This window comes from Bombus pascuorum, chromosome 1 (genome assembly GCF_905332965.1).
Source record: "Bombus pascuorum chromosome 1, iyBomPasc1.1, whole genome shotgun sequence".
Lineage (NCBI taxonomy): Eukaryota > Metazoa > Arthropoda > Insecta > Hymenoptera > Apidae > Bombus > Bombus pascuorum.
In genome coordinates, this window is record NC_083488.1 from 10,725,208 (window position 1) to 10,797,296 (window position 72,089).

Sequence of the window (72,089 nt, forward strand, 5' to 3'; positions counted from 1 at the left end):
ATATAACTTTATACGTTATTACGTAATAGTATATATCGTTATACGTTAGTACGTAATAGTATATAAAGTTATACGTTATTACGTATTAGTATATAACGTTACACGTTAGTACGTAATAATATATAACGTTATACGTTATTACGTATTAGTATATAACGTTATACGTTAGTACGTAATAGTATATAATGTTATACGTCATTACGTAATTATATATAACGTTATACGTTAGTACGTAATAGTATATAACGTTATACGTTATTACGTAATAGTATATATCGTTATACGATATTACGTATTAGTATATAACGTTACACGTTATTACGTAATAGTATATAACGTTATACGTTATTACGTAATAGTATATATCGTTATACGTTAGTACGTAATAGTATATAAAGTTATACGTTATTACGTATTAGTATATAACGTTATACGTCATTACGTAATTATATATAACGTTATACGTTAGTACCTAATATTATATAACGTTATACGTTAGTACGTAATAGGATATAACGTTACACGTTATTACGTAATAGTATATAACGTTATACGATATTACGTACTAGTATATAACGTTATACGTCATTAAGTAATAGTATATAACGTTATACGTTAGTACGTAATAGTATGTAACGTTATACGTCATCCGGTAATACTATATAACGTTATACGTTAGTACGTAATAGTATATAATGTTATACGTTGTTACGTATTAGTATATAACGTTATACGTTATTACGTAATAGTATATAACGTTATACGTCATTACGTAATAGTATATAACGTTATACGTCATCCGGTAATACTATATAACGTTATACGTTAGTACGTAATAGTATATAATGTTATACGTTGTTACGTATTAGTATATAGTGTTGTACGTTATTAAGTATTAGTATATAGCGTTATACGTTATTACGTAATAGTATATAACGTTATACGATATTACATATTAATATATAACGTTATACGTTATTACGTAATACTATATAACGTTATACGTTAGTACGTAATAGTATATAATGTTATACGTTGTTACGTATTAGTATATAACGTTATACGTTATTACGTAATAGTATATAACGTTATACGTCATTACGTAATAGTATATAACGTTATACGTCATCCGGTAATACTATATAACGTTATACTTTAGTACGTAATAGTATATAACGTTATACGTTAGTACGTAATAGTATATAATGTTATACGTTGTTACGTATTAGTATATAACGTTATACGTTATTACGTAATAGTATATAACGTTATACGTCATTACGTTATAGTATATAACGTTATACGTCATCCGGTAATACTATATAACGTTATACTTTAGTACGTAATAGTATATAATGTTATACGTTGTTACGTATTAGTATATAGCGTTGTACGTTATTAAGTATTAGTATATAGCGTTATACGTTATTACGTAATAGTATATAACGTTATACGATATTACATATTAATATATAACGTTACACGTTATTACGTAATAGTATATAACGTTATACGTCATTACGTAATAGTATATAACGTTATACGTCATCCGGTAATACTATATAACGTTATACGTCACCCGGTAATACTATATAACTTTATACGTTATTACGTAATAGTATATATCGTTATACGTTAGTACGTAATAGTATATAAAGTTATACGTTATTACGTATTAGTATATAACGTTACACGTTAGTACGTAATAATATATAACGTTATACGTTATTACGTATTAGTATATAACGTTATACGTTAGTACGTAATAGTATATAATGTTATACGTCATTACGTAATTATATATAACGTTATACGTTAGTACGTAATAGTATATAACGTTATACGTTATTACGTAATAGTATATATCGTTATACGATATTACGTATTAGTATATAACGTTACACGTTATTACGTAATAGTATATAACGTTATACGTTATTACGTAATAGTATATATCGTTATACGTTAGTACGTAATAGTATATAAAGTTATACGTTATTACGTATTAGTATATAACGTTATACGTCATTACGTAATTATATATAACGTTATACGTTAGTACCTAATATTATATAACGTTATACGTTAGTACGTAATAGGATATAACGTTACACGTTATTACGTAATAGTATATAACGTTATACGATATTACGTACTAGTATATAACGTTATACGTCATTAAGTAATAGTATATAACGTTATACGTTAGTACGTAATAGTATGTAACGTTATACGTCATCCGGTAATACTATATAACGTTATACGTTAGTACGTAATAGTATATAATGTTATACGTTGTTACGTATTAGTATATAACGTTATACGTTATTACGTAATAGTATATAACGTTATACGTCATTACGTAATAGTATATAACGTTATACGTCATCCGGTAATACTATATAACGTTATACGTTAGTACGTAATAGTATATAATGTTATACGTTGTTACGTATTAGTATATAGTGTTGTACGTTATTAAGTATTAGTATATAGCGTTATACGTTATTACGTAATAGTATATAACGTTATACGATATTACATATTAATATATAACGTTACACGTTATTACGTAATAGTATATAACGTTATACGTCATTACGTGATAGTATATAACGTTATACGTTAGTACGTAATAGTATATATCGTTATACGTCATTGCGTAATAGTATATAACGTTATACGTTAGTACGTAATAGTATATAACGTTATACGTCATCCGGTAATACTATATAACGTTATACGTTAGTACGTAATAGTATGTAATGTTATACGTCATCCGGTAATACTATATAACGTTACACGTTAGTACGTAATAATATATAACGTTATACGTTATTACGTATTAGTATATAACGTTACACGTTATTACGTAATAGTATATAACGTTATACGATATTACGTATTAATATATAACGTTACACGTTATTACGTACTAGTATATAACGTTATACGTCATTACGTGATCGTATATATCGTTATACGTCATTGCGTAATAGTATATAAAGTTATACGTTAGTACGTAATAGTATATAACGTTATACGTTAGAACGTAATAGTATATAATGTTATACTTTGTTACGTATTAGTATATTGCGTTGTACGTTATTAAGTATTAGTATATAGCGTTATACGTTATTACGTAATAGTATATAACGTTATACGATATTACATATTAATATATAACGTTACACGTTATTACGGAATAGTATATAACGTTATACGTCATTACGTGATAGTATATAACGTTATACGTTAGTACGTAATAGTATATATCGTTATACGTCATTGCGTAATAGTATATAACGTTATACGTCATCCGGTAATACTATATAACGTTATACGTTAGTACGTAATAGTATATAATGTTATACGTTGTTACGTATTAGTATATAACGTTATACGTTATTACGTAATAGTATATAACGTTATACGATATTACGTATTTATATATAACGTTACACGTTATTACGTAATAGTATATAACGTTATACGTCATTACGTGATAGTATATAACGTTATACGTTAGTGCGTAATAGTATATATCGTTATACGTCATTGCGTAATAGTATATAACGTTATACGTTAGTAGGTAATAGTATATAACGTTATACGATATTACGTATTAATATATAACGTTACACGTTAGTACGTAATAGTATATAACGTTATACGTCATCCGGTAATACTATATAACGTTATACGTTAGTACGTAATAGTATATAATGTTATACGTTGTTACGTATTAGTATATAACGTTATACGTTATTACGTAATAGTATATAACGTTATACGTCATTACGTAATAGTATATAACGTTATACGTCATCCGATAATACTATATAACGTTATACGTCATCCGGTAATACTATATAACGTTATACGTCATCCGGTAATACTATATAACGTTATACGTCATCCGGTAATACTATATAACGTTATACGCCACCCGGTAATACTATATAACTTTATACGTTAGTACGTAATAGTATATAACGTTATACGTTATTACGTATTAGTATATAACGTTATACGTCATTAAGTAATAGTATATAACGTTATACGTTAGTACGTAATAGTATGTAACGTTACACGTCATCCGGTAATACTATATAACGTTATACGTTAGTACGTAATAGTATATAATGTTATACGTTGTTACGTATTAGTATATAACGTTATACGTTATTACGTAATAGTATATAACGTTATACGTCATTACGTAATAGTATATAACGTTATACGTTAGTACGTAATAGTATGTAACGTTACACGTCATCCGGTAACACTATATAACGTTATACGTTAGTACCTAATAGTATATAATGTTATACGTTGTTACGTATTAGTATATAACGTTATACGTTATTACGTAATAGTATATAACGTTATACGTCATTACGTAATAGTATATAACGTTATACGTCATCCGGTAATACTATATAACGTTACACGATAGTACGTAATAGTATATAACGTTATACGTTAGTACGTAATAGTATATAACGTTATACGTTATTACGTATTAGTATATAACGTTATACGTCATTACGTAATAGTATATAACGTTATACGTTAGTACGTAATAGTATATAACGTTATACGTCATCCGGTAATACTATATAACGTTATACGTTAGTACGTAATAGTATATAATGTTATACGTTGCTACGTATTAGTATATAACGTTATACGTTATTACGTAATAGTATATAACGTTATACGATATTACATATTAATATATAACGTTACACGTTATTACGTAATAGTATATAACGTTATACGTTATTACGTGATAGTATATAACGTTATACGTTAGTACGTAATAGTATGTATCGTTATACGTCATTGCGTAATAGTATATAACGTTATACGTTAGTACGTAATAGTATATAACGTTATACGTCATCCGGTAATACTATATAACGTTATACGTTGTTACGTATTAGTATATAGCGTTGTACGTTATTAAGTATTAGTATATAGCGTTATACGTTATTACGTAATAGTATATAACGTTATACGATATTACATATTAATATATAACGTTATACGTTAGTACGTAATAGAATATAACGGTATACGTTAGTACGTATTAGTATATAACGTTATACGTCATCTGGTAATACTATATAACGTTACACGTTAATACGTAATAATATATAACGTTATACGTCATCCGGTAATACTATATAACGTTACACGTTAGTACGTAATAGTATATAACGTTATACGTTATTACGTATTAGTATATAACGTTACACGTTAGTACGTAATAATATATAACGTTATACGTTATTACGTATTAGTATATAACGTTATACGTTAGTACGTAATAGTATATAATGTTATACGTTGTTACGTATTAGTATATAGCGTTATACGTTATTAAGTATTAGTATATAGCGTTATACGTTATTATGTAATAGTATATATCGTTATACGATATTACGTATTAGTATATAACGTTACACGTTATTACGTAATAGTATATAACGTTATACGTTATTACGTAATAGTATATATCGTTATACGTTAGTACGTAATAGTATATAAAGTTATACGTTATTACGTATTAGTATATAACGTTACACGTTAGTACGTAATAATATATAACGTTATACGTTATTACGTATTAGTATATAACGTTATACGTTAGTACGTAATAGTATATATCGTTACACGTTAGTACGTAATAGTATATATCGTTATACGTTAGTACGTAATAGTATATAAAGTTATACGTTATTACGTATTAGTATATAACGTTATACATCATTACGTAATTATATATAACGTTATACGTTAGTACCTAATATTATATAACGTTATACGTTAGTACGTAATAGGATATAACGTTATACGTCATTACGTAATAGTATATAACGTTATACGTCATCCGGTAATACTATATAACGTTATACGTTAGTACGTAATAGTATATAATGTTATACGTTGTTACGTATTAGTATATATCGTTCTACGTTATTACGTATTAGTATATACCGTTATACGATATTACGTAATAGTATATAGCGTTATACGTCATTACGTAATAGTATATAACGTTATTCGTCATTACGTATTAGTTTATAACGTTACACGTTATTACGTATTAGTATATAACGTTACACGTTATTACGTAATAGTATATAACGTTATACGTCATTAAGTAATAGTATATAACGTTATACGTTAGTACGTAATAGTATGTAACGTTACACGTCATCCGGTAATACTATATAACGTTATACGTTAGTACCTAATAGTATATAATGTTATACGTTGTTACGTATTAGTATATAACGTTATACGTTATTACGTAATAGTATATAACGTTATACGTCATTACGTAATAGTATATAACGTTATACGTCATCCGGTAATACTATATAACGTTACACGTTAGTACGTAATAGTATATAACGTTATACGTTAGTACGTAATAGTATATAACGTTATACGTTGTTACGTATTAGTATATAACGTTATACGTCATTACGTAATAGTATATAACGTTATACGTTAGTACGTAATAGTATATAACGTTATACGTCATCCGGTAATACTATATAACGTTATACGTTAGTACGTAATAGTATATAATGTTATACGTTGCTACGTATTAGTATATAACGTTATACGTTATTACGTAATAGTATATAACGTTATACGATATTACATATTAATATATAACGTTACACGTTATTACGTAATAGTATATAATGTTATACGTTGTTACGTATTAGTATATAGCGTTGTACGTTATTAAGTATTAGTATATAGCGTTATACGTTATTATGTAATAGTATATATCGTTATACGATATTACGTATTAGTATATAACGTTACACGTTATTACGTAATAGTATATAACGTTATACGTTATTACGTAATAGTATATATCGTTATACGTTAGTACGTAATAGTATATAAAGTTATACGTTATTACGTATTAGTATATAACGTTATACGTCATTACGTAATTATATATAACGTTATACGTTAGTACCTAATATTATATAACGTTATACGTTAGTACGTAATAGTATATAATGTTATACGTTGTTACGTATTAGTATATAGCGTTGTACGTTATTAAGTATTAGTATATAGCGTTATACGTTATTACGTAATAGTATATAACGTTATACGATATTACATATTAATATATAACGTTATACGTTAGTACGTAATAGTATATAACGTTATACGTCATCCGGTAATACTATATAACGTTATACGTTAGTACGTAATAGTATATAATGTTATACGTTGTTACGTATTAGTATATAACGTTATACGTTATTACGTAATAGTATATAACGTTATACGATATTACGTATTTATATATAACGTTACACGTTATTACGTAATAGTATATAACGTTATACGTCATTACGTGATAGTATATAACGTTATACGTTAGTACGTAATAGTATATATCGTTATACGTCATTGCGTAATAGTATATAACGTTATACGTTAGGACGTAATAGTATATAACGTTATACGTCATCCGGTAATACTATATAACGTTATACGTTAGTACGTAATAGTATATAATGTTATACGTTGTTACGTATTAGTATATAACGTTCTACGCTATTACGTATTAGTATATACCGTTATACGATATTACGTAATAGTATATAACGTTATACGTCATTACGTAATAGTATATAACGTTATTCGTCATTACGTATTAGTTTATAACGTTACACGTTATTACGTATTAGTATATAACGTTACACGTTATTACGTAATAGTATATAACGTTATACGATATTACGTATTAATATATAACGTTACACGTTAGTACGTAATAGTATATAACGTTATACGTCATCCGGTAATACTATATAACGTTATACGTTAGTACGTAATAGTATATAATGTCATACGTTGTTACGTATTAGTATATAATGTTATACGTTATTACGTGATAGTATATAACGTTATACGTTAGTACGTAATAGTATATATCGTTATACGTCATTGCGTAATAGTATATAACGTTATACGTTAGTACGTAATAGTATATATCGTTATACGTCATTGCGTAATAGTATATAACGTTATACGTTAGTACGTAATAGTATATAACGTTATACGTCATCCGGTAATACTATATAACGTTATACGTTAGTACGTAATAGTATATAATGTTATACGTTGTTACGTATTAGTATATAACGTTCTACGCTATTACGTATTAGTATATACCGTTATACGTCATAACGTAATAGAATATAACGATATACGTTAGTACGTAATAGAATATAACGTTATACGTTAGTACGTATTAGTATATAACGTTATACGTCATCTGGTAATACTATATAACGTTACACGTTAATACGTAATAATATATAACGTTATACGTCATCCGGTAATACTATATAACGTTACACGTTAGTACGTAATAATATATAACGTTATACGTTATTACGTATTAGTATATAACGTTACACGTTAGTACGTAATAATATGTAACGTTATACGTTATTACGTATTAGTATATAACGTTATACGTTAGTACGTAATAGTATATAATGTTATACGTTGTTACGTATTAGTATATAGCGTTGTACGTTATTAAGTATTAGTATATAGCGTTATACGTTATTATGTAATAGTATATATCGTTATACGATATTACGTATTAGTATATAACGTTATACGTCATTACGTAATAGTATATAACGTTATACGTCATCCGCTAATGCTATATAACGTTATACGTCATCCGGTAATACTATATAACGTTATTCGTCATCCGGTAATACTATATAACGTTACACGTTAGTACGTATTAGTATATAATGTTATACGTTGTTACGTATTAGTATATAGCGTTGTACGTTATTAAGTATTAGTATATAGCGTTATACGTTATTATGTAATAGTATATATCGTTATACGATATTACGTATTAGTATATAACGTTACACGTTATTACGTAATAGTATATAACGTTATACGTTATTACGTAATAGTATATATCGTTATACGTTAGTACGTAATAGTATATAAAGTTATACGTTATTACGTAATAGTATATAACGTTATACGTCATAACGTAATAGTATATAACGTTATACGTTAGTACGTAATAGAATATAACGTTATACGTCATTACGTAATAGTATATAACGTTATACGTCATCCGGTAATACTATATAACGTTATACGTTATTAAGTATTAGTATATAGCGTTATACGTTATTACGTAATAGTATATAACGTTATACGATATTACATATTAATATATAACGTTATACGTTAGTACGTAATAGTATATAACGTTATACGTCATCCGGTAATACTATATAACGTTATACGTTAGTACGTAATAGTATATAATGTTATACGTTGTTACGTATTAGTATATAACGTTATACGTTATTACGTAATAGTATATAACGTTATACGATATTACGTATTTATATATAACGTTACACGTTATTACGTAATAGTATATAACGTTATACGTCACTACGTGATAGTATATAACGTTATACGTTAGTACGTAATAGTATATATCGTTATACGTCATTGCGTAATAGTATATAACGTTATACGTTAGTACGTAATAGTATATAACGTTATACGTCATCCGGTAATACTATATAACGTTATACGTTAGTACGTAATAGTATATAATGTTATACGTTGTTACGTATTAGTATATAACGTTCTACGTTATTACGTATTAGTATATACCGTTATACGATATTACGTAATAGTATATAACGTTATACGTCATTACGTAATAGTATATAACGTTATTCGTCATTACGTATTAGTTTATAACGTTACACGTTATTACGTATTAGTATATAACGTTATACGTTAGTACGTAATAGTATATATCGTTATACGTCATTGCGTAATAGTATATAACGTTATACGTCATCCGGTAATACTATATAACGTTATACGTTAGTACGTAATAGTATATAATGTCATACGTTGTTACGTATTAGTATATAACGTTATACGTTATTACGTAATAGTATATAACGTTGTACGTCATTACGTAATAGTATATAACGTTATACGTCATCCGGTAATACTATATAACGTTATACGTCACCCGGTAATACTATATAACTTTATACGTTAGTACGTAATAGTATATAACGTTATACGTTATTACGTATTAGTATATAACGTTATACGTCATTAAGTAATAGTATATAACGTTATACGTTAGTACGTAATAGTATATAACGTTATACGTCATCCGGTAATACTATATAACGTTATACGTTAGTACGTAATAGTATATAATGTTATACGTTGTTACGTATTAGTATATAACGTTCTACGTTATTACGTATTAGTATATACCGTTATACGATATTACGTAATAGTATATAACGTTATACGTCATTACGTAATAGTATATAACGTTATACGTTAGTACGTAATAGTATATAACGTTATACGTTATTACGTATTAGTATATAACGTTATACGTCATTACGTAATAGTATATAACGTTATACGACATCCGGTAATACTATATAACGTTATACGTTAGTACGTAATAGTATATAATGTTATACGTTGCTACGTATTAGTATATAACGTTATACGTTATTACGTAATAGTATATAACGTTATACGATATTACGTATTAATATATAACGTTACACGTTATTACGTAATAGTATATAACGTTATACGTCATTACGTGATAGTATATAACGTTATACGTTAGTACGTAATAGTATATATCGTTATACGTCATTGCGTAATAGTATATAACGTTATACGTTAGTACGTAATAGTATATAACGTTATACGTCATCCGATAATACTATATAACGTTATACGTTAGTACGTAATAGTATATAATGTTATACGTTGCTACGTATTAGTATATAACGTTATACGTTATTACGTAATAGTATATAGCGTTATACGTTATTACGTAATATTATATATCGTTATACGTTAGTACCTAATAGTATATAACGTTATGCGTTATTACGTATTAGTATATAATGTTATACGTCATTACGTAATTATATATAACGTTATACGTTAGTACGTAATAGGATATAACGTTACACGTTATTACGTAATAGTATATAACGTTATATGATATTACGTATTAATATATAACGTTACACGCTATTACGTAATAGTATATAACGTTATACGTTATTACATAATAGTATATAACGTTATACGATATTACGTATTAGTTTATAACGTTACACGTTATTACGTATTAGTATATAACGTTACACGTTATTACGTAATAGTATATAACGTTATACGATATTACGTATTAATATATAACGTTACACGTTATTACGTACTAGTATATAACGTTATACGTCATTACGTGATAGTATATATCGTTATACGTCATTGCGTAATAGTATATAAAGTTATACGTTAGTACGTAATAGTATATAACGTTATACGTCACCCGGTAATACTATATAACTTTATACGTTAGTACGTAATAGTATATAACGTTATACGTTGCTACGTATTAGTATATAACGTTATACGTTATTACGTAATAGTATATTGCGTTGTACGTTATTAAGTATTAGTATATAGCGTTATACGTTATTACGTAATAGTATATAACGTTATACGATATTACATTTTAATATATAACGTTATACGTCATCCGGTAATACTATATAACGTTATACGTCATCCGGTAATACTATATAACGTTATACGTCATCCGGTAATACTATATAACGTTATACGTTAGTACGTGATATTATATAACGTTATACATTATTACGTATTAGTATATAACGTTATACGTCATTACGTAATAGTATATAACGTTATACGTCATCCGGTAATACTATATAACGTTATACGTCATCCGGTAATACTATATAACGTTATACGTTAGTACGTGATAGTATATAACGTTATACGTTGCTACGTATTAGTATATAACGTTATACGTTAGTACGTAATAGTATGTAACGTAATACGTCATCCGGTAATACTATATGACGTTATACGTTAGTACGTAATAGTATATAATGTTATACGTTGTTACGTATTAGTATATTGCGTTGTACGTTATTAAGTATTAGTATATAGCGTTATACGTTATTACGTAATAGTATATAACGTTATACGATATTACATATTAATATATAACGTTACACGTTATTACGTAATAGTATATAACGTTATACGTCATTACGTGATAGTATATAATGTTATACGTTAGTACGTAATAGTATATATCGTTATACGTCATTATGTAATAGTATATAAAGTTATACGTTAGTACGTAATAGTATATAACGTTATACGTCATCCGGTAATACTATATAACGATATACGTTAGTACGTAATAGTATATAATGTTATACGTTGTTACGTATTAGTATATTGCGTTGTACGTTATTAAGTATTAGTATATAGCGTTATACGTTATTACGTAATAGTATATAACGTTATACGATATTACATATTAATATATAACGTTACACGATATTACGTAATAGTATATAACGTTATACGTCATTACGTGATAGTATATAACGGTATACGTTAGTACGTAATAGTATATATCGTTATACGTCATTGCGTAATAGTATATAACGTTATACGTTAGTACGTAATAGTATATAACGTTATACGTCATCCAGTAATACTATATAACGTTATACGTTAGTACGTAATAGTATATAATGTTATACGTTGTTACGTATTAGTATATAACGTTATACGTTATTACGTAATAGTATATAACGTTATACGATATTACGTATTTATATATAACGTTACACGTTATTACGTAGTAGTATATAACGTTATACGTCATTACGTGATAGTATATAACGTTATACGTTAGTGCGTAATAGTATATATCGTTATACGTCATTGCGTAATAGTATATAACGTTATACGTTAGTAGGTAATAGTATATAACGTTATACGATATTACGTATTAATATATAACGTTACACGTTAGTACGTAATAGTATATAACGTTATACGTCATCCGGTAATACTATATAACGTTATACGTTAGTACGTAATAGTATATAATGTTATACGTTGTTACGTATTTGTATATAACGTTATACGTTATTACGTAATAGTATATAACGTTATACGTCATTACGTAATAGTATATAACGTTATACGTCATCCGGTAATACTATATAACGTTATACGTCATCCGGTAATACTATATAACTTTATACGTTAGTACGTAATAATATATAACGTTATACGTTATTACGTAATAGTATATAACGTTATACGTTAGTACGTAATAGTATGTAACGTTATACGTCATACGGTAATACTATATGACGTTATACGTTAGTACGTAATAGTATATAATGTTATACGTTGTTACGTATTAGTATATAAAGTTATACGTTATTACGTAATAGTATATAACGTTATACGTCATTACGTGATAGTATATAACGTTATACGTTAGTGCGTAATAGTATATATCGTTATACGTCATTGCGTAATAGTATATAACGTTATACGTTAGTAGGTAATAGTATATAACGTTATACGATATTACGTATTAATATATAACGTTACACGTTAGTACGTAATAGTATATAACGTTATACGTCATCCGGTAATACTATATAACGTTATACGTTAGTACGTATTAGTATATAACGTTATACGTTAGTACGTAATAGAATATAACGTTATACGTTAGTACGTATTAGTATATAACGTTATACGTCATTACGTGATAGTATATAACGTTATACGTTAGTACTTAATAGTATATATCGTTATACGTCATTGCGTAATAGTATATAAAGTTATACGTTAGTACGTAATAGTATATAACGTTATACGTCATTACGTAATAGTATATAATGTTATACGTTGTTACGTATTAGTATATAACGTTATACGTTATTGCGTAATAGTATATAACGTTATACGTCATTACGTAATAGTATATAACGTTATACGTCATCCGGTAATGCTATATAACGTTATACGTCATCCGGTAATACTATATAACGTTATTCGTCATCCGGTAATACTATATAACGTTACACGTTAGTACGTATTAGTATATAACGTTATACGTTAGTACGTAATAGAATATAACGTTATACGTTAGTACGTATTAGTATATAACGTTATACGTCATCTGGTAATACTATATAACGTTACACGTTAGTACGTAATAATATATAACGTTATACGTCATCCGGTAATACTATATAACTTTACACGTTAGTACGTAATAGTATATAACGTTATACGTTATTACGTGATAGTATATAACGTTATACGTTAGTACGTAATAGTATATATCGTTATACGTCATTGCGTAATAGTATATAACGTTATACGTTAGTACGTAATAGTATATAACGTTATACGTCATCCGGTAATACTATATTACGTTATACGTCACCCGGTAATACTATATAACTCTATACGTTAGTACGTAATAGTATATAACGTTATACGTTATTACGTATTAGTATATAACGTTATACGTCATCCGGTAATACTATATAACGTTATACGTCACCCGGTAATACTATATAACTTTATACGTTAGTACGTAATAGTATATTACGTTATACGTTGTTACGTATTAGTATATAACGTTATACGTCATTACGTAATAGTATATAACGTTATACGTTAGTACGTAATAGTATATAACGTTATACGTTATTACGTATTAGTATATAACGTTATACGTCATTACGTAATAGTATATAACGTTATACGACATCCGGTAATACTATATAACGTTATACGTTAGTACGTAATAGTATATAATGTTATACGTTGCTACGTATTAGTATATAACGTTATACGTTATTACGTAATAGTATATAACGTTATACGATATTACGTATTAATATATAACGTTACACGTTATTACGTAATAGTATATAACGTTATACGTCATTACGTGATAGTATATAACGTTATACGTTAGTACGTAATAGTATATATCGTTATACGTCATTGCGTAATAGTATATAACGTTATACGTTAGTACGTAATAGTATATAACGTTATACGTCATCCGATAATACTATATAACGTTATACGTTAGTACGTAATAGTATATAATGTTATACGTTGCTACGTATTAGTATATAACGTTATACGTTATTACGTAATAGTATATAGCGTTATACGTTATTACGTAATATTATATATCGTTATACGTTAGTACCTAATAGTATATAACGTTATGCGTTATTACGTATTAGTATATAATGTTATACGTCATTACGTAATTATATATAACGTTATACGTTAGTACGTAATAGGATATAACGTTACACGTTATTACGTAATAGTATATAACGTTATATGATATTACGTATTAATATATAACGTTACACGCTATTACGTAATAGTATATAACGTTATACGTTATTACATAATAGTATATAACGTTATACGATATTACGTATTAGTTTATAACGTTACACGTTATTACGTATTAGTATATAACGTTACACGTTATTACGTAATAGTATATAACGTTATACGATATTACGTATTAATATATAACGTTACACGTTATTACGTACTAGTATATAACGTTATACGTCATTACGTGATAGTATATATCGTTATACGTCATTGCGTAATAGTATATAAAGTTATACGTTAGTACGTAATAGTATATAACGTTATACGTCACCCGGTAATACTATATAACTTTATACGTTAGTACGTAATAGTATATAACGTTATACGTTGCTACGTATTAGTATATAACGTTATACGTTATTACGTAATAGTATATTGCGTTGTACGTTATTAAGTATTAGTATATAGCGTTATACGTTATTACGTAATAGTATATAACGTTATACGATATTACATTTTAATATATAACGTTATACGTCATCCGGTAATACTATATAACGTTATACGTCATCCGGTAATACTATATAACGTTATACGTTAGTACGTGATATTATATAACGTTATACGTTATTACGTATTAGTATATAACGTTATACGTCATTACGTAATAGTATATAACGTTATACGTCATCCGGTAATACTATATAACGTTATACGTCATCCGGTAATACTATATAACGTTATACGTTAGTACGTGATAGTATATAACGTTATACGTTGCTACGTATTAGTATATAACGTTATACGTTAGTACGTAATAGTATGTAACGTAATACGTCATCCGGTAATACTATATGACGTTATACGTTAGTACGTAATAGTATATAATGTTATACGTTGTTACGTATTAGTATATTGCGTTGTACGTTATTAAGTATTAGTATATAGCGTTATACGTTATTACGTAATAGTATATAACGTTATACGATATTACATATTAATATATAACGTTACACGTTATTACGTAATAGTATATAACGTTATACGTCATTACGTGATAGTATATAATGTTATACGTTAGTACGTAATAGTATATATCGTTATACGTCATTATGTAATAGTATATAAAGTTATACGTTAGTACGTAATAGTATATAACGTTATACGTCATCCGGTAATACTATATAACGATATACGTTAGTACGTAATAGTATATAATGTTATACGTTGTTACGTATTAGTATATTGCGTTGTACGTTATTAAGTATTAGTATATAGCGTTATACGTTATTACGTAATAGTATATAACGTTATACGATATTACATATTAATATATAACGTTACACGATATTACGTAATAGTATATAACGTTATACGTCATTACGTGATAGTATATAACGGTATACGTTAGTACGTAATAGTATATATCGTTATACGTCATTGCGTAATAGTATATAACGTTATACGTTAGTACGTAATAGTATATAACGTTATACGTCATCCAGTAATACTATATAACGTTATACGTTAGTACGTAATAGTATATAATGTTATACGTTGTTACGTATTAGTATATAACGTTATACGTTATTACGTAATAGTATATAACGTTATACGATATTACGTATTTATATATAACGTTACACGTTATTACGTAATAGTATATAACGTTATACGTCATTACGTGATAGTATATAACGTTATACGTTAGTGCGTAATAGTATATATCGTTATACGTCATTGCGTAATAGTATATAACGTTATACGTTAGTAGGTAATAGTATATAACGTTATACGATATTACGTATTAATATATAACGTTACACGTTAGTACGTAATAGTATATAACGTTATACGTCATCCGGTAATACTATATAACGTTATACGTTAGTACGTAATAGTATATAATGTTATACGTTGTTACGTATTTGTATATAACGTTATACGTTATTACGTAATAGTATATAACGTTATACGTCATTACGTAATAGTATATAACGTTATACGTCATCCGGTAATACTATATAACGTTATACGTCATCCGGTAATACTATATAACTTTATACGTTAGTACGTAATAATATATAACGTTATACGTTATTACGTAATAGTATATAACGTTATACGTTAGTACGTAATAGTATGTAACGTTATACGTCATACGGTAATACTATATGACGTTATACGTTAGTACGTAATAGTATATAATGTTATACGTTGTTACGTATTAGTATATAAAGTTATACGTTATTACGTAATAGTATATAACGTTATACGTCATTACGTGATAGTATATAACGTTATACGTTAGTGCGTAATAGTATATATCGTTATACGTCATTGCGTAATAGTATATAACGTTATACGTTAGTAGGTAATAGTATATAACGTTATACGATATTACGTATTAATATATAACGTTACACGTTAGTACGTAATAGTATATAACGTTATACGTCATCCGGTAATACTATATAACGTTATACGTTAGTACGTATTAGTATATAACGTTATACGTTAGTACGTAATAGAATATAACGTTATACGTTAGTACGTATTAGTATATAACGTTATACGTCATTACGTGATAGTATATAACGTTATACGTTAGTACTTAATAGTATATATCGTTATACGTCATTGCGTAATAGTATATAAAGTTATACGTTAGTACGTAATAGTATATAACGTTATACGTCATTACGTAATAGTATATAATGTTATACGTTGTTACGTATTAGTATATAACGTTATACGTTATTGCGTAATAGTATATAACGTTATACGTCATTACGTAATAGTATATAACGTTATACGTCATCCGGTAATGCTATATAACGTTATACGTCATCCGGTAATACTATATAACGTTATTCGTCATCCGGTAATACTATATAACTTTACACGTTAGTACGTAATAGTATATAACGTTATACGTTATTACGTGATAGTATATAACGTTATACGTTAGTACGTAATAGTATATATCGTTATACGTCATTGCGTAATAGTATATAACGTTATACGTTAGTACGTAATAGTATATAACGTTATACGTCATCCGGTAATACTATATAACGTTATACGTCATCCGGTAATACTACATAACGTTATACGTTAGTACGTGATATTATATAACGTTATACGTTATTACGTATTAGTATATAACGTTATACGTCATTACGTAATAGTATATAACGTTATACGTCATCCGGTAATACTATATAACGTTATACGTCATCCGGTAATACTATATAACGTTATACGTTAGTACGTGATAGTATATAACGTTATACATTATTACGTAATAGTATATATCGTTATACGATATTACGTATTAGTATATAACGTTACACGTTATTACGTAATAGTATATAACGTTATACGTTATTACATAATAGTATATATCGTTATACGTTAGTACGTAATAGTATATAAAGTTATACGTTATTACGTATTAGTATATAACGTTATACGTCATTACGTAATTATATATAACGTTATACGTTAGTACCTAATATTATATAACGTTATACGTTAGTACGTAATAGGATATAACGTTACACGTTATTACGTAATAGTATATAACGTTATACGATATTACGTATTAATATATAACGTTACACGTTATTACGTAATAGTATATAACGTTATACGTCATTACGTGATAGTATATAACGTTATACGTTAGTGCGTAATAGTATATATCGTTATACGTCATTGCGTAATAGTATATAAAGTTATACGTTAGTACGTAATAGTATATAACTTTATACGTCATCCGGTAATACTATATAACGTTATACGTTAGTACGTAATAGTATATAATGTTATACGTTGTTACGTATTAGTATATTGCGTTGTACGTTATTAAGTATTAGTATATAGCGTTATACGATATTACGTATTAGTATATAACGTTACACGTTATTACGTAATAGTATATAACGTTATACGTTATTACGTAATAGTATATATCGTTATACGTTAGTACGTAATGGTATTTAAAGTTATACGTTATTACGTATTAGTATATAACGTTATACGTCATTACGTAATTATATATAACGTTATACGTTAGTACCTAATATTATATAACGTTATACGTTAGTACGTAATAGGATATAACGTTACACGTTATTACGTAATAGTATATAACGTTATACGTCATCCGGTAATACTATATAACGTTATACGTCATCCGGTAATACTATATAACGTTATTCGTCATCCGGTAATACTATATAACGTTACACGTTAGTACGTATTAGTATATAACGTTATACGTTAGTACGTAATAGAATATAACGTTATACGTTAGTACGTATTAGTATATAACGTTATACGTCATCTGGTAATACTATATAACGTTACACGTTAGTACGTAATAATATATAACGTTATACGTCATCCGGTAATACTATATAACGTTACACGTTAGTACGTAATAGTATATAACGTTATACGTTATTACGTATTAGTATATAACGTTATACTTTAGTACGTAATAGTATATAATGTTATACGTCATCCGGTAATACTATATAACGTTATACGTCATCCGGGAATACTACATATATAACGTTATTCGTCATCCGGTAATACTATATAACGTTACACGTTAGTACGTATTAGTATATAACGTTATACGTTAGTACGTAATAGTATATAACGTTATACGTCATCCGGTAATACTATATAACGTTATACGTCATCCGGTAATACTATATAACTTTATACGTTAGTACGTAATAGTATATAACGTTATACGTTATTACGTATTAGTATATAACGTTATACGTCATTACGTAATAGTATATGACGTTATACGTTAGTAGGTAATAGTATATAACGTTATACGTCATTACGTAATAGTATATAACGTTATACGTTAGTACGTAATAGTATATAACGTTATACGTCATCCGGTAATACTATATAACGTTATACGTCATTACGTAATAGTATATAACGTTATACGTTAGTACCTAATAATATATACCGTTATACGACATTACGTAATAGTGTATAACGTTATACGTCATTACGTAATAGTATATAACGTTATACGTTATTACGTAATAGTATATATCGTTATACGTTAGTACCTAATAGTATATAACGTTATACGTTATTACGTATTAGTATATAATGTCATATGTCATTACGTAATTATATATAACGTTATACGTTAGTACGTAATAGTATATAACGTTATACGTTATTACGTAATAGTATATATCGTTATACGATATTACGTATTAGTATATAACGTTACACGTTATTACGTGATAGTATATAACGTTATACGTTATTACGTATTAGTATATAACGTTATACGTCATTACGTAATAGTATATAACGTTATACGTTAGTACGTAATAGTATATAACGTTATACGTCATCCGGTAATAGTATATAACGTTATACGTCATTACGTGATAGTATATAACTTTATACGTTAGTACGTAATAGTATATAACGTTATACGTTATTACGTATTAGTATATAAAGTTATACGTCATTACGTAATAGTATATAACGTTATACGTTAGTACGTAATAGTATGTAACGTTATACGTCATCCGGTAATACTATATAACGTTATACGTTAGTACGTAATAGTATATAATGTTATACGTTGTTACGTATTAGTATATAACGTTATACGTTATTACGTAATAGTATATAACGTTATACGTCATTACGTAATAGTATATAACGTTATACGTCATCCGGTAATACTATATAACGTTATACGTCATCCGGTAATACTATATAACGTTACACGTTAGTACGTAATAGTATATAACGTTATACGTTAGTACGTAATAGTATATAACGTTATACGTCATTACGTATTAGTATATAACGTTATACGTCATAACGTAATAGTATATAACGTTATACGTTAGTACGTAATAGAATATAACGTTATACGTTAGTACGTATTAGTATATAACGTTATACGTCATCTGGTAATACTATATAACGTTACACGTTAGTACGTAATAATATATAACGTTATACGTCATCCGGTAATACTATATAACGTTACACATTAGTACGTAATAGTATATAATGTTATACGTTGTTACGTATTACTATATAACGTTATACGTTATTACGTAATAGTATATAACGTTATACGTCATTACGTAATAGTATATAACGTTATACGTCATCCGGTAATACTATATGACGTTATACGTTAGTACGTAATAGTATATAATGTTATACGTTGTTACGTATTAGTATATAACGTTATACGTTATTACGTAATAGTATATAACGTTATACGTCATTACGTAATAGTATATAATGTTATACGTCATTACGTGATAGTATATAACGTTATACGTTAGTACGTAATAGTATATATCGTTATACGTCATTGCGTAATAGTATATAAAGTTATACGTTAGTACGTAATAGTATATAACGTTATACGTCATCCGGTAATACTATATAACGTTATACGTTAGTACGTAATAGTATACAATGTTATACGTTGTTACGTATTAGTATATTGCGTTGTACGTTATTACGTAATAGTATATAACGTTATACGATATTACATATAAATATATAACGTTACACGTTATTACGTAATAGTATATAACGTTATACGTCATTACGTGATAGTATATAACGGTATACGTTAGTACGTAATAGTATATATCGTTATACGTCATTGCGTAATAGTATATAACGTTATACGTTAGTACGTAATAGTATATAACGTTATACGTCATCCGGTAATACTATATAACGTTATACGTTAGTACGTAATAGTATATAATGTAATACGTTGTTACGTATTAGTATATAACGTTATACGTTATTACGTAATAGTATATAACGTTATACGGTATTACGTATTTATATATAACGTTACACGTTATTACGTAATAGTATATAACGTTATACGTCATTACGTGATAGTATATAACGTTATACGTTAGTGCGTAATAGTATATATCGTTATACGTCATTGCGTAATAGTATATAACGTTATACGTTAGTAGGTAATAGTATATAACGTTATACGATATTATGTATTAATATATAACGTTACACGTTAGTACGTAATAGTATATAACGTTATACGTCATCCGGTAATACTATATAACGTTATACGTTAGTACGTAATAGTATATAATGTTATACGTTGTTACGTATTAGTATATAACGTTATACGTTATTACGTAATAGTATATAACGTTATACGTCATTACTTAATAGTATATAACGTTATACGTCATCCGGTAATACTATATAACGTTATACGTCATCCGGTAATACTATATAACTTTATACGTTAGTACGTAATAATATATAACGTTATACGTTATTACGTAATAGTATATAACGTTATACGTTAGTACGTAATAGTTTGTAACGTTATACGTCATCCGGTAATACTATATGACGTTATACGTTAGTACGTAATAGTATATAATGTTATACGTTGTTACGTATTAGTATATAACGTTATACGTTATTGCGTAATCGTATATAACGTTATACGTCATTACGTAATAGTATATAACGTTATACGTCATCCGGTAATACTATATAACGTTATACGTCATCCGGTAATACTATATAACGTTATTCGTCATCCGGTAATACTATATAACGTTACACGTTAGTACGTATTAGTATATAACGTTATACGTTAGTACGTATTAGTATATAACGTTCTACGTTATTACGTATTAGTATATACCGTTATACGATATTACGTAATAGTATATAACGTTATACGTCATTACGTAATAGTATATAACGTTATTCGTCATTACGTATTAGTTTATAACGTTACACGTTATTACGTATTAGTATATAACGTTATACGTTAGTACGTAATAGTATATATCGTTATACGTCATTGCGTAATAGTATATAACGTTATACGTCATCCGGTAATACTATATAACGTTATACGTTAGTACGTAATAGTATATAATGTCATACGTTGTTACGTATTAGTATATAACGTTATACGTTATTACGTAATAGTATATAACGTTGTACGTCATTACGTAATAGTATATAACGTTATACGTCATCCGGTAATACTATATAACGTTATACGTCACCCGGTAATACTATATAACTTTATACGTTAGTACGTAATAGTATATAACGTTATACGTTATTACGTATTAGTATATAACGTTATACGTCATTAAGTAATAGTATATAACGTTATACGTTAGTACGTAATAGTATGTAACGTTATACGGCATCCGGTAATACTATATAACGTTATACGTCATCCGGTAATACTATATAACGTTATACGTCATCCGGTAATACTATATAACGTTATACGTTAGTACGTGATAGTATATAACGTTATACGTTATTACGTATTAGTATATAACGTTATACGTCATTACGTAATAGTATATAACGTTATACGTTAGTACGTAATAGTATATAACGTTGTACGTCATTACGTAATAGTATATAACGTTATACGTCATCCGGTAATACTATATAACGTTATACGTCACCCGGTAATACTATATAACTCTATACGTTAGTACGTAATAGTATATAACGTTATACGTTATTACGTATTAGTATATAACGTTATACGTCATCCGGTAATACTATATAACGTTATACGTCACCCGGTAATACTATATAACTTTATACGTTAGTACGTAATAGTATATTACGTTATACGTTGTTACGTATTAGTATATAACGTTATACGTCATTACGTAATAGTATATAACGTTATACGTTAGTACGTAATAGTATATAACGTTATACGTTATTACGTATTAGTATATAACGTTATACGTCATCCGGTAATACTATATAACGTTATACGTCACCCGGTAATACTATATAACTCTATACGTTAGTACGTAATAGTATATAACGTTATACGTTATTACGTAATAGTATATAACGTTATACGTCATCCGGTAATACTATATAACGTTATACGTCATCCGGTAATACTACATAACGTTATACGTTAGTACGTGATATTATATAACGTTATACGTTATTACGTATTAGTATATAACGTTATACGTCATTACGTAATAGTATATAACGTTATACGTCATCCGGTAATACTATATAACGTTATACGTCATCCGGTAATACTATATAACGTTATACGTTAGTACGTGATAGTATATAACGTTATACATTATTACGTAATAGTATATATCGTTATACGATATTACGTATTAGTATATAACGTTACACGTTATTACGTAATAGTATATAACGTTATACGTTATTACATAATAGTATATATCGTTATACGTTAGTACGTAATAGTATATAAAGTTATACGTTATTACGTATTAGTATATAACGTTATACGTCATTACGTAATTATATATAACGTTATACGTTAGTACCTAATATTATATAACGTTATACGTTAGTACGTAATAGGATATAACGTTACACGTTATTACGTAATAGTATATAACGTTATACGATATTACGTATTAATATATAACGTTACACGTTATTACGTAATAGTATATAACGTTATACGTCATTACGTGATAGTATATAACGTTATACGTTAGTGCGTAATAGTATATATCGTTATACGTCATTGCGTAATAGTATATAAAGTTATACGTTAGTACGTAATAGTATATAACTTTATACGTCATCCGGTAATACTATATAACGTTATACGTTAGTACGTAATAGTATATAGTGTTATACGTTGTTACGTATTAGTATATTGCGTTGTACGTTATTAAGTATTAGTATATAGCGTTATACGATATTACGTATTAGTATATAACGTTACACGTTATTACGTAATAGTATATAACGTTATACGTTATTACGTAATAGTATATATCGTTATACGTTAGTACGTAATGGTATTTAAAGTTATACGTTATTACGTATTAGTATATAACGTTATACGTCATTACGTAATTATATATAACGTTATACGTTAGTACCTAATATTATATAACGTTATACGTTAGTACGTAATAGGATATAACGTTACACGTTATTACGTAATAGTATATAACGTTATACGTCAGCCGGTAATACTATATAACGTTATACGTCATCCGGTAATACTATATAACGTTATTCGTCATCCGGTAATACTATATAACGTTACACGTTAGTACGTATTAGTATATAACGTTATACGTTAGTACGTAATAGAATATAACGTTATACGTTAGTACGTATTAGTATATAACGTTATACGTCATCTGGTAATACTATATAACGTTACACGTTAGTACGTAATAATATATAACGTTATACGTCATCCGGTAATACTATATAACGTTACACGTTAGTACGTAATAGTATATAACGTTATACGTTATTACGTATTAGTATATAACGTTATACTTTAGTACGTAATAGTATATAATGTTATACGTCATCCGGTAATACTATATAACGTTATACGTCATCCGGGAATACTACATATATAACGTTATTCGTCATCCGGTAATACTATATAACGTTACACGTTAGTACGTATTAGTATATAACGTTATACGTTAGTACGTAATAGTATATAACGTTATACGTCATCCGGTAATACTATATAACGTTATACGTCATCCGGTAATACTATATAACTTTATACGTTAGTACGTAATAGTATATAACGTTATACGTTATTACGTATTAGTATATAACGTTATACGTCATTACGTAATAGTATATGACGTTATACGTTAGTAGGTAATAGTATATAACGTTATACGTCATTACGTAATAGTATATAACGTTATACGTTAGTACGTAATAGTATATAACGTTATACGTCATCCGGTAATACTATATAACGTTATACGTCATTACGTAATAGTATATAACGTTATACGTTAGTACCTAATAATATATACCGTTATACGACATTACGTAATAGTGTATAACGTTATACGTCATTACGTAATAGTATATAACGTTATACGTTATTACGTAATAGTATATATCGTTATACGTTAGTACCTAATAGTATATAACGTTATACGTTATTACGTATTAGTATATAATGTCATATGTCATTACGTAATTATATATAACGTTATACGTTAGTACGTAATAGTATATAACGTTATACGTTATTACGTAATAGTATATATCGTTATACGATATTACGTATTAGTATATAACGTTACACGTTATTACGTGATAGTATATAACGTTATACGTTATTACGTATTAGTATATAACGTTATACGTCATTACGTAATAGTATATAACGTTATACGTTAGTACGTAATAGTATATAACGTTATACGTCATCCGGTAATAGTATATAACGTTATACGTCATTACGTGATAATATATAACTTTATACGTTAGTACGTAATAGTATATAACGTTATACGTTATTACGTATTAGTATATAAAGTTATACGTCATTACGTAATAGTATATAACGTTATACGTTAGTACGTAATAGTATGTAACGTTATACGTCATCCGGTAATACTATATAACGTTATACGTTAGTACGTAATAGTATATAATGTTATACGTTGTTACGTATTAATATATAACGTTATACGTTATTACGTAATAGTATATAACGTTATACGTCATTACGTAATAGTATATAACGTTATACGTCATCCGGTAATACTATATAACGTTATACGTCATCCGGTAATACTATATAACGTTACACGTTAGTACGTAATAGTATATAACGTTATACGTTAGTACGTAATAGTATATAACGTTATACGTCATTACGTATTAGTATATAACGTTATACGTCATAACGTAATAGTATATAACGTTATACGTTAGTACGTAATAGAATATAACGTTATACGTTAGTACGTATTAGTATATAACGTTATACGTCATCTGGTAATACTATATAACGTTACACGTTAGTACGTAATAATATATAACGTTATACGTCATCCGGTAATACTATATAACGTTACACATTAGTACGTAATAGTATATAATGTTATACGTTGTTACGTATTACTATATAACGTTATACGTTATTACGTAATAGTATATAACGTTATACGTCATTACGTAATAGTATATAACGTTATACGTCATCCGGTAATACTATATGACGTTATACGTTAGTACGTAATAGTATATAATGTTATACGTTGTTACGTATTAGTATATAACGTTATACGTTATTACGTAATAGTATATAACGTTATACGTCATTACGTAATAGTATATAATGTTATACGTCATTACGTGATAGTATATAACGTTATACGTTAGTACGTAATAGTATATATCGTTATACGTCATTGCGTAATAGTATATAAAGTTATACGTTAGTACGTAATAGTATATAACGTTATACGTCATCCGGTAATACTATATAACGTTATACGTTAGTACGTAATAGTATACAATGTTATACGTTGTTACGTATTAGTATATTGCGTTGTACGTTATTACGTAATAGTATATAACGTTATACGATATTACATATAAATATATAACGTTACACGTTATTACGTAATAGTATATAACGTTATACGTCATTACGTGATAGTATATAACGGTATACGTTAGTACGTAATAGTATATATCGTTATACGTCATTGCGTAATAGTATATAACGTTATACGTTAGTACGTAATAGTATATAACGTTATACGTCATCCGGTAATACTATATAACGTTATACGTTAGTACGTAATAGTATATAATGTAATACGTTGTTACGTATTAGTATATAACGTTATACGTTATTACGTAATAGTATATAACGTTATACGATATTACGTATTTATATATAACGTTACACGTTATTACGTAATAGTATATAACGTTATACGTCATTACGTGATAGTATATAACGTTATACGTTAGTGCGTAATAGTATATATCGTTATACGTCATTGCGTAATAGTATATAACGTTATACGTCATTACGTAATAGTATATAACGTTATTCGTCATTACGTATTAGTTTATAACGTTACACGTTATTACGTATTAGTATATAACGTTATACGTTAGTACGTAATAGTATATATCGTTATACGTCATTGCGTAATAGTATATAACGTTATACGTCATCCGGTAATACTATATAACGTTATACGTTAGTACGTAATAGTATATAATGTCATACGTTGTTACGTATTAGTATATAACGTTATACGTTATTACGTAATAGTATATAACGTTGTACGTCATTACGTAATAGTATATAACGTTATACGTCATCCGGTAATACTATATAACGTTATACGTCACCCGGTAATACTATATAACTTTATACGTTAGTACGTAATAGTATATAACGTTATACGTTATTACGTATTAGTATATAACGTTATACGTCATTAAGTAATAGTATATAACGTTATACGTTAGTACGTAATAGTATGTAACGTTATACGGCATCCGGTAATACTATATAACGTTATACGTCATCCGGTAATACTATATAACGTTATACGTCATCCGGTAATACTATATAACGTTATACGTTAGTACGTGATAGTATATAACGTTATACGTTATTACGTATTAGTATATAACGTTATACGTCATTACGTAATAGTATATAACGTTATACGTTAGTACGTAATAGTATATAACGTTGTACGTCATTACGTAATAGTATATAACGTTATACGTCATCCGGTAATACTATATAACGTTATACGTCACCCGGTAATACTATATAACTCTATACGTTAGTACGTAATTATATATAACGTTATACGTTATTACGTATTAGTATATAACGTTATACGTCATCCGGTAATACTATATAACGTTATACGTCACCCGGTAATACTATATAACTTTATACGTTAGTACGTAATAATATATAACGTTACACGTTAGTACGTATTAGTATATAACGTTATACGTTAGTACGTATTAGTATATAACGTTCTACGTTATTACGTATTAGTATATACCGTTATACGATATTACGTAATAGTATATAACGTTATACGTCATTACGTAATAGTATATAACGTTATTCGTCATTACGTATTAGTTTATAACGTTACACGTTATTACGTATTAGTATATAACGTTATACGTTAGTACGTAATAGTATATATCGTTATACGTCATTGCGTAATAGTATATAACGTTATACGTCATCCGGTAATACTATATAACGTTATACGTTAGTACGTAATAGTATATAATGTCATACGTTGTTACGTATTAGTATATAACGTTATACGTTATTACGTAATAGTATATAACGTTGTACGTCATTACGTAATAGTATATAACGTTATACGTCATTCCGGTAATACTATATAACGTTATACGTCACCCGGTAATACTATATAACTTTATACGTTAGTACGTAATAGTATATAACGTTATACGTTATTACGTATTAGTATATAACGTTATACGTCATTAAGTAATAGTATATAACGTTATACGTTAGTACGTAATAGTATGTAACGTTATACGGCATCCGGTAATACTATATAACGTTATACGTCATCCGGTAATACTATATAACGTTATACGTCATCCGGTAATACTATATAACGTTATACGTTAGTACGTGATAGTATATAACGTTATACGTTATTACGTATTAGTATATAACGTTATACGTCATTACGTAATAGTATATAACGTTATACGTTAGTACGTAATAGTATATAACGTTGTACGTCATTACGTAATAGTATATAACGTTATACGTCATCCGGTAATACTATATAACGTTATACGTCACCCGGTAATACTATATAACTCTATACGTTAGTACGTAATTATATATAACGTTATACGTTATTACGTATTAGTATATAACGTTATACGTCATCCGGTAATACTATATAACGTTATACGTCACCCGGTAATACTATATAACTTTATACGTTAGTACGTAATAGTATATTACGTTATACGTTGTTACGTATTAGTATATAACGTTATACGTCATTACGTAATAGTATATAACGTTATACGTTAGTACGTAATAGTATATAACGTTATACGTTATTACGTATTAGTATATAACGTTATACGTCATTACGTAATAGTATATAACGTTATACGACATCCGGTAATACTATATAACGTTATACGTTAGTACGTAATAGTATATAACGTTATACGTTGCTACGTATTAGTATATAACGTTATACGTTATTACGTAATAGTATATTGCGTTGTACGTTATTAAGTATTAGTATATAGCGTTATACGTTATTACGTAATAGTATATAACGTTATACGATATTACATTTTAATATATAACGTTATACGTCATCCGGTAATACTATATAACGTTATACGTCATCCGGTAATACTATATAACGTTATACGTTAGTACGTGATATTATATAACGTTATACGTTATTACGTATTAGTATATAACGTTATACGTCATTACGTAATAGTATATAACGTTATACGTCATCCGGTAATACTATATAACGTTATACGTCATCCGGTAATACTATATAACGTTATACGTTAGTACGTGATAGTATATAACGTTATACGTTGCTACGTATTAGTATATAACGTTATACGTTAGTACGTAATAGTATGTAACGTAATACGTCATCCGGTAATACTATATGACGTTATACGTTAGTACGTAATAGTATATAATGTTATACGTTGTTACGTATTAGTATATTGCGTTGTACGTTATTAAGTATTAGTATATAGCGTTATACGTTATTACGTAATAGTATATAACGTTATACGATATTACATATTAATATATAACGTTACACGTTATTACGTAATAGTATATAACGTTATACGTCATTACGTGATAGTATATAATGTTATACGTTAGTACGTAATAGTATATATCGTTATACGTCATTATGTAATAGTATATAAAGTTATACGTTAGTACGTAATAGTATATAACGTTATACGTCATCCGGTAATACTATATAACGATATACGTTAGTACGTAATAGTATATAATGTTATACGTTGTTACGTATTAGTATATTGCGTTGTACGTTATTAAGTATTAGTATATAGCGTTATACGTTATTACGTAATAGTATATAACGTTATACGATATTACATATTAATATATAACGTTACACGATATTACGTAATAGTATATAACGTTATACGTCATTACGTGATAGTATATAACGGTATACGTTAGTACGTAATAGTATATATCGTTATACGTCATTGCGTAATAGTATATAACGTTATACGTTAGTACGTAATAGTATATAACGTTATACGTCATCCAGTAATACTATATAACGTTATACGTTAGTACGTAATAGTATATAATGTTATACGTTGTTACGTATTAGTATTTAACGTTATACGTTATTACGTAATAGTATATAACGTTATACGATATTACGTATTTATATATAACGTTACACGTTATTACGTAATAGTATATAACGTTATACGTCATTACGTGATAGTATATAACGTTATACGTTAGTGCGTAATAGTATATATCGTTATACGTCATTGCGTAATAGTATATAACGTTATACGTTAGTAGGTAATAGTATATAACGTTATACGATATTACGTATTAATATATAACGTTACACGTTAGTACGTAATAGTATATAACGTTATACGTCATCCGGTAATACTATATAACGTTATACGTTAGTACGTAATAGTATATAATGTTATACGTTGTTACGTATTTGTATATAACGTTATACGTTATTACGTAATAGTATATAACGTTATACGTCATTACGTAATAGTATATAACGTTATACGTCATCCGGTAATACTATATAACGTTATACGTCATCCGGTAATACTATATAACTTTATACGTTAGTACGTAATAATATATAACGTTATACGTTATTACGTAATAGTATATAACGTTATACGTTAGTACGTAATAGTATGTAACGTTATACGTCATACGGTAATACTATATGACGTTATACGTTAGTACGTAATAGTATATAATGTTATACGTTGTTACGTATTAGTATATAAAGTTATACGTTATTACGTAATAGTATATAACGTTATACGTCATTACGTGATAGTATATAACGTTATACGTTAGTGCGTAATAGTATATATCGTTATACGTCATTGCGTAATAGTATATAACGTTATACGTTAGTAGGTAATAGTATATAACGTTATACGATATTACGTATTAATATATAACGTTACACGTTAGTACGTAATAACATATAACGTTATACGTCATCCGGTAATACTATATAACGTTATATGTTATTACGTACTAACGTGTAACGTTATACGTTAGTACGTAATAGAATATAACGTTATACGTTAGTACGTATTAGTATATAACGTTATACGTCATTACGTGATAGTATATAACGTTATACGTTAGTACTTAATAGTATATATCGTTATACGTCATTGCGTAATAGTATATAAAGTTATACGTTAGTACGTAATAGTATATAACGTTATACGTCATTACGTAATAGTATATAATGTTATACGTTGTTACGTATTAGTATATAACGTTATACGTTATTGCGTAATAGTATATAACGTTATACGTCATTACGTAATAGTATATAACGTTATACGTCATCCGGTAATGCTATATAACGTTATACGTCATCCGGTAATACTATATAACGTTATTCGTCATCCGGTAATACTATATAACGTTACACGTTAGTACGTATTAGTATATAACGTTATACGTTAGTACGTAATAGAATATAACGTTATACGTTAGTACGTATTAGTATATAACGTTATACGTCATCTGGTAATACTATATAACGTTACACGTTAGTACGTAATAATATATAACGTTATACGTCATCCGGTAATACTATATAACTTTACACGTTAGTACGTAATAGTATATAACGTTATACGTTATTACGTGATAGTATATAACGTTATACGTTAGTACGTAATAGTATATATCGTTATACGCCATTGCGTAATAGTATATAACGTTATACGTTAGTACGTAATAGTATATAACGTTATACGTCATCCGGTAATGCTATATAACGTTATACGTCATCCGGTAATACTACATAACGTTATACGTTAGTACGTGATATTATATAACGTTATACGTTATTACGTATTAGTATATAACGTTATACGTCATTACGTAATAGTATATAACGTTATACGTCATCCGGTAATACTATATAACGTTATACGTCATCCGGTAATACTATATAACGTTATACGTTAGTACGTGATAGTATATAACGTTATACATTATTACGTAATAGTATATATCGTTATACGATATTACGTATTAGTATATAACGTTACACGTTATTACGTAATAGTATATAACGTTATACGTTATTACATAATAGTATATATCGTTATACGTTAGTACGTAATAGTATATAAAGTTATACGTTATTACGTATTAGTATATAACGTTATACATCATTACGTAATTATATATAACGTTATACGTTAGTACCTAATATTATATAACGTTATACGTTAGTACGTAATAGGATATAACGTTACACGTTATTACGTAATAGTATATAACGTTATACGATATTACGTATTAATATATAACGTTACACGTTATTACGTAATAGTATATAACGTTATACGTCATTACGTGATAGTATATAACGTTATACGTTAGTGCGTAATAGTATATATCGTTATACGTCATTGCGTAATAGTATATAAAGTTATACGTTAGTACGTAATAGTATATAACTTTATACGTCATCCGGTAATACTATATAACGTTATACGTTAGTACGTAATAGTATATAATGTTATACGTTGTTACGTATTAGTATATTGCGTTGTACGTTATTAAGTATTAGTATATAGCGTTATACGATATTACGTATTAGTATATAACGTTACACGTTATTACGTAATAGTATATAACGTTATACGTTATTACGTAATAGTATATATCGTTATACGTTAGTACGTAATGGTATTTAAAGTTATACGTTATTACGTATTAGTATATAACGTTATACGTCATTACGTAATTATATATAACGTTATACGTTAGTACCTAATATTATATAACGTTATACGTTAGTACGTAATAGGATATAACGTTACACGTTATTACGTAATAGTATATAACGTTATACGTCATCCGGTAATACTATATAACGTTATACGTCATCCGGTAATACTATATAACGTTATTCGTCATCCGGTAATACTATATAACGTTACACGTTAGTACGTATTAGTATATAACGTTATACGTTAGTACGTAATAGAATATAACGTTATACGTTAGTACGTATTAGTATATAACGTTATACGTCATCTGGTAATACTATATAACGTTACACGTTAGTACGTAATAATATATAACGTTATACGTCATCCGGTAATACTATATAACGTTACACGTTAGTACGTAATAGTATATAACGTTATACGTTATTACGTATTAGTATATAACGTTATACTTCAGTACGTAATAGTATATAATGTTATACGTCATCCGGTAATACTATATAACGTTATACGTCATCCGGGAATACTACATATATAACGTTATTCGTCATCCGGTAATACTATATAACGTTACACGTTAGTACGTATTAGTATATAACGTTATACGTTAGTACGTAATAGTATATAACGTTATACGTCATCCGGTAATACTATATAACGTTATACGTCATCCGGTAATACTATATAACTTTATACGTTAGTACGTAATAGTATATAACGTTATACGTTATTACGTATTAGTATATAACGTTATACGTCATTACGTAATAGTATATGACGTTATACGTTAGTAGGTAATAGTATATAACGTTATACGTCATTACGTAATAGTATATAACGTTATACGTTAGTACGTAATAGTATATAACGTTATACGTCATCCGGTAATACTATATAACGTTATACGTTATTACGTAATAGTATATATCGTTATACGTTAGTACCTAATAGTATATAACGTTATACGTTATTACGTATTAGTATATAATGTCATATGTCATTACGTAATTATATATAACGTTATACGTTAGTACGTAATAGTATATAACGTTATACGTTATTACGTAATAGTATATATCGTTATACGATATTACGTATTAGTATATAACGTTACACGTTATTACGTAATAGTATATAACGTTATACGTTAGTACGTAATAGTATATAACGTTATACGTCATCCGGTAATGGTATATAACGTTATACGTCATTACGTGATAGTATATAACTTTATACGTTAGTACGTAATAGTATATAACGTTATACGTTATTACGTATTAGTATATAAAGTTATACGTCATTACGTAATGGTATATAACGTTATACGTTAGTACGTAATAGTATGTAACGTTATACGTCATCCGGTAATACTATATAACGTTATACGTTAGTACGTAATAGTATATAATGTTATACGTTGTTACGTATTAGTATATAACGTTATACGTTATTACGTAATAGTATATAACGTTATACGTCATTACGTAATAGTATATAACGTTATACGTCATCCGGTAATACTATATAACGTTATACGTCATCCGGTAATACTATATAACGTTACACGTTAGTACGTAATAGTATATAACGTTATACGTTAGTACGTAATAGTATATAACGTTATACGTCATTACGTATTAGTATATAACGTTATACGTCATAACGTAATAGTATATAACGTTATACGTTAGTACGTAATAGAATATAACGTTATACGTTAGTACGTATTAGTATATAACGTTATACGTCATCTGGTAATACTATATAACGTTACACGTTAGTACGTAATAATATATAACGTTATACGTCATCCGGTAATACTATATAACGTTACACATTAGTACGTAATAGTATATAATGTTATACGTTGTTACGTATTACTATATAACGTTATACGTTATTACGTAATAGTATATAACGTTATACGTCATTACGTAATAGTATATAACGTTATACGTCATCCGGTAATACTATATGACGTTATACGTTAGTACGTAATAGTATATAATGTTATACGTTGTTACGTATTAGTATATAACGTTATACGTTATTACGTAATAGTATATAACGTTATACGTCATTACGTAATAGTATATAATGTTATACGTCATTACGTGATAGTATATAACGTTATACGTTAGTACGTAATAGTATATATCGTTATACGTCATTGCGTAATAGTATATAAAGTTATACGTTAGTACGTAATAGTATATAACGTTATACGTCATCCGGTAATACTATACAACGTTATACGTTAGTACGTAATAGTATACAATGTTATACGTTGTTACGTATTAGTATATTGCGTTGTACGTTATTACGTAATAGTATATAACGTTATACGATATTACATATAAATATATAACGTTACACGTTATTACGTAATAGTATATAACGTTATACGTCATTACGTGATAGTATATAACGGTATACGTTAGTACGTAATAGTATATATCGTTATACGTCATTGCGTAATAGTATATAACGTTATACGTTAGTACGTAATAGTTTGTAACGTTATACGTCATCCGGTAATACTATATGACGTTATACGTTAGTACGTAATAGTATATAATGTTATACGTTGTTACGTATTAGTATATAACGTTATACGTTATTGCGTAATCGTATATAACGTTATACGTCATTACGTAATAGTATATAACGTTATACGTCATCCGGTAATACTATATAACGTTATACGTCATCCGGTAATACTATATAACGTTATTCGTCATCCGGTAATACTATATAACGTTACACGTTAGTACGTATTAGTATATAACGTTATACGTTAGTACGTAATAGAATATAACGTTATACGTTAGTACGTATTAGTATATAACGTTATACGTCATCTGGTAATACTATATAACGTTACACGTTAGTACGTAATAATATATAACGTTATACGTCATCCGGTAATACTATATAACGTTACACGTTAGTACGTAATAGTATATAACGTTATACGTTATTACGTATTAGTATATAACGTTATACTTTAGTACGTAATAGTATATAATGTTATACGTTGTTACGTATTAGTATATAACGTTATACGTTATTGCGTAATAGTATATAACGTTATACGTCATTACGTAATAGTATATAACGTTATACGTCATCCGGTAATACTATATAACGTTATACGTCATCCGGTAATACTATATAACGTTATACGTTAGTACGTAATAGTATATAACGTTATACGTCATCCGGTAATACTATATAACGTTATACGGTAGTACGTAATAGTATATAATGTTATACGTTGTTACGTATTAGTATATAACGATATACGTTATTACGTAATAGTATATAACGTTATACGTCATTACGTAATAGTATATAACGTTATACGTCATCCGGTAATACTATATAACGTTATACGTCATCCGGTAATACTATATAACTTTATACGTTAGTACGTAATAGTATATAACGTTATACGTCATTACGTAATAGTATATAACGTTATACGTTATTACGTAATAGTATATATCGTTATACGTTAGTACCTAATAGTATATAACGTTATACGTTATTACGTATTAGTATATAATGTTATACGTCATTACGTAATTATATATAACGTTATACGTTAGTACGTAATAGTATATAACGTTATACGTTATTACGTAATAGTATATATCGTTATACGATATTACGTATTAGTATATAACGTTACACGTTATTACGTGATAGTATATAACGTTATACGTTATTACGTAATAGTATATAACGTTATACGTCATTACGTAATAGTATATAACGTTTTACGATATTACGTATTAATATATAACGTTACACGTTAGTACGTAATAGTATATAACGTTATACGTCATCCGGTAATACTATATAACGTTATACGTTAGTACGTAATAGTATATAATGTTATACGTTGTTACGTATTAGTATATAACGTTATACGTTATTACGTAATAGTATATAACGTTATACGTCATTACGTAATAGTATATAACGTTATACGTCATCCGGTAATACTATATAACGTTATACGTCATCCGGTAATACTATATAACGTTATTCGTCATCCGGTAATACTATATAACGTTACACGTTAGTACGTATTAGTATATAACGTTATACGTCATCTGGTAATACTATATAACGTTATACGTCATCCGGTAATACTATATAACGTTATACGTCATCCGGTAATACTATATAACGTTATACGTTAGTACGTGATAGTATATAACGTTATACGTTATTACGTAATAGTATATAACGTTATACGTTAGTACGTAATAGTATATAACGTTATACGTCATCCGGTAATACTATATAACGTTATACGTTATTACGTATTAGTATATAACGTTATACGTCATTACGTAATAGTATATAACGTTATACGTTAGTACGTAATAGTATATAACGTTATACGTCATCCGGTAATACTATATAACGTTATACGGTAGTACGTAATAGTATATAATGTTATACGTTGTTACGTATTAGTATATAACGATATACGTTATTACGTAATAGTATATAACGTTATACGTCATTACGTAATAGTATATAACGTTATACGTCATCCGGTAATACTATATAACGTTATACGTCATCCGGTAATACTATATAACGTTATACGTTAGTACGTAATAGAATATAACGTTATACGTTAGTACGTATTAGTATATAACGTTATACGTCATCTGGTAATACTATATAACGTTATACGTCATCCGGTAATACTATATAACGTTATACGTCATCCGGTAATACTATATAACGTTATACGTTAGTACGTGATAGTATATAACGTTATACGTTATTACGTATTAGTATATAACGTTATACGTCATTACATAATAGTATATAACGTTATACGTTAGTACGTAATAGTATATAACGTTATACGTCATCCGGTAATACTATATAACGTTACATGTTAGTACGTAATAGTATATAATGTTATACGTTGTTACGTATTAGTATATAACGTTATACGTTATTACGTAATAGTATATAACGTTTTACGTCATTACGTAATAGTATATAACGTTATACGTTATTACGTAATAGTATAGATCGTTATACGTTAGTACCTAATAGTATATAACGTTATACGTTATTACGTATTAGTATATAATGTTATACGTCATTACGTAATTATATATAACGTTATACGTTAGTACGTAATAGTACATATCGTTATTCGTCATTACGTATTAGTTTATAACGTTACACGTTATTACGTATTAGTATATAACGTTACACGTTATTACGTAATAGTATATAACGTTTTACGATATTACGTATTAATATATAACGTTACACGTTAGTACGTAATAGTATATAACGTTATACGTCATCCGGTAATACTATATAACGTTATACGTTAGTACGTAATAGTATATAATGTTATACGTTGTTACGAATTAGTATATAACGTTATACGTTATTACGTAATAGTATATAACGTTATACGTCATTACGTAATAGTATATAACGTTATACGTCATCCGGTAATACTATATAACGTTATACGTCATCCGGTAATACTATATAACGTTATACGTTAGTACGTGATAGTATATAACGTTATACATTATTACGTAATAGTATATATCGTTATACGATATTACGTATTAGTATATAACGTTACACGTTATTACGTAATAGTATATAACGTTATACGTTATTACGTAATAGTATATATCGTTATACGTTAGTACGTAATAGTATATAAAGTTATACGTTATTACGTATTAGTATATAACGTTATACGTCATTACGTAATTATATATAACGTTATACGTTAGTACCTAATATTATATAACGTTATACGTTAGTACGTAATAGGATATAACGTTACACGTTATTACGTAATAGTATATAACGTTATACGATATTACGTATTAATATATAACGTTACACGTTATTACGTAATAGTATATAACGTTATACGTCATTACGTGATAGTATATAACGTTATACGTTAGTACGTAATAGTATATATCGTTATACGTCATTGCGTAATAGTATATAAAGTTATACGTTAGTACGTAATAGTATATAACGTTATACGTCATCCGGTAATACTATATAACGTTATACGTTAGTACGTAATAGTATATAATGTTATACGTTGTTACGTATTAGTATATTGCGTTGTACGTTATTAAGTATTAGTCTATAGCGTTATACGTTATTACGTAATAGTATATAACGTTATACGATATTACATATAAATATATAACGTTACACGTTATTACGTAATAGTATATAACGTTATACGTCATTACGTGATAGTATATAACGGTATACGTTAGTACGTAATAGTATATATCGTTATACGTCATTGCGTAACAGTATATAACGTTATACGTTAGTACGTAATAGTATATAACGTTATACGTCATCCGGTAATACTATATAACGTTATACGTTAGTACGTAATAGTATATAATGTTATACGTTGTTACGAATTAGTATATAACGTTATACGTTATTACGTAATAGTATATAACGTTATACGTCATTACGTAATAGTATATAACGTTATACGTCATCCGGTAATACTATATAACGTTATACGTCATCCGGTAATACTATATAACGTTATACGTTAGTACGTGATAGTATATAACGTTATACATTATTACGTAATAGTATATATCGTTATACGATATTACGTATTAGTATATAACGTTACACGTTATTACGTAATAGTATATAACGTTATACGTTATTACGTATTAGTATATAACGTTATACGTCATTACGTAATTATATATAACGTTATACGGTAGTACCTAATATTATATAACGTTATACGTTAGTACGTAATAGGATATAACGTTACACGTTATTACGTAATAGTATATAACGTTATACGATATTACGTATTAATATATAACGTTACACGTTATTACGTAATAGTATATAACGTTATACGTCATTACGTGATAGTATATAACGTTATACGTTAGTACGTAATAGTATATATCGTTATACGTCATTGCGTAATAGTATATAAAGTTATACGTTAGTACGTAATAGTATATAACGTTATACGTCATCCGGTAATACTATATAACGTTATACGTTAGTACGTAATAGTATATAATGTTATACGTTGTTACGTATTAGTATATTGCGTTGTACGCTATTAAGTATTAGTCTATAGCGTTATACGTTATTACGTAATAGTATATAACGTTATACGATATTACATATAAATATATAACGTTACACGTTATTACGTAATAGTATATGACGTTATACGTCATTACGTGATAGTATATAACGGTATACGTTAGTACGTAATAGTATATATCGTTATACGTCATTGCGTAACAGTATATAACGTTATACGTTAGTACGTAATAGTATATAACGTTATACGTCATCCGGTAATAGTATATAACGTTATACGATATTACGTATTTATATATAACGTTACACGTTATTACGTAATAGTATATAACGTTATACGTCATTACGTGATAGTATATAACGTTATACGTTAGTGCGTAATAGTATATAACGTTATACGTCATTACGTAATAGTATATAACGTTATACGTCATCCGGTAAAACTATATAACGTTATACGTCATCCGGTAATACTATATAACTTTATACGTTAGTACGTAATAATATATAACGTTATACGTTATTACGTAATAGTATATAACGTTATACGTTAGTACGTAATAGTATGTAACGTTATACGTCATCCGGTAATACTATATGACGTTATACGTTAGTACGTAATAGTATATAATGTTATACGTTGTTACGTATTAGTATATAACGTTATACGTTATTACGTAATAGTATATAACGTTATACGTCATTACGTAATAGTATATAATGTTATACGTTGTTACGTATTAGTATATAACGTTATACGTTATTGCGTAATAGTATATAACGTTATACGTCATTACGTAATAGTATATAACGTTATACGTCATCCGGTAATACTATATAACGTTATACGATATTACGTATTAATATATAACGTTACACGTTATTACGTAATAGTATATAACGTTATACGTCATTACGTGATAGTATATAACGTTATACGTTAGTACGTAATAGTATATATCGTTATACGTCATTGCGTAATAGTATATAAAGTTATACGTTAGTACGTAATAGTATATAACGTTATACGTCATCCGGTAATACTATATAACGTTATACGTTAGTACGTAATAGTATATAATGTTATACGTTGTTACGTATTAGTATATTGCGTTGTACGTTATTAAGTATTAGTCTATAGCGTTATACGTTATTACGTAATAGTATATAACGTTATACGATATTACATATAAATATATAACGTTACACGTTATTACGTAATAGTATATAACGTTATACGTCATTACGTGATAGTATATAACGGTATACGTTAGTACGTATTAGTATATATCGTTATACGTCATTGCGTAACAGTATATAACGTTATACGTTAGTACGTAATAGTATATAACGTTATACGTCATCCGGTAATACTATATAACGTTATACGTTAGTACGTAATAGTATATAATGTTATACGTTGTTACGAATTAGTATATAACGTTATACGTTATTACGTAATAGTATATAACGTTATACGTCATTACGTAATAGTATATAACGTTATACGTCATCCGGTAATACTATATAACGTTATACGTCATCCGGTAATACTATATAACGTTATACGTTAGTACGTGATAGTATATAACGTTATACATTATTACGTAATAGTATATATCGTTATACGATATTACGTATTAGTATATAACGTTACACGTTATTACGTAATAGTATATAACGTTATACGTTATTACGTATTAGTATATAACGTTATACGTCATTACGTAATTATATATAACGTTATACGGTAGTACCTAATATTATATAACGTTATACGTTAGTACGTAATAGGATATAACGTTACACGTTATTACGTAATAGTATATAACGTTATACGATATTACGTATTAATATATAACGTTACACGATATTACGTAATAGTATATAACGTTATACGTCATTACGTGATAGTATATAACGTTATACGTTAGTACGTAATAGTATACATCGTTATACGTCATTGCGTAATAGTATATAAAGTTATACGTTAGTACGTAATAGTATATAACGTTATACGTCATCCGGTAATACTATATAACGTTATACGTTAGTACGTAATAGTATATAATGTTATACGTTGTTACGTATTAGTATATTGCGTTGTACGTTATTAAGTATTAGTCTATAGCGTTATACGTTATTACGTAATAGTATATAACGTTATACGATATTACATATAAATATATAACGTTACACGTTATTACGTAATAGTATATGACGTTATACGTCATTACGTGATAGTATATAACGGTATACGTTAGTACGTAATAGTATATATCGTTATACGTCATTGCGTAACAGTATATAACGTTATACGTTAGTACGTAATAGTATATAACGTTATACGTCATCCGGTAATACTATATAACGTTATACGTTAGTACGTAATAGTATATAATGTTATACGTTGTTACGTATTAGTATATAACGTTATACGTTATTACGTAATAGTATATAACGTTATACGATATTACGTATTTATATATAACGTTACACGTTATTACGTAATAGTATATAACGTTATACGTCATTACGTGATAGTATATAACGTTATACGTTAGTGCGTAATAGTATATAACGTTATACGTCATTACGTAATAGTATATAACGTTATACGTCATCCGGTAAAACTATATAACGTTATACGTCATCCGGTAATACTATATAACTTTATACGTTAGTACGTAATAATATATAACGTTATACGTTATTACGTAATAGTATATAACGTTATACGTTAGTACGTAATAGTATGTAACGTTATACGTCATCCGGTAATACTATATGACGTTATACGTTAGTACGTAATAGTATATAATGTTATACGTTGTTACGTATTAGTATATAACGTTATACGTTATTACGTAATAGTATATAACGTTATACGTCATTACGTAATAGTATATAATGTTATACGTTGTTACGTATTAGTATATAACGTTATACGTTATTGCGTAATAGTATATAGCGTTATACGTCATTACGTAATAGTATATAACGTTATACGTCATCCGGTAATACTATATAACGTTATACGTCATCCGGTAATACTATATAACGTTATTCGTCATCCGGTAATACTATATAACGTTACACGTTAGTACGTAATAGTATATGACGTTATACGTTAGTACGTATTAGTATATAACGTTATACGTTAGTACGTAATAGAATATAACGTTATACGTTAGTACGTATTAGTATATAACGTTATACGACATCTGGTAATACTATATAACGTTACACGTTAGTACGTAATAATATATAACGTTATACGTCATCCGGTAATACTATATAACGTTACACGTTAGTACGTAATAGTATATAACGTTATACGTTATTACGTATTAGTATATAACGTTATACTTTAGTACGTAATAGTATATAATGTTATACGTTGTTACGTATTAGTATATAACGTTATACGTTATTGCGTAATAGTATATAACGTTATACGTCATTACGTAATAGTATATAACGTTATACGTCATCCGGTAATACTATATAACGTTATACGTCATCCGGTAATACTATATAACGTTATACGTTAGTACGTGATAGTATATAACATTATACGTTATTACGTATTAGTATATAACGTTATACGTCATTAAGTAATAGTATATAACGTTATACGTTAGTACGTAATAGTATATAACGTTATACGTCATCCGGTAATACTATATAACGTTATACGTTATTACGTATTAGTATATAACGTTATACGTCATTACGTAATAGTATATAACGTTATACGTTAGTACGTAATAGTATATAACGCTATACGTCATCCGGTAATACTATATAACGTTATACGGTAGTACGTAATAGTATATAATGTTATACGTTGTTACGTATTAGTATATAACGATATACGTTATTACGTAATAGTATATAACGTTATACGTCATTACGTAATAGTATATAACGTTATACGTCATCCGGTAATACTATATAACGTTATACGTCATCCGGTAATACTATATAACGTTATACGTCATCCGGTAATACTATATAACTTTATACGTTAGTACGTAATAGTATATAACGTAATACGTTATTACGTATTAGTATATAACGTTATACGTCATTACGTAATAGTATATAACGTTATACGTTAGTACGTAATAGTATGTAACATTATACGTTAGAACGTAATAGAATATAACGTTATACGTTAGTACGTATTAGTATATAACGTTATACGTCATCTGGTAATACTATATAACGTTATACGTCATCCGGTAATACTATATAACGTTATACGTCATCCGGTAATACTATATAACGTTATACGTTAGTACGTGATAGTATATAACGTTATACGTTATTACGTATTAGTATATAACGTTATACGTCATTACGTAATAGTATATAACGTTATACGTTAGTACGTAATAGTATATAACGTTATACGTCATCCGGTAATACTATATAACGTTATATGTTAGTACGTAATAGTATATAATGTTATACGTTGTTACGTATTAGTATATAACGTTATACGTTATTACGTAATAGTATATAACGTTTTACGTCATTACGTAATAGTATATAACGTTATACGTCATCCGGTAATACTATATAACGTTATACGTCATCCGGTAATACTATATAACGTTATACGTCATCCGGTAATACTATATAACGTTATACGTTAGTACGTGATAGTATATAACGTTATACGTTATTGCGTATTAGTATATAACGTTATACGTCATTACGTAATAGTATATAACGTTATACGTTAGTACCTAATAGTATATACCGTTATACGACATTACGTAATAGTATATAACGTTATACGTCATTACGTAATAGTATATAACGTTATACGTTATTACGTAATAGTATATATCGTTATACGTTAGTACCTAATAGTATATAACGTTATACGTTATTACGTATTAGTATATAATGTTATACGTCATTACGTAATTATATATAACGTTATACGTTAGTACGTAATAGTATATAACGTTATACGTTATTACGTAATAGTATATATCGTTATACGATATTACGTATTAGTATATAACGTTACACGTTATTACGTGATAGTATATAACGTTATACGTTATTACGTATTAGTATATAACGTTATACGTCATTACGTAATAGTATATAACGTTATACGTTAGTACGTAATAGTATATAACGTTATACGTCATCCGGTAATAGTATATAACGTTATACGTCATTACGTGATAGTATATAACGTTATACGTTAGTACGTAATAGTACATATCGTTATACGTCATTGCGTAATAGTATATAACGTTACACGTTATTACGTAATAGTATATAACGTTTTACGATATTACGTATTAATATATAACGTTATACGTCATTACGTAATAGTATATAACGTTATACGTTGTTACGTATTAGTATATAACGTTATACGTCATCCGGTAATACTATATAACGTTATACGTTAGTACGTAATAGTATATAATGTTATACGTTGTTACGTATTAGTATATAACGTTATACGTTATTACGTAATAGTATATAACGTTATACGTCATTACGTAATAGTATATAACGTTATACGTCATCCGGTAATACGATATAACGTTATACGTCATCCGGTAATACTATATAACTTTATACGTTAGTACGTAATAGTATATAACGTTATACGTTATTACGTATCAGTATATAAAGTTATACGTCATTACGTAATAGTATATAACGTTATACGTTAGTACGTAATAGTATGTAACGTTATACGTCATCCGGTAATACTATATAACGTTATACGTTAGTACGTAATAGTATATAATGTTATACGTTGTTACGTATTAGTATATAACGTTATACGTTTTTACGTAATAGTATATAACGTTCTACGTCATTACGTAATAGTATATAACGTTGTACGTCATCCGGTAATACTATATAACGTTATACGTCATCCGGTAATACTATATAACGTTACACGTTAGTACGTAATAGTATATAACGTTATACGTTAGTACGTAATAGTATATAACGTTATACGTCATTACGTATTAGTATATAACGTTATACGTCATAACGTAATAGTATATAACGTTATACGTTAGTACGTAATAGAATATAACGTTATACGTTAGTACGTATTTGTATATAACGTTATACGTCATCTGGTAATACTATATAACGTTACACGTTAGTACGTAATAATATATAACGTTATACGTCATCCGGTAATACTATATAACGTTACACATTAGTACGTAATAGTATATAACGTTATACGTTATTACGTATTAGTATATAACGTTATACATTAGTACGTAGTAGTATGTAATGTTATACGTTGTTACGTATTAGTATATAACGTTATACGTCATCCGGTAATACTATATAACGTTATACGTTAGTACGTAATAGTATATAATGTTATACGTTGTTACGTATTAGTATATAACGTTATACGTTATTACGTAATAGTATATAACGTTATACGTCATTACGTAATAGTATATAACGTTATACGTCATCCGGTAATACGATATAACGTTATACGTCATCCGGTAATACTATATAACTTTATACGTTAGTACGTAATAGTATATAACGTTATACGTTATTACGTATTAGTATATAAAGTTATACGTCATTACGTAATAGTATATAACGTTATACGTTAGTACGTAATAGTATGTAACGTTATACGTCATCCGGTAATACTATATAACGTTATACGTTAGTACGTAATAGTATATAATGTTATACGTTGTTACGTATTAGTATATAACGTTATACGTTTTTACGTAATAGTATATAACGTTCTACGTCATTACGTAATAGTATATAACGTTGTACGTCATCCGGTAATACTATATAACGTTATACGTCATCCGGTAATACTATATAACGTTACACGTTAGTACGTAATAGTATATAACGTTATACGTTAGTACGTAATAGTATATAACGTTATACGTCATTACGTATTAGTATATAACGTTATACGTCATAACGTAATAGTATATAACGTTATACGTTAGTACGTAATAGAATATAACGTTATACGTTAGTACGTATTAGTATATAACGTTATACGTCATCTGGTAATACTATATAACGTTACACGTTAGTACGTAATAATATATAACGTTATACGTCATCCGGTAATACTATATAACGTTACACATTAGTACGTTATAGTATATAACGTTATACGTTATTACGTATTAGTATATAACGTTATACGTTAGTACGTAGTAGTATGTAATGTTATACGTTGTTACGTATTAGTATATAAAGTTATACGTTATTACGTAATAGTATATAACGTTATACGTCATTACGTAATAGTATATAACGTTATACGTCATCCGGTAATACTATATAACGTTATACGTCATCCGGTAATACTATATAACGTTATACGTTATTACGTATTAGTATATAACGTTATACGTCATTACGTAATAGTATATAACGTTATACGTTAGTACGTAATAGTATATAACGTTATACGTCATCCGGTAATACTATATAACGTTATATGTTAGTACGTAATAGTATATAATGTTATACGTTGTTACGTATTAGTATATAACGTTATACGTTATTACGTAATAGTATATAACGTTTTACGTCATTACGTAATAGTATATAACGTTATACGTCATCCGGTAATACTATATAACGTTATACGTCATTACGTAATAGTATATAACGTTATACGTTAGTACCTAATAGTATACACCGTTATATGACATTACGTATTAGTATATAAAGTTATACGTCATTACGTAATAGTATATAACGTTATACGTCATTACGTAATAGTATATAACGTTATACGTCATCCGGTAATACTATATAACGTTATACGTCATCCGGTAATACTATATAACGTTACACGTTAGTACGTAATACTATATAACGTTATACGTTAGTACGTAATAGTATATAATGTTATACGTTGTTACGTATTAGTATATAACGTTATACGTTATTACGTAATAGTATATAACGTTATACGTCATTACGTAATAGTATATAACGTTATACGTCATCCGGTAATACTATATAACGTTATACGTCATCCGGTAATACTATATAACTTTATACGTTAGTACGTAATAGTATATAACGTTATACGTTATTACGTAATAGTATATATCGTTATACGATATTACGTATTAGTATATAATGTTACACGTTATTACGTGATAGTATATAACGTTATACGTTATTACGTATTAGTATATAACGTTATACGTCATTACGTAATAGTATATAACGTTATACGTTAGTACGTAATACTATATAACGTTATACGTCATCCGGTAATACTATATAACTTTATACGTTAGTACGTAATAGTATATAACGTTATACGTTATTACGTATTAGTATATAAAGTTATACGTCATTACGTAATAGTATATAACGTTATACGTCATTACGTAATAGTATATAACGTTATACGTCATCCGGTAATACTATATAACGTTATACGTCATCCGGTAATACTATATAACGTTACACGTTAGTACGTAATAGTATATAACGTTATACGTTAGTACGTAATAGTATATAACGTTATACGTCATTACGTATTAGTATATAACGTTATACGTCATAACGTAATAGTATATAACGTTATACGTTAGTACGTAATAGAATAGAACGTTATACGTTAGTACGTATTAGTATATAACGTTATACGTCATCTGGTAATACTATATAACGTTACACGTTAGTACGTAATAGTATATAACGTTATACGTCATCCGGTAATACTATATAACGTTATACGTCATCCGGTAATACTATATAACGTTATTCGTCATCCGGTAATACTATATAACGTTACACGTTAGTACGTATTAGTATATAACGTTATACGTTAGTACGTAATAGAATATAACGTTATTCGTTAGTACGTATTAGTATATAACGTTATACGTCATCTGGTAATACTATATAACGTTACACGTTAGTACGTAATAGTATATAACGTTATACGTTCTTACGTATTAGTATATAACGTTATACTTTATTACGTAATAGTATATAATGTTATACGTTGTTACGTATTAGTATATAACGTTATACGTTATTGCGTAATAGTATATAACGTTATACGTCATTACGTAATAGTATATAACGTTATACGTCATCCGGTAATACTATATAACGTTATACGTCATCCGGTAATACTATATAACGTTATACGTTAGTACGTGATAGTATATAACATTATACGTTATTACGTATTAGTATATAACGTTATACGTCATTACGTAATAGTATATAACGTTATACGTTAGTACGTAATAGTATATAACGTTATACGTCATCCGGTAATACTATATAACGTTATACGGTAGTACGTAATAGTATATAATGTTATACGTTGTTACGTATTAGTATATAACGATATACATTATAACGTAATATTATATAACGTTATACGTCATTACGTAATAGTATATAACGTTATACGTAATCCGGTAATACTATATAACGTTATACGTCATCCGGTAATACTATATAACTTTATACGTTAGTACGTAATAGTATATAACGTTATACGTTATTACGTATTAGTATATAACGTTATACGTCATTACGTAATAGTATATAACGTTATACGTTAGTACGTAATAGTATGTAACGTTATACGTTAGTACGTAATAGAATATAACGTTATACGTTAGTACGTATTAGTATATAACGTTATACGTCATCTGGTAATACTATATAACGTTATACGTCATCCGGTAATACTATATAACGTTATACGTTAGTACGTAATAGTATATAATGTTATACGTTGCTACGTATTAGTATATAACGTTATACGTTATTACGTAATAGTATATAACGTTATACGTTAGTACGTAATAGTATATATCGTTATACGTCATTGCGTAATAGTATATAACGTTATACGTTAGTACGTAATAGTATATAACGTTATACGTCATCCGGTAATACTATATAACGTTATACGTTAGTACGTAATAGTATATAATGTTATACGTTGCTACGTATTAGTATATAACGTTATACGTTAGTACGTAATAGAATATAACGTTATACGTTAGTACGTATTAGTATATAACGTTATACGTCATCTGGTAATACTATATAACGTTACACGTTAATACGTAATGATATATAACGTTATACGTCATCCGGTAATACTATATAACGTTACACGTTAGTACGTAATAATATATAACGTTATACGTTATTACGTATTAGTATATAACGTTATACGTTAGTACGTAATAGTATATAATGTTATACGTTGTTACGTATTAGTATATAGCGTTGTACGTTATTAAGTATTAGTATATAGCGTTATACGTTATTACGTAATAGTATATATCGTTATACGTTAGTACCTAATAGTATATAACGTTATACGTTATTACGTATTAGTATATAACGTTATACGTCATTACGTAATAGTATATAACGTTATACGTTAGTACGTAATAGTATGTAACGTTATACGTTAGTACGTAATAGAATATAACGTTATACGTTAGTACGTATTAGTATATAACGTTATACGTCATCCGGTAATACTATATAACGTTATACGTCATCCGGTAATACTATATAACGTTATTCGTCATCCGGTAATACTATATAACGTTACACGTTAGTACGTATTAGTATATAACGTTATACGTTAGTACGTAATAGAATATAACGTTATTCGTTAGTACGTATTAGTATATAACGTTATACGTTATTACGTATTAGTATATAACGTTATACTTTAGTACGTAATAGTATATAATGTTATACGTTGTTACGTATTAGTATATAACGTTATACGTTATTGCGTAATAGTATATAACGTTATACGTCATTACGTAATAGTATATAACGTTATACGTCATCCGGTAATACTATATAACGTTATACGTCATCCGGTAATACTATATAACGTTATACGTTAGTATGTAATAGTATATAATGTTATACGTTGCTACGTATTAGTATATAACGTTATACGTTAGTACGTAATAGAATATAACGTTATACGTTAGTACGTATTAGTACTTAACGTTATACGTCATCTGGTAATACTATATAACGTTACACGTTAATACGTTATGATATATAACGTTATACGTCATCCGGTAATACTATATAACGTTATACGTTAGTACCTAATAGTATACACCGTTATATGACATTAGTAATAGTATATAACGTTATACGTTATTACGTAATAGTATATAACGTTATACGTCATCCGGTAATACTATATAACGTTATACGTTAGTACGTAATAGTATATAATGTTATACGTTGTTACGTATTAGTATATATCGTTATACGATATTACGTATTAGTATATAACGTTACACGTTATTACGTAATAGTATATAACGTTATACGTCATTACGTAATTATATATAACGTTATACGTTAGTACGTAATAGTATATAACGTTATACGTTATTACGTAATAGTATATATCGTTATACGATATTACGTAATAGTACATATCGTTATTCGTCATTACGTATTAGTTTATAACGTTACACGTTATTACGTATTAGTATATAACGTTACACGTTATTACGTAATAGTATATAACGTTTTACGATATTACGTATTAATATATAACGTTAAACGTTAGTACGTAATAGTATATAACGTTATACGTCATCCGGTAATACTATATAACGTTATACGTCATCCGGTAATACTATATAACTTTATACGTTAGTACGTAATAGTATATAACGTTATACGTTATTACGTAATAGTATATATCGTTATACGATATTACGTATTAGTATATAATGTTACACGTTATTACGTGATAGTATATAACGTTATACGTTATTACGTATTAGTATATAACGTTATACGTCATTACGTAATAGTATATAACGTTATACGTTAGTACGTAATACTATATAACGTTATACGTCATCCGGTAATACTATATAACTTTATACGTTAGTACGTAATAGTATATAACGTTATACGTTATTACGTATTAGTATATAAAGTTATACGTCATTACGTAATAGTATATAACGTTATACGTCATTACGTAATAGTATATAACGTTATACGTCATCCGGTAATACTATATAACGTTATACGTCATCCGGTAATACTATATAACGTTACACGTTAGTACGTAATAGTATATAACGTTATACGTTAGTACGTAATAGTATATAACGTTATACGTCATTACGTATTAGTATATAACGTTATACGTCATAACGTAATAGTATATAACGTTATACGTTAGTACGTAATAGAATAGAACGTTATACGTTAGTACGTATTAGTATATAACGTTATACGTCATCTGGTAATACTATATAACGTTACACGTTAGTACGTAATAGTATATAACGTTATACGTCATCCGGTAATACTATATAACGTTATACGTCATCCGGTAATACTATATAACGTTATTCGTCATCCGGTAATACTATATAACGTTACACGTTAGTACGTATTAGTATATAACGTTATACGTTAGTACGTAATAGAATATAACGTTATTCGTTAGTACGTATTAGTATATAACGTTATACGTCATCTGGTAATACTATATAACGTTACACGTTAGTACGTAATAGTATATAACGTTATACGTTCTTACGTATTAGTATATAACGTTATACTTTATTACGTAATAGTATATAATGTTATACGTTGTTACGTATTAGTATATAACGTTATACGTTATTGCGTAATAGTATATAACGTTATACGTCATTACGTAATAGTATATAACGTTATACGTCATCCGGTAATACTATATAACGTTATACGTCATCCGGTAATACTATATAACGTTATACGTTAGTACGTGATAGTATATAACATTATACGTTATTACGTATTAGTATATAACGTTATACGTCATTACGTAATAGTATATAACGTTATACGTTAGTACGTAATAGTATATAACGTTATACGTCATCCGGTAATACTATATAACGTTATACGGTAGTACGTAATAGTATATAATGTTATACGTTGTTACGTATTAGTATATAACGATATACATTATAACGTAATATTATATAACGTTATACGTCATTACGTAATAGTATATAACGTTATACGTCATCCGGTAATACTATATAACGTTATACGTCATCCGGTAATACTATATAACTTTATACGTTAGTACGTAATAGTATATAACGTTATACGTTATTACGTATTAGTATATAACGTTATACGTCATTACGTAATAGTATATAACGTTATACGTTAGTACGTAATAGTATGTAACGTTATACGTTAGTACGTAATAGAATATAACGTTATACGTTAGTACGTATTAGTATATAACGTTATACGTCATCTGGTAATACTATATAACGTTATACGTCATCCGGTAATACTATATAACGTTATACGTTAGTACGTAATAGTATATAATGTTATACGTTGCTACGTATTAGTATATAACGTTATACGTTATTACGTAATAGTATATAACGTTATACGTTAGTACGTAATAGTATATATCGTTATACGTCATTGCGTAATAGTATATAACGTTATACGTTAGTACGTAATAGTATATAACGTTATACGTCATCCGGTAATACTATATAACGTTATACGTTAGTACGTAATAGTATATAATGTTATACGTTGCTACGTATTAGTATATAACGTTATACGTTAGTACGTAATAGAATATAACGTTATACGTTAGTACGTATTAGTATATAACGTTATACGTCATCTGGTAATACTATATAACGTTACACGTTAATACGTAATGATATATAACGTTATACGTCATCCGGTAATACTATATAACGTTACACGTTAGTACGTAATAATATATAACGTTATACGTTATTACGTATTAGTATATAACGTTATACGTTAGTACGTAATAGTATATAATGTTATACGTTGTTACGTATTAGTATATAGCGTTGTACGTTATTAAGTATTAGTATATAGCGTTATACGTTATTACGTAATAGTATATATCGTTATACGTTAGTACCTAATAGTATATAACGTTATACGTTATTACGTATTAGTATATAACGTTATACGTCATTACGTAATAGTATATAACGTTATACGTTAGTACGTAATAGTATGTAACGTTATACGTTAGTACGTAATAGAATATAACGTTATACGTTAGTACGTATTAGTATATAACGTTATACGTCATCCGGTAATACTATATAACGTTATACGTCATCCGGTAATACTATATAACGTTATTCGTCATCCGGTAATACTATATAACGTTACACGTTAGTACGTATTAGTATATAACGTTATACGTTAGTACGTAATAGAATATAACGTTATTCGTTAGTACGTATTAGTATATAACGTTATACGTTATTACGTATTAGTATATAACGTTATACTTTAGTACGTAATAGTATATAATGTTATACGTTGTTACGTATTAGTATATAACGTTATACGTTATTGCGTAATAGTATATAACGTTATACGTCATTACGTAATAGTATATAACGTTATACGTCATCCGGTAATACTATATAACGTTATACGTCATCCGGTAATACTATATAACGTTATACGTTAGTATGTAATAGTATATAATGTTATACGTTGCTACGTATTAGTATATAACGTTATACGTTAGTACGTAATAGAATATAACGTTATACGTTAGTACGTATTAGTACTTAACGTTATACGTCATCTGGTAATACTATATAACGTTACACGTTAATACGTTATGATATATAACGTTATACGTCATCCGGTAATACTATATAACGTTATACGTTAGTACCTAATAGTATACACCGTTATATGACATTAGTAATAGTATATAACGTTATACGTTATTACGTAATAGTATATAACGTTATACGTCATCCGGTAATACTATATAACGTTATACGTTAGTACGTAATAGTATATAATGTTATACGTTGTTACGTATTAGTATATATCGTTATACGATATTACGTATTAGTATATAACGTTACACGTTATTACGTAATAGTATATAACGTTATACGTCATTACGTAATTATATATAACGTTATACGTTAGTACGTAATAGTATATAACGTTATACGTTATTACGTAATAGTATATATCGTTATACGATATTACGTAATAGTACATATCGTTATTCGTCATTACGTATTAGTTTATAACGTTACACGTTATTACGTATTAGTATATAACGTTACACGTTATTACGTAATAGTATATAACGTTTTACGATATTACGTATTAATATATAACGTTAAACGTTAGTACGTAATAGTATATAACGTTATACGTCATCCGGTAATACTATATAACGTTATACGTTAGTACGTAATAGTATATAATGTTATACGTTGTTACGTATTAGTATATAACGTTATACGTTATTACGTAATAGTATATAACGTTATACGTCATTACGTAATAGTATATAACGTTATACGTCATCCGGTAATACTATATAACGTTATACGTCATCCTGTAATACTATATAACTTTATACGTTAGTACGTAATAGTATATAACGTTATACGTTATTACGTATTAGTATATAAAGTTATACGTCATTACGTAATAGTATATAACGTTATACGTCATTACGTAATAGTATATAACGTTATACGTCATCCGGTAATACTATATAACGTTATACGTCATCCGGTAATACTATATAACGTTACACGTTAGTACGTAATACTATATAACGTTATACGTTAGTACGTAATAGTATATAATGTTATACGTTATTACGTAATAGTATATAACGTTATACGTCATTACGTAATAGTATATAACGTTATACGTCATCCGGTAATACGATATAACGTTATACGTCATCCGGTAATACTATATAACTTTATACGTTAGTACGTAATAGTATATAACGTTATACGTTATTACGTATTAGTATATAAAGTTATACGTCATTACGTAATAGTATATAACGTTATACGTTAGTACGTAATAGTATGTAACGTTATACGTCATCCGGTAATACTATATAACGTTATACGTTAGTACGTAATAGTATATAATGTTATACGTTGTTACGTATTAGTATATAACGTTATACGTTTTTACGTAATAGTATATAACGTTCTACGTCATTACGTAATAGTATATAACGTTGTACGTCATCCGGTAATACTATATAACGTTATACGTCATCCGGTAATACTATATAACGTTACACTTTAGTACGTAATAGTATATAACGTTATACGTTAGTACGTAATAGTATATAACGTTATACGTCATTACGTATTAGTATATAATGTTATACGTCATAACGTAATAGTATATAACGTTATACGTTAGTACGTAATAGAATATAACGTTATACGTTAGTACGTATTAGTATATAACGTTATACGTCATCTGGTAATACTATATAACGTTACACGTTAGTACGTAATAATATATAACGTTATACGTCATCCGGTAATACTATATAACGTTACACATTAGTACGTAATAGTATATAACGTTATACGTTATTACGTATTAGTATATAACGTTATACGTTAGTACGTAGTAGTATGTAATGTTATACGTTGTTACGTATTAGTATATAACGTTATACGTCATCCGGTAATACTATATAACGTTATACGTTAGTACGTAATAGTATATAATGTTATACGTTGTTACGTATTAGTATATAACGTTATACGTTATTACGTAATAGTATATAACGTTATACGTCATTACGTAATAGTATATAACGTTATACGTCATCCGGTAATACGATATAACGTTATACGTCATCCGGTAATACTATATAACTTTATACGTTAGTACGTAATAGTATATAACGTTATACGTTATTACGTATTTGTATATAAAGTTATACGTCATTACGTAATAGTATATAACGTTATACGTTAGTACGTAATAGTATGTAACGTTATACGTCATCCGGTAATACTATATAACGTTATACGTTAGTACGTAATAGTATATAATGTTATACGTTGTTACGTATTAGTATATAACGTTATACGTTTTTACGTAATAGTATATAACGTTCTACGTCATTACGTAATAGTATATAACGTTGTACGTCATCCGGTAATACTATATAACGTTACACGTTAGTACGTAATAGTATGTAACGTTATACGTCATCCGGTAATACTATATAACGTTATACGTTATTACGTAATAGTATATAATGTTATACGTTGTTACGTATTAGTATATAACGTTATACGTTTTTACGTAATAGTATATAACGTTCTACGTCATTACGTAATAGTATATAACGTTATACGTCATCCGGTAATTCTATATAACGTTACACGTTAGTACGTAATAGTATATAACGTTATACGTTAGTACGTAATAGTATATAACGTTATACGTCATTACGTATTAGTATATAATGTTATACGTCATAACGTAATAGTATATAACGTTATACGTTAGTACGTAATAGAATATAACGTTATACGTTAGTACGTAATAGTATATAATGTTATACGTTGTTACGTATTAGTATATAACGATATACGTTATTACGTAATAGTATATAACGTTATACGTCATTACGTAATAGTATATAACGTTATACGTCATCCGGTAATACGATATAACGTTATACGTCATCCGGTAATACTATATAACTTTATACGTTAGTACGTAATAGTATATAACGTTATACGTTATTACGTATTAGTATATAAAGTTATACGTCATTACGTAATAGTATATAACGTTATACGTTAGTACGTAATAGTATGTAACGTTATACGTCATCCGGTAATACTATATAACGTTATACGTTAGTACGTAATAGTATATAATGTTATACGTTGTTACGTATTAGTATATAACGTTATACGTTTTTACGTAATAGTATATAACGTTCTACGTCATTACGTAATAGTATATAACGTTGTACGTCATCCGGTAATACTATATAACGTTATACGTCATCCGGTAATACTATATAACGTTACACGTTAGTACGTAATAGTATATAACGTTATACGATAGTACGTAATAGTATATAACGTTATACGTCATTACGTATTAGTATATAACGTTATACGTCATAACGTAATAGTATATAACGTTATACGTTAGTACGTAATAGAATATAACGTTATACGTTAGTACGTATTAGTATATAACGTTATACGTCATCTGGTAATACTATATAACGTTACACGTTAGTACGTAATAATATATAACGTTATACGTCATCCGGTAATACTATATAACGTTACACATTAGTACGTAATAGTATATAACGTTATACGTTATTACGTATTAGTATATAACGTTATACGTTAGTACGTAGTAGTATGTAATGTTATACGTTGTTACGTATTAGTATATAAAGTTATACGTTATTACGTAATAGTATATAACGTTATACGTCATTACGTAATAGTATATAACGTTATACGTCATCCGGTAATACTATATAACGTTATACGTCATCCGGTAATACTATATAACGTTATACGTTAGTACGTGATATTATATAACGTTATACGTTATTACGTATTAGTATATAACGTTATACGTCATTACGTAATAGTATATAACGTTATACGTCATCCGGTAATACTATATAACGTTATACGTCATCCGGTAATACTATATAACGTTATACGTTAGTACGTAATAGAATATAACGTTATACGTTAGTACGTATTAGTATATAACGTTATACGTCATCTGGTAATACTATATAACGTTATACGTCATCCGGTAATACTATATAACGTTATACGTCATCCGGTAATACTATATAACGTTATACGTTAGTACGTGATAGTATATAACGTTATACGTTATTACGTATTAGTATATAAAGTTATACGTCATTACGTAATAGTATATAACGTTATACGTCATTACGTAATAGTATATAACGTTATACGTCATCCGGTAATACTATATAACGTTATATGTTAGTACGTAATAGTATATAATGTTATACGTTGTTACGTATTAGTATATAACGTTATACGTTATTACGTAATAGTATATAACGTTTTACGTCATTACGTAATAGTATATAACGTTATACGTCATCCGGTAATACTATATAACGTTATACGTCATTACGTAATAGTATATAACGTTATACGTTAGTACCTAATAGTATACACCGTTATATGACATTACGTAATAGTATATAACGTTATACGTCATTACGTAATAGTATATAACGTTATACGTTATTACGTAATAGTATATATCGTTATACGTTAGTACCTAATAGTATATAACGTTATACGTTATTACGTATTAGTATATAACGTTATACGTCATTACGTGATAGTATATAACGTTATACGTTAGTACGTAATAGTACATATCGTTATTCGTCATTACGTATTAGTTTATAACGTTACACGTTATTACGTATTAGTATATAACGTTACACGTTATTACGTAATAGTATATAACGTTTTACGATATTACGTATTAATATATAACGTTAAACGTTAGTACGTAATAGTATATAACGTTATACGTCATCCGGTAATACTATATAACGTTATACGTTAGTACGTAATAGTATATAATGTTATACGTTGTTACGTATTAGTATATAACGTTATACGTTATTACGTAATAGTATATAACGTTATACGTCATTACGTAATAGTACATAACGTTATACGTCATCCGGTAATACTATATAACGTTATACGTCATCCGGTAATACTATATAACTTTATACGTTAGTACGTAATAGTATATAACGTTATACGTTATTACGTATTAGTATATAAAGTTATACGTCATTACGTAATAGTATATAACGTTATACGTCATTACGTAATAGTATATAACGTTATACGTCATCCGGTAATACTATATAACGTTATACGTCATCCGGTAATACTATATAACGTTACACGTTAGTACGTAATACTATATAACGTTATACGTTAGTACGTAATAGTATATAATGTTATACGTTGTTACGTATTAGTATATAACGTTATACGTTATTACGTAATAGTATATAACGTTATACGTCATTACGTAATAGTATATAACGTTATACGTCATCCGGTAATGCTATATAACGTTATACGTCATCCGATAATACTATATAACTTTATACGTTAGTACGTAATAGTATATAACGTTATACGTTATTACGTAATAGTATATATCGTTATACGATATTACGTATTAGTATATAATGTTACACGTTATTACGTGATAGTATATAACGTTATACGTTATTACGTATTAGTATATAACGTTATACGTCATTACGTAATAGTATATAACGTTATACGTTAGTACGTAATACTATATAACGTTATACGTCATCCGGTAATACTATATAACTTTATACGTTAGTACGTAATAGTATATAACGTTATACGTTATTACGTATTAGTATATAAAGTTATACGTCATTACGTAATAGTATATAACGTTATACGTCATTACGTAATAGTATATATCGTTATACGTCATCCGGTAATACTATATAACGTTATACGTCATCCGGTAATACTATATAACGTTACACGTTAGTACGTAATAGTATATAACGTTATACGTTAGTACGTAATAGTATATAACGTTATACGTCATTACGTATTAGTATATAACGTTATACGTCGTAACGTAATAGTATATAACGTTATACGTTAGTACGTAATAGAATATAACGTTATACGTTAGTACGTATTAGTATATAACGTTATACGTCATCTGGTAATACTATATAACGTTACACGTTAGTACGTAATAGTATATAACGTTATACGTCATCCGGTAATACTATATAACGTTATACGTCATCCGGTAATACTATATAACGTTATTCGTCATCCGGTAATACTATATAACGTTATACGTCATCCGGTAATACTATATAACGTCATACGTTAGTACGTGATAGTATATAACATTATACGTTATTACGTATTAGTATATAACGTTATACGTCATTACGTAATAGTATATAACGTTATACGTTAGTACGTAATAGTATATAACGTTATACGTCATCCGGTAATACTATATAACGTTATACGTTATTACGTATTAGTATATAACCTTATACGTCATTACGTAATAATATATAACGTTATACGTTAGTACGTAATAGTATATAACGTTATACGTCATCCGGTAATACTATATAACGTTATACGGTAGTACGTAATAGTATATAATGTTATACGTTGTTACGTATTAGTATATAACGATATACATTATAACGTAATATTATATAACGTTATACGTCATTACGTAATAGTATATAACGTTATACGTCATCCGGTAATACTATATAACGTTATACGTCATCCGGTAATACTATATAACTTTATACGTTAGTACGTAATAGTATATAACGTTATACGTTATTACGTATTAGTATATAACGTTATACGTCATTACGTAATAGTATATAACGTTATACGTTAGTACGTAATAGTATGTAACGTTATACGTTAGTACGTAATAGAATATAACGTTATACGTCAGTACGTATTAGTATATAACGTTATACGTCATCTGGTAATACTATATAACGTTATACGTCATCCGGTAATACTATATAACGTTATACGTTAGTACGGAATAGTATATAATGTTATACGTTGCTACGTATTAGTATATAACGTTATACGTTATTACGTAATAGTATGTAACGTTATACGTTAGTACGTAATAGTATATATCGTTATACGTCATTGCGTAATAGTATATAACGTTATACGTTAGTACGTAATAGTATATAACGTTATACGTCATCCGGTAATACTATATAACGTTATACGTTAGTACGTAATAGTATATAATGTTATACGTTGCTACGTATTAGTATATAACGTTATACGTTAGTACGTAATAGAATATAACGTTATACGTTAGTACGTATTAGTATATAACGTTATACGTCATCTGGTAATACTATATAACGTTACACGTTAATACGTAATGATATATAACGTTATACGTCATCCGGTAATACTATATAAAGTTACACGTTAGTACGTAATAATATATAACGTTATACGTTATTACGTATTAGTATATAACGTTATACGTTAGTACGTAATAGTATATAATGTTATACGTTGTTACGTATTAGTATATAGCGTTGTACGTTATTAAGTATTAGTATATAGCGTTATACGTTATTACGTAATAGTATATATCGTTATACGTTAGTACCTAATAGTATATAACGTTATACGTTATTACGTATTAGTATATAATGTTATACGTCATAACGTAATTATATATAACGTTATACGTTAGTACGTAATAGTATATAACGTTATACATTATTACGTAATTATATATAACGTTATACGTTATTACGTATTAGTATATAACGTTATACGTTAGTACGTAATAGTATATAACGTTATACGTTAGTACGTAATAGTATATAATGTTATACGTTGTTACGTATTAGTATGTAACGTTATACGTTAGTACGTAATAGTATATAACGTTATACGTCATTCGGTAATACTATATAACGTTATACGTTAGTACGTAATAGTATATAATGTTATACGTTGTTACGTATTAGTATATAACGTTATACGTTATTACGTAATAGTATATAACGTTATACGATATTACGTATTAATATATAACGTTACACGTTATTACGTAATAGTATATAACGTTATACGTCATTACGTATTAGTATATAACGTTATACGTCACTACGTAATAGTGTATAACGTTATACGTCATCCGGTAATACTATATAACGTTATACGTCATCCGGTAATACTATATAACGTTACACGTTAGTACGTAATAGTATATAACGTTATACGTCATTACGTATTAGTTTATAACGTTACACGTTATTACGTATTAGTATATAACGTTACACGTTATTACGTAATAGTATATAACGTTATACGATATTACGTATTAATATATAACGTTACACGTTATTACCTAATAGTATATAACGTTATACGTCATTACGTATTAGTATATAACGTTATACGTTATTACTTATTAGTATATAACGTTATACGTTAGTACGTAATAGTATGTAATGTTATACGTTGTTACGTATTGGTATATAACGTTATACGTCATTACGTAATAGTATGTAACGTTATACGTTAGTACGTAATAGTATATAACGTTATACGTCATCCGGTAATACTATATAACGTTATACGTTAGTACGTAATAGTATATAATGTTATACGTTGTTACGTATTAGTATATAACGTTATACGTTATTACGTAATAGTATATAACGTTATACGACATTACGTATTAATATATAACGTTATACGTCATCCGGTAATACTATATAACTTTATACGTTAGTACGTAATAGTATATAACGTTATACGTTCTTACGTAATACTATATAACGTTATACGTCATCCGGTAATACTATATAACGTTATACGTTAGTACGTAATAGTATATAATGTTATACGTTGTTACGTATTAGTATATAACGTTATACGTTATTACGTAATAGTATATAACGTTATACGATATTACGTAATTATATATAACGTTATACGTTATTACGTATTAGTATATAACGTTATACGTTAGTACGTAATAGTACATAACGTTATACGTTAGTACGTAATAGTATATAATGTTATACGTTGTTACGTATTAGTATGTAACTTTATACGTTAGTACGTAATAGTATATAACGTTATACGTCATCCGGTAATACTATATAACGTTATACGTTAGTACGTAATAGTATATAATGTTATACGTTGTTACGTATTAGTATATATCGTTATACGTTATTACGTAATAGTATATAACGTTATACGATATTACGTATTAATATATAACGTTACACGTTATTACGTAATAGTATATAACGTTATACGTCATTACGTATTAGTATATAACGTTATACGTCACTACGTAATAGTATATAACGTTATACGTCATCCGGTAATACTGTATAACGTTATACGTCATCCGGTAATACTATATAACGTTACACTTTAGTACGTAATAATATATAACGTTATACGTTATTACGTAATGGTATATAACGTTATACGTCATTACGTAATAGTATGTAACGTTATACGTTAGTACGTAATAGTATATAACGTTATACGTCATCCGGTAATACTATATAACGTTATACGATATTACGTATTAATATATAACGTTACACGTTATTACGTAATAGTATATAACGTTATACGTCATTACGTATTAGTATATAACGTTATACGTCACTACGTAATAGAATATAACGTTATACGTCATCCGGTAATACTATATAACGTTATACGTCATCCGGTAATACTATATAACGTTACACGTTAGTACGTAATAGTATATAACGTTATACGTCATTACGTATTAGTTTATAACGTTACACGTTATTACGTATTAGTATATAACGTTACACGTTATTACGTAATAGTATATAACGTTATACGATATTACGTATTAATATATAACGTTACACGTTATTACGTAATAGTATATAACGTTATACGTCATTACGTATTAGTATATAACGTTATACGTTATTACGTAATAGTATATAACGTTATACGTCGTTACGTAATAGTATATAACGTTATACGTCATCCGGTAATACTATATAACGTTATACGTTAGTACGTAATAGTATATAACGTTATACGTTATTACGTATTGGTATATAACGTTATACGTCATTACGTAATAGTATGTAACGTTATACGTTAGTACGTAATAGTATATAACGTTATACGTCATCCGGTAATACTATATAACGTTATACGTTAGTACGTAATAGTATATAATGTTATACGTTGTTACGTATTAGTATATAACGTTATACGTTATTACGTAATAGTATATAACGTTATACGACATTACGTATTAATATATAACGTTATACGTCATCCGGTAATACTATATAACTTTATACGTTAGTTCGTAATAGTATATAACGTTATACGTTATTACGTAATACTATATAACGTTATACGTCATCCGGTAATACTATATAACGTTACACGTTAGTACGTAGTAGTATATAACGTTATACGTTAGTACGTAATAGTATATAACGTTATACGTCATTACGTATTAGTATATAACGTTATACGTCATAACGTAATAGTATATAACGTTATACGTTAGTACGTAATAGAATATAACGTTACACGTTATTACGTATTAGTATATAACGTTATACGTCATTACGTAATAGTATATAACGTTATACGACATCCGGTAATACTATATAACGTTATACGTCATCCGGTAATACTATATAACGTTATACGTTAGTACGTAATAGTATATAACGTTATACGTTATTACGTATTAGTATATAACGTTATACGTTAGTACGTAATAGAATATAACGTTATTCGTTAGTACGTATTAGTATATAACGTTATACGTCATCTGGTAATACCATATAACGTTACACGTTAGTACGTAATAATATATAACGTTATACGTCATCCGGTAATACTATATAACGTTACACGTTAGTACGTAATAGTATATAACGTTATACGTTATTACGTATTAGTATATAACGTTATACTTTAGTACGTAATAGTATATAATGTTATACGTTGTTACGTATTAGTATATAACGTTATACGTTATTGCGTAATAGTATATAACGTTATACGTTAGTACGTAATAGTATATAACGTTATACGTCATCCGGTAATACTATATAACGTTATACGTTATTACGCATTAGTATATAACCTTATACGTCATTACGTAATAGTATATAACGTTATACGTTAGTACGTAATAGTATATAACGTTATACGTCATCCGGTAATACTATATAACGTTATACGGTAGTACGTAATAGTATATAATGTTATACGTTGTTACGTATTAGTATATAACGATATACATTATTACGTAATATTATATAACGTTATACGTCATTACGTAATAGTATATAACGTTATACGTCATCCGGTAATACTATATAACGTTATACGTCATCCGGTAATACTATATAACTTTATAAGTTAGTACGTAATAGTATATAACGTTATACGTTATTACGTATTAGTATATAACGTTATACGTCATTACGTAATAGTATATAACGTTATACGTTAGTACGTAATAGTATGTAACGTTATACGTTAGTACGTAATAGAATATAACGTTATACGTTAGTACGTATTAGTATATAACGTTATACGTCATCTGGTAATACTATATAACGTTATACGTCATCCGGTAATACTATATAACGTTATACGTTAGTACGTAATAGTATATAATGTTATACGTTGCTACGTATTAGTATATAACGTTATACGTTATTACGTATTAGTATATAATGTTATACGTCATAACGTAATTATATATAACGTTATACGTTAGTACGTAATAGTATATAACGTTATACATTATTACGTAATTATATATAACGTTATACGTTATTACGTATTAGTATATAACGTTATACGTTAGTACGTAATAGTATATAACGTTATACGTTAGTACGTAATAGTATATAATGTTATACGTTGTTACGTATTAGTATGTAACGTTATACGTTAGTACGTAATAGTATATAACGTTATACGTCATTCGGTAATACTATATAACGTTATACGTTAGTACGTAATAGTATATAATGTTATACGTTGTTACGTATTAGTATATAACGTTATACGTTATTACGTAATAGTATATAACGTTATACGATATTACGTATTAATATATAACGTTACACGTTATTACGTAATAGTATATAACGTTATACGTCATTACGTATTAGTATATAACGTTATACGTCACTACGTAATAGTATATAACGTTATACGTCATCCGGTAATACTATATAACGTTATACGTCATCCGGTAATACTATATAACGTTACACGTTAGTACGTAATAGTATATAACGTTATACGTCATTACGTATTAGTTTATAACGTTACACGTTATTACGTATTAGTATATAACGTTACACGTTATTACGTAATAGTATATAACGTTATACGATATTACGTATTAATATATAACGTTACACGTTATTACCTAATAGTATATAACGTTATACGTCATTACGTATTAGTATATAACGTTATACGTTATTACGTAATAGTATATAACGTTATACGTCATTACGTAATAGTATATAACGTTATACGTCATCCGGTAATACTATATAACGTTATACGTTAGTACGTAATAGTATATAACGTTATACGTTATTACGTATTGGTATATAACGTTATACGTTAGTACGTAATAGTATATAACGTTATACGTTATTACGTAATACTATATAACGTTATACGTCATCCGGTAATACTATATAACGTTATACGTTAGTACGTAATAGTATATAATGTTATACGTTGTTACGTATTAGTATATAACGTTATACGTTATTACGTAATAGTATATAACGTTATACGATATTACGTAATTATATATAACGTTATACGTTATTACGTATTAGTATATAACGTTATACGTTAGTACGTAATAGTATATAACGTTATACGTTAGTACGTAATAGTATATAATGTTATACGTAGTTACGTATTAGTATGTAACGTTATACGTTAGTACGTAATAGAATATAACGTTATACGTCATCCGGTAATACTATATAACGTTATACGTTAGTACGTAATAGTATATAATGTTATACGTTGTTACGTATTAGTACATATCGTTATACGTTATTACGTAATAGTATATAACGTTATACGATATTACGTATTAATATATAACGTTACACGTTATTACGTAATAGTATATAACGTTATACGTCATTACGTATTAGTATATAACGTTATACGTCACTACGTAATAGTATATAACGTTATACGTCATCCGGTAATACTATATAACGTTATACGTCATCCGGTAATATTATATAACGTTACACTTTAGTACGTAATAATATATAACGTTATACGTTATTACGTATTGGTATATAACGTTATACGTCATTACGTAATAGTATGTAACGTTATACGTTAGTACGTAATAGTATATAACGTTATACGTCATCCGGTAATACTATATAACGTTATACGTTAGTACGTAATAGTATATAATGTTATACGTTGTTACGTATTAGTATATAACGTTATACGTTATTACGTAATAGTATATAACGTTATACGATATTACGTATTAATATATAACGTTACACGTTATTACGTAATAGTATATAACGTTATACGTCATTACGTATTAGTATATAACGTTACACGTCATTACGTAATAGTATGTAACGTTATACGTTAGTACGTAATAGTATATAACGTTATACGTCATCCGGTAATACTATATAACGTTATACGTTAGTACGTAATAGTATATAATGTTATACGTTGTTACGTATTAGTATATAACGTTATACGTTATTACGTAATAGTATATAACGTTATACGTCATCCGGTAATACTATATAACGTTATACGTTAGTATGTAATAGTATATAACGTTATACGTTATTACGTATTGGTATATAACGTTATACGTCATTACGTAATAGTATGTAACGTTATACGTTAGTACGTAATAGTATATAACGTTATACGTCATCCGGTAATACTATATAACGTTATACGTTAGTACGTAATAGTATATAATGTTATACGTTGTTACGTATTAGTATATAACGTTATACGTTATTACGTAATAGTATATAACGTTATACGACATTACGTATTAATATATAACGTTATACGTCATCCGGTAATACTATATAACTTTATACGTTAGTACGTAATAGTATATAACGTTATACGTTCTTACGTAATACTATATAACGTTATACGTCATCCGGTAATACTATATAACGTTATACGTTAGTACGTAATAGTATATAATGTTATACGTTGTTACGTATTAGTATATAACGTTATACGTTATTACGTAATAGTATATAACGTTATACGATATTACGTAATTATATATAACGTTATACGTTATTACGTATTAGTATATAACGTTATACGTTAGTACGTAATAGTACATAACGTTATACGTTAGTACGTAATAGTATATAATGTTATACGTTGTTACGTATTAGTATGTAACTTTATACGTTAGTACGTAATAGTATATAACGTTATACGTCATCCGGTAATACTATATAACGTTATACGTTAGTACGTAATAGTATATAATGTTATACGTTGTTACGTATTAGTATATATCGTTATACGTTATTACGTAATAGTATATAACGTTATACGATATTACGTATTAATATATAACGTTACACGTTATTACGTAATAGTATATAACGTTATACGTCATTACGTATTAGTATATAACGTTATACGTCACTACGTAATAGTATATAACGTTATACGTCATCCGGTAATACTATATAACGTTATACGTCATCCGGTAATACTATATAACGTTACACTTTAGTACGTAATAATATATAACGTTATACGTTATTACGTAATGGTATATAACGTTATACGTCATTACGTAATAGTATGTAACGTTATACGTTAGTACGTAATAGTATATAACGTTATACGTCATCCGGTAATACTATATAACGTTATACGATATTACGTATTAATATATAACGTTACACGTTATTACGTAATAGTATATAACGTTATACGTCATTACGTATTAGTATATAACGTTATACGTCACTACGTAATAGAATATAACGTTATACGTCATCCGGTAATACTATATAACGTTATACGTCATCCGGTAATACTATATAACGTTACACGTTAGTACGTAATAGTATATAACGTTATACGTCATTACGTATTAGTTTATAACGTTACACGTTATTACGTATTAGTATATAACGTTACACGTTATTACGTAATAGTATATAACGTTATACGATATTACGTATTAATATATAACGTTACACGTTATTACGTAATAGTATATAACGTTATACGTCATTACGTATTAGTATATAACGTTATACGTTATTACGTAATAGTATATAACGTTATACGTCGTTACGTAATAGTATATAACGTTATACGTCATCCGGTAATACTATATAACGTTATACGTTAGTACGTAATAGTATATAACGTTATACGTTATTACGCATTGGTATATAACGTTATACGTCATTACGTAATAGTATGTAACGTTATACGTTAGTACGTAATAGTATATAACGTTATACGTCATCCGGTAATACTATATAACGTTATACGTTAGTACGTAATAGTAATATAATGTTATACGTTGTTACGTACTAGTATATAACGTTATACGTTATTACGTAATAGTATATAACGTTATACGACATTACGTATTAATATATAACGTTATACGTCATCCGGTAATACTATATAACTTTATACGTTAGTACGTAATAGTATATAACGTTATACGTTAGTACGTAATAGAATATAACGTTACACGTTATTACGTATTAGTATATAACGTTATACGTCATTACGTAATAGTATATAACGTTATACGACATCCGGTAATACTATATAACGTTATACGTCATCCGGTAATACTATATAACGTTATACGTTAGTACGTAATAGTATATAACGTTATACGTTATTACGTATTAGTATATAACGTTATACGTCATTACGTAATAGTATGTAACGTTATACGTTAGTACGTAATAGTATATAACGTTATACGTCATCCGGTAATACTATATAACGTTATACGTTGGTACGTAATAGTATATAATGTTATACGTTGTTACGTATTAGTATATAACGTTATACGTT